General features: G+C 45.4%; 1 protein-coding gene across 1 annotated transcript; it reads left to right on the top strand.

Moving 5' to 3' along the window:
* The first annotated feature begins 12,467 nt into the window (after positions 1–12,467).
* Positions 12,468–49,973, top strand: LOC147702372 (uncharacterized). The gene is made up of 2 exons (XM_086929414.1): positions 12,468–13,251; positions 49,786–49,973. Exons 1-2 carry the CDS (start codon positions 12,468–12,470, stop codon positions 49,971–49,973), a joined length of 972 nt encoding a protein of 323 aa, XP_086785540.1.
* Positions 49,974–72,089: the final 22,116 nt, after the last annotated feature.

Genomic DNA, 72,089 nt, shown 5'->3' with positions numbered 1-72,089 from the left:
TTGCTATGCTATGTTTTGTTATGCTATGTTTTGTTATGCTATGCTATGCTTTGTTATGCTATGCTTTGTTATGCTATGCTTTGTTATGCTATGCTTTGTTATGCTATGCTATGTTTTGCTATGCTATGCTTTGTTATGCTATGCTATGTTTTGGTATGCTATGCTATATGTTGTGTTTTATTATGCTATGCCTTGTTTTGCTATGCTATGTTTTGTTATGCTATGCTATGCTTTGTTGTGTTTGATATGCTATGTTCTGCTATGCTATTATATATTTTGTTTTGCTGTGCTATGTTTTGTTGTGTTTTGTTAAGCTATGCTATGTTTTGTTGTGTTTTGATGTTTTGTTATGCTATGTGTTGTGTTTTGTTATGCTATGTTTTGTCATGTTATGCAATGTTTTGTTATGCTATGCTATGTTTGTTTTGCTATCCTATGCTTTGTTTTGTTATGCTATGCTCCGCTTAGTTTTGCTATCCTATGCTTTGTTTTGTTATGCTATGCTATGGTTTGTTGTGTTTTGTTATGCTATGCTATGCTATGCTTTGTTGTGTTTGATATGCTATGCTTTGTTATGCTATTTTGTGTTATGCTATGCTATGTTTTGTTTTATTATGCTATGCTTTGCTTTGCTATGTTTTGTTATGCTATGCTTTGTTATGCTATGCTTTGTTATGCTATGCTTTTTTATGCTATACTTTGTTATGCTATGTTTTGTTATGCTATGCCAAGCGTTGTTTTGTTAGGCTATGCTATTTTGTGTTTTGTTATGCTATGCTATGTTGTATTTTGTTATTCTATGCTTTGTTGTGTTTTGTTATGCTATGCTAGGTTTTGCTATGCTTTGCAATGCTATGTTTTGTTATGTATGCTATGTTTTGTTGTGTGTTGGTATGCTATGCAATGTTTTGTTTTGTTATGCTATGCTTTGTTTTGTTATGCTATGCTTTGTTATGTTATGCTATGTTTTGTTCTGCTATGTGTTGTTGTGTTTTGTTATGCTATGTTTTGTTATGTTATGCTATGTTTTGTTATGCTATGCTATGTTTTGTTTTGCTATCCTATGCTTTGTTTAGTTATGTTATGCTCTGCTATGTTTAGTTTTGCTATCCTATGCTTTGTTATGCTATGCTATTTTTTGTTGTGTTTTGCTATGATTTGTTATGCTATGCTATGTTTTGTTGTGTTTTATTATGCTATGCTTTGTTTTGCTATGCTATGCTTTGTTATACTATGTTCTGTTATGCTAAGCTTTGTTTTGTTATGCTATGCTATGTTGTGTTTGGTTATGCTATGCTATGTTTTGTTGTGTTTTCTTATGCTATGCTATGTTTTGCTATGCTTTGCAATGCTGTGTTTTGTTATGTATGCTATGTTTTGTTGTGTTTAGTTATGCTATGCTATATTTTGTTGTGTTTTGTTATGCTTTGTTATGCTATGTTTTATTATGCTATGCTTTGTTTTATGTTATGTTATGCTATGTTTTGTTATGTTATGCTGTTTTGTTCTGCTGTTTTTTTGTGTTATGTTATGCTATGCTATGTTTTGTTTTACTATGCTAAGTTTTGTTTTGCTATTCTTTGTTATGTTATGCTATGGTTTGTTTTGTTATGCTATGCTATGTTTTGCTATGTTTTGTTATGCTATGTTGTGTTATGCTATGCTTTGTTTTATGTTATGTTATGCTATGTGTTGTTCTGCTATGTTTTGTTGTGTTATGTTATGCTATGCTATGTTTTGTTTTACTATGATATGTTTTGTTTTGCTATGCTTTGTTATGTTATGCTTTGTTTTGTTATGCTAAGTTGTGTTAGGCTATGCTATGTTTTGTTGTGTTTTGTTATGCTATGCTATGCTTTGTTGTGTTTTGCTATGCTATGTTTTGTTTTGTTATGCTATGTTTTGTTTTGCTATCCTATGCTTTGTTTTGTTATGCTGTGCTTTTGCTATCCTATGCTTTTGTTTGTTATGCTATGCTATGCTGTGTTTCGTTATGCTATGCTATGTTTTGTTATGCTATGCGGGTGAGGGTATGTGAGGGTGTGTGAGGGTGTGTGAGTGTGTGTGAGGGTGAGTGAGGGTGAGTGAGGGTGAGGGGGTGTGAGGGTGAGGGTTTTTGAGGGTGATGATGTGTGAGAGTGAGAGGGTGAGGGGGTGTGAGGGTGAGGGGGTGTGAGGGTGAGGGGGTGTGAGGGTGAGGGTGTGAGAGTGAGTGAGGGGGTGTGAGGGTGAGGGGGTGTGAGGGTGAGGGGGGTGAGGGTGTGTGAGAGTGAGGGGGTGTGAGGGTGAGGGGGTGTGAGGGTGAGTGAGGGTGAGAGGGTGAGGGGGTGTGAGGGTGAGTGAGGGCGTGTGAGGGTGAGTGAGGGTGTGTGAGGGTATGTGAGGGGTGTGAGGGTGAGAGTGTGTGAGGGTGTGGGGGTGTGAGGGTGAGAGTGTGTGAGGGTGTGGGGGTGTGAGGGTGAGGAGGTGTGAGGGTGAGGCGGTGTGAGGGTGAGAGGGTGTGTGAGGGTGAGAGGGTGTGTGCAGGTGAGGGTTTGTGAGGGTGAGAGGGTGTGTGAGGGTGAGAGGGTGTGTGAGGGTGAGAGGGTGAGGATGTGTGAGGGTGTGTGAGAGTGAGGGGGTGTGAGGGTGAGGAGGGGTGTGAGGGTGTGAGGGTGAGTGTCTCCAATGAATGTCGCTGCTTTGCCTTTCTTTGAAAATGTTTAGTGCTGCAAATAGAGCATGCCGTCCTAATTATCACAGCATGAGGCCCCAAAGTGATAATTATCACAGCATGCAGAGAGGCGCCCCACACTGCTGGAGCACTCAACTGCACATTAATTATAGTTGAGTGCTCCAGCAGCCTGGGGCGCCTGTTGACATGCTGTGATAAGTGGGGTCTCATGCTGTGATAATTGTTACTTGCACAATACTGATTTCCTGCCCCTCCAGGTCTCCCTGCCCTGCCTCATGGTTGCCAAGGCAATATTTCTGAAAATATTGTGGTGCTACCATAAGGCAGGTCATGGAGTCCTCGAGAGGTGGGATCCAGAGCAGACAAATCTGCTAAACAGGAGCTTTTTCCAATGGCAGGCCTCCGTTTCCAGAGGCCTGCCAATGGAAAAAGGGGGCGTGGTTTCACACAGTACTGAAATCCCCCTGTTCACAATAGGTCTTTGCCTGCAGCAGGGCCATGCCCTGCAATGCAGGCTTCGACCTAAAAACTAGTGGAATAATACTTTATGCATCATTTGAACAGGGGCGGCTCCTCTACAATGGCAGAGGAGGACTGCCCCACTGGCTCAGATTCAGCAGCTAAAAAATAAAACGATATTCTATCATCCCTCTATTTTCCATCACTTGGGAGGGACAGGGTCGGGCCATGGAAGGGGAAGAGGACTGGTTTGTGCACTTTTAAGTGTGCATGCGTGTTTGGCAGGCCGTATCAGACCGGCCAAACACACACGCGCACTTAGGTTTCTCCAACTCAGCTGTATTGAACAGAAGAGTTGAAAAACAGCACAGATTCCCTGTGCCTAAGCAGAGCATCAAAAAGCCTGCAAAGGCCAATCCCTGTGCTGCACTGGTAGCATAAGAGCAGCTAGGGGATTATGTTATGTTATGGTATGTATGGGTATTTATTGAGCGCATATATCACTCGAAGGTCTCAAAGTGCTAGCCTTCATCAGGAAACCAGAGGGAAGAAGAAAGGGGGCCTAGTTATGAATGAGAAAGTCTCAGAACAGCCAGGTTTTGAGAAACTTGAGAACCTTTCTGTGGTCTGTCTCGATTCGAAGATGAAGAGGGAGAGCGTTCCACAATGTTGTGGCAAGACACAAGAAGGATCTCCCTCCATTCCCGCCGGTGCGAATTTTGGGAAGGTTAAGAAGATGTTTATTAGCAGATCGGAGAGTTCTGTAGAGGAGATACCTTTTCAGTTTATTAGCAAGGTAGTGAGGACCATGACTATTGAGTGTTTTATGAACTAAACAGTTGATTTTGAATAATATACGTTTTCTGACAGAGAGCCAGTGCAGAGCTCTCAAACTGGGAATCGAGTAAGATCGAAGTGGCAAATTTAATACTAGTCTGGCCGCCATGTTTTGAAGGACCTGGAGTTTTGTTAGGTACTCTTCATTAATGGAGGCCAGAAAGGCATTGCCATAATCCAGCCGGCTTATGATTAGTCCTTGCACCAGTGGCATGCGAGATGACAGTTGGACCCACTTAAAGATCTTACGAAGGCTGCACATTGGTCCGTATCAGATGCGGGCAACATGGCTGACGTGGTTAGACATGGAGAGCTAATTATCAATCTGCACTCCAAGGTTACAGACTGCTGACTTGGGAGAGGGACAAATGCCTAGATTGGGAGGCCACCAGTTACTTGACCAAAGAGTTTGTGTTTTACCGAAAATAATATTTTCGTTTTTGCTGGCGTTAAGTTGCAAGTAGTTGTTTAGCATCCAGTGGTGTATGTCCAACATACAAAGACAGAACCGGAGTTTAGTGTTGGTGGGGTCAGGACCGAGCATGATTAGTGACTGCGTATCATCGGCATACGATATTGTATCAAAGCCGTGGAGTTTTGTCACGCTGGCTAATGGAGCCACATACAAATTGAAGAGTGTGGCTCAAAATGGAGCCCTGGGGGGCACCCTTGTCCATGAGTTGGCTGCTAGAGGCAAATGAACCCATCAGAACTTAAGAAGTATGATCTGTCAGGTAACTCCTGAGCCACTTAAACAGGGAGTCTGTGATACAGTCCCAGTGTCTGCTGGGACCAGGAAGAAGAACACAGAGGGGAAACACAGGAGGCGGCCGGGACCTTCAGGTAAGTCTTCCTTTTGTTTTTTATTATTAATCAACTCCCCCCTGCGCTGGCCCTCCTGTGCTCCTCCCGCGTCCCCTCCACCTGCCTCACTACTCTCTGTATGTGATGGCCGCCACTGTATTTGAAGTCCACTCATCACTAGGCCTATGGAAAATTTTAAATTTACATCGAAATTTGTGAAACCCCTTACTCTGTGTTATGTAAATGTTCATGGAATTTAACATCATGGAGTTTTATTTAATTTTGTTGTTAAGTGAGCACACTCCTGGCGCAAACAACTCTCTTGAGATATCAGTGGGAACTTGGTTTGCACAGCAAATTTCTTCCATAGAAACTTTTCTCGAATCATTCTCTTATCGGCATGCTGAAAAAATCATGGAAAATGCCAGCAAACCACATTGTACTCTGAAAGTGCAATTACATTTACATAGAATTACACACAAAAAATATGCACTGGCAGCTGGTGACATTTGAAAGTGGCGAGGCGTAAAAGTTGGGTATGACTTTCATGTACTGAGTGATGTGAGGAAGCTTATTGGACAAACATGGACCTCTTCCTGAAAAGAAAATTGATAAAACATTTGAAAATTGTGCATTTTAAAGCAAATTAGTTTAGTGATATAGCACGGCTTATAAAGCAGTGAGAAAATGTAATCTGGAAATATCAAACACATTAAAAACTGCCCCATATCTTACTGCATTAATATGTTTAACAGTTGCTGTAATGTGCAAACTGTACAGCATGCTAACTTCAGCTCATTAAAATGTGTGCTTGCCTAGTATCTTGCACTGCATGTGGCATCAACTTTGGAAGAAAATGCTCTAACCCAGCTTCGTGATGAACCCGCAGCTACTGTTTGCAATCAGTCATATAGAAATATGTGCAGGCAGGTCTTTAAGTGGGATGAAAAAAGTGGGGGCTGTCTAAAAGGGAGCATGTAAAATACATTTCTGTTATTCCCATAGCGTGCCACCCAATGAGTATTATGTTTTCTCTCTGAAATGCTATTGCATTCAGATATATAATGCAATCGATGGACACCTAAATTCTGTAAGTATGCTAATGGTTGTTAGCTGTTTAAGATAAATGGATAGGAACAATGATTTGTTATAAATAATTGTGAGTCTGTGAATGAAATAGTATTGAGGCCTCCGAAAGGAGATTTGGCCTTCAGTTATGTGCACTTTATATTAGTTATATATGCCCTTTTTCACTGCATATCTCAACCATCTGCACATCCTAAAACGCTTCTCTTTCCTCTTCTGCACCCTCTTTTAACTCTTCCCCAGTGCACTTCTTTACATCTCCCCCACTTCATCACTCACCACTTCCAAACTTACACTGCACTCTGTACTCACTCACATTTAAGCAATGTATTTCCATTTCCTTCAGTCTTGTACATATTTTGACATCTGTGTATCCCCTTCATACACATTTCCACAGAATTGCAATTGCAACTGGAATACATGACCATTGAACTGTGTGCTCTGCAGAGAGGACAACCCTCTGACAGGCTCTTTGCTTTTGCTTCAGCATCAGCATCAGAGGTCTTAGTTAATGCTCCTCATAAACACCTGGCATTGCTCAAAGTATGCACTATGCAAGAGTAATATAATGCACAAAAAAAGAAACACAAAGGGGTAAAATAGCACTCTTGGGGAATTCAATATTAAGTAAAACATGTGAAATATGAGGGGAACTAAATTGCTGACATGCATTGGCTTAACATTTTTACATGCATTATTCATAAATCAATCCATGTTTTTTGCATTAATGTTGAGGGCTATGAAGATAGGCCAGTTGTATTGCCATACAGCAGATACCTGTCTTTGCTATAAGCACATATTTCTCCCTTTGCAATTGACTAAGATAATCGGATCAATTTTGAATGAAACAAATACAGCAGTGCAACTGGGGTTAGCGACGTGCAACCAGGGCCTAGATTGTGACAGTGGGGTAGGTTAGCATGACCTGGGGCCTCAGCACAATATATTTAACACAAGATTAGCATTATAACACTTCAATTTACAGAGGACGATGCACCAAAACACACATGCTTGCGTCCACACCTATGTGTTATGAATGTGAAAGGGTGGGATCTATGCCGTGGATGACAGATGGCTGCCCCCGCGGAGACTCTGACACCCGGAACCGTGATGCTGAATGTGTCACTGGCCTATAGGGGATACTACCACAGACTACAATGACAATGAAGGACTTAAGAAAGGTAAGCCCTGAATCCTAAGTCACAGTTCAGAAAGTTGATTTACTGCCTGGCTTCCATCTCCTGGTTCTGAGCGAGATGGGGCAGGTAGCCTGGGACAGACATCCAAGCCTTAAATACATTTTAGATATACGATTACATCTCCAAATAAATCGGTCCATTTAATATTTTTGCAGGAATGTGTAGGAGTTTCAGTGGGGTGCAGCCTTCAAGCCCTAATGGAGAAACCGCCCCTGCCTCTAAGAGTCATCTCAAAGCTCCAAAGTACTTACCAAACCTATCTGTTCAGGCTACACTTAAAGAAACCTTTGCTCCTCCAGGGATAAAAGACTGGGCACTGAATCTCCAGCAATTACAGGTTTAGATCTCTCGCCCCCAACTCCAATCTTACAGCAATGCCACCAACCAAAAGAGTTTCAAGACTACACTGAAACAGTAGTTACTAATTAACTCCTTATCCTTCCAGCTGCAACAGTCCTTCTTTGTTCCACCTACTCCCTTGTGTTGAAGTAATGCCACAAATATAAGAGCATCAATACTGCATTGAGAAAGTATTTTTCAAATTACCAATCTTCCCAGATGGAGTCTTCATTCTTCCTTTCCACTCTTTGATGTCTTTTCTTCCCATCCTTTCTTTTCACTTTTCCCTCTTCCCTCAAATGCCTCATATTGTCTATTTTCAATGCCATGGTGCCATGAAACTTGATTGCCTCCTGAAAACTACAGCACATTGCAGGAAAATGTCTCTTTTTAAATGAACACTACAATTTTTCTTAGATTGAGGCTGCTGGTTTTTCGACTCTAAGAAATAGTGCATGTACTCTGATCCTTAAAACATGCCAACATTGGCTATACTGCTAAAAGGCATATTTAACGTACTTGTAAGTACCTAATATATAATGCAAAGTGTACCCAGGGCAGGCAAGTTTAATGTCACTAGTGGACTGCAGTACTCTATGTGCCAGCCACTTAAGGGACAGTGCAGAGCTAACTCTGGACCTTCCTCTGTAGCCTGTCTGTGCATTTATAATTGACCTATCAAAATAACCACATTTGACGGGTCTAAGTCCTCCTTTTAAATAGTAGCATATCACCACTAAGTAAGCCTTATAGCCTATAATGCAGGGTGCAAGGTATTTAAAGTAGGACATGTAAAGGTTTTACATTAAAGATGTCCTTGCAGAGAAACAACATCAAAACTCGTCTCTTTTCATTGTTGAGTGGTTAGGGTTCCATATGAAAGCCTTGGCATACCATAATAATGTTATCTGCACCATGAAAACAGTACAGCTACAAACCTAATTTTTGGATGTTTCAAAATGTTTATTACAAACCCAATCTGCAGGTTAATTCGGATTTTTAACAAATATTTTGCACAGGGAATTTGAGAAAGTCATCTCAGAAAGCCTCTAGAAACCCATTTGCATAAGCTTCACACTGTCATCCTTATTGGATTTTTATCATTTCAGTATAATTTTGTCCACTTAATTATTCTCGATTTTTTTATAAAGTTGGATTTTTGTTGTTTTGTGTTTTTGACTTTAAAAAAAACAGTTTTGATACTTCTAAATGCCTTAAACTTTGATACTATGTCAGACAAATGAGTAAGTGTTCATCCATCCAGAAAATGTACACACTATTACAGTAATAACTATAGGAGCAGTTTAGGGGAATTTGGTTGAAATAGTGTTTTTGCCTTTTTTTTCAACTGTATTGATACTTCAAAATGCCTTACACATTTTCTGGAGTTAATCCTGTCTGCTCTATGTCATAGCTACCAAGGGATGAGCGCAGGTTTAAGTTACTCAACCCTTTACTGTGCCTAACAATAATAGTGATGTTATTATCTGTGGCAAACTACCATCCGTCCCAACTAATAATCCACTTTCTGACACACACTATGAACAAATTATTACAAAATGCAAAGAAATACAATGCGTGTCATACCCCTTATAAATAATGGAAACCATGCTGCAATGCATTTTTGTTCTGCCTTCTCTCCTTTACCCAAAACAGAGAGATATGGAATACACAGAGCACTGTCAGTATTCATTCTCCTACCCTGCATTAGATGCATTGAATAACTGGTTGAACTGGTCATGTACCATTCAGAATTATTTTTTTAATATATTTTGAATGACTTTTTCAAATGTAGCATCTTCACTACCAATGCCAGGAGATTCATAATTGGGAGAGCCTGACTTATCAGCATTTTATGTGGGACTAGTTACATAAGAGCACTACATAAAATGTTCTTTTTCATCTGCTCTTTTGTGAGATCCTCTGACACAAGTACATCTTAGTTTGCTGTTTGTCTTAGGCTGAGTTACCTCCAGGGTTAATTCCAAACAAAGCTGGCATCTAACGGGGAGCAGTCATTTGGTCTTCATTTCCACTGGTCCCTAGAGCTAAGCAGCATGCCTGAAGTTTAGTAGTTTGTTTTGTAGGAGAGAAACCCATGTCCTGCCTCTGGAATGGGATGGTCCTAAGATTTTCATGTTGTAATTGGCTGAAGGTTCTGTAAGGAACACTTTCAGTTCAGTTGGTCCTGGAGAGTTCGGTGATTATAAAGATATGCACAAAATAAAAATGTTAACTGAACATTTTAAAACATTTAAATAAACCAATATGGTAAGTGAACTGCATTGTTTGCTGTGTTGGAGCAACAGAGTGGGAACCTAGCTAAAAAAACAACAGAGTGTGGAAGCTTAGTTTAGATAGCAATGGTGGCATCCATTGTTTTCAACTTGACATTGTGATGATTCAATGATGATGGAAATTTTAGACAAATGTATAATCATGTCCTGAGCTCATGTCCTGATAGACAGTTTGCACTTTACAGGCGTGTAAGCAGCAGGTGACACATTACATTGCAAGAATTTTGCAAGAGTACATTTCTATGATACTGCATTCTGCCTTCTTGCCTTAGCAAAAGGCCTTGTAGGCCTCAAAAGTATATCCAGACACACATTGAGAAAATGTGGACCATTCGGATTAGTAAGCATCTATTGCTTGGACTTGGGAATAATGTAACTGTTAAAATGGAAGACTTTAGACACAAGGGGTTTGTCACATACACACAAGGTGGATTTCAGATCTAATCTTATAACGCTGTACTTTAAATTTCAGAGTATAATGTGTTTCTTCACCACCTGCAGGAATATGATGACTTGGCCCATGTCCTGATATGCATGGGATATTGTAATGAAATCTTGTGGTTTGTAACTATACATTCTTGTGTTATACTTTTGCTCATTCGAGCATTAAGCACCCAACTGATACTCCTGTGCATGTACTAAATCTCTGTATTTCACTCAGGTAGTGTGACGGAGTTTGTGTTGGGTTCTACAGTTTCTGCATTTGGTCAATAAATGAAGGTTCTTGAGCCTTGGCCATTTGCTGCTTACCATTGCTTTCAAGCCCCCTCCTTGAGAGGGCACAATATTGCCTCCAGCTCCTGTTTTCAGCATGCAGTGACACTCTGAGGGAGGCTCAGAGTGGGTAAACTACGACTCCTTCTGCCTGCAGTGACTCTCATGGAAAGGGGGGCTAGACGCTCCACTCAACACTGGCTGGTCAACTCTTTGGTAACATTTGCAGCTCTTTTAATTTTCTTCTCAGTTCACTTCGCCTGCTGGCAATCTTTCCACGGTGGCTCTTTGAATTCTTTTTACCACCCTGCATATGGGCATTTTAGCCAAGCTTTGAATTGTTTCTGGACTAAAGGAGACCTGGATTTGTACTGATCCAAAGTGCATTGTAAATGGACGGTCAAAAGGACTGTTCCAGAAGGGTGTGGTTATAGTTACTGCACACCCTCACATGATAGCCGGAGTACAGAGGAAACTCAGACAAGAGTGGGCAACGCGTACCTTTAGGACTCTGGTTGGAGGCACTTTTGACAGAATGGTGGTTAGCATCCCCTCCAGATTTAGATGTTAGTGTGTGGTATGTTTGCCGGTGGTGCTTCATTCAGGGTCTAGATTAGGGCTAGGTTTGTGGTTCTAGGCAGCCGGTGGTGCTCCAACCAGACGAGGAGGTCCAGTGAACCTGTTCGGAGAGAACCGGGGCAAAAGGAATCTGAGGGAATTCTCAGAGTGGGCCCACAGAAAAAGGTTGCTGTCACAGTTGTTGCACACCCAGGCTTGATAGGGTTTGTAACTGCAGGTAATCCCTTGTATTCAATTGTTGTCTGTAACACTGTGTTCACCTCGTTCCAGACAGGGAGGGAATTCATAATTCATTGATTTCTTTGGCTTTGAATTTTATGGCAAGACTGGAGGCTCCTATTATGCTTTCTAATCTTGCATTTAATTGCACAGCAGCCAAGATAAGCAAAAAACTACAGTTCCCAGAGGGCCAGAGAACAAACTGGGCCATGGGAATGAGAAAAAACGAGAGTGAAGTATCCAATCACGGAGGACCTAACAGACAAAGACCCTAACTGACTGCGCAGCTTCCTCTTTTCTTGCTGCTCGCAGTCAGATAAGTGTCTTTATCTTTGCTCTCAGACCTGTTATTGTAGAATTTATGTGCATTATGCCCGTTTTCATGGTGTTTAATTTCTATTTGTAAAGCGCGACCTCGCGCTGCTGCCTTAACGCTGTAAGCGTGTTTTCATTCGGCTCCGGTGCACTTTGGTTGCTCCCTGGCTCGCGCTGCTTCGCGCGTCTTCCCTGACCACCTCTCACCTCCCTGAGGCTTCTCCGCTCCCCGGCTCCTCAGCGTGTCGACGCTTTCAGTCCTTTGGCTCTGCTTCCTTGTGTGAAGCCCGGCTGACGCTCTCTGCTCGGCCCGCCTCCTAACCACGCCCCTGCTCGAGATATTAACCCTCGCCTGCCTCTCCTGCCTTTCTGTTGTTCTTTCTGACATAGCCTGGATATGGAACTCGATAGTTCCTCAGAAGAAGTCCCTGCTAAGGACTCCCAAAATTTTAAAAAGGACTTGAGTAAATTTATTAATAACTCTGTTGAAACAGCTGTGGAAGTCTCCATGAAACGAATGTCAAAAAATATGGAGAACTCCATGTTAAGCATCATGTCCAAAGTATTGGCCCAATCTGCGGGGGAAAGCAGAAAAAGAAAGGTGGACCACTCTGCTCAGGCTCGTGTCTCGAAAAAAGCGTCATTGATTGGCGAGTCTTCCTCGCTCTTGACTGAGGACTTAGTGCCTCCCAGGCCTCCTACTAAGGAGGGGTTTGTTGGTTCCGAGGGCAAATGAAAACAAAAAGACAAACATGCAGAGTCTCCTAGGAGAAAATTGGTAATTTCCACCATAATGGACACTGATGATGATGCTGATGATAATTTGGATGACGCTGATAAGTTATTTGACATGTTTGACATTGCTGACCCTTCCACCCCCCTTCCAAATCTGCTAAACTAGATTCTTTTTCTTTTGAGCCAGTCTTTGACTCTGAGGGCTTTCCCATGTTTGATCCCTCTTCTATTCGTCACCCAAATTCCACGAAATGGCTTCCTTCCCATCATGTCGGAGAATATATTTCAGCCAGATTGCGTCTCCCTCTGGAGTCCGCAGTGAGATCCAGGCTCAAATCTGAGTGCCCTAAACCAGCTCTTCCCGACAAAATCACTTTAGTTCCTTCCATTGATCAACCTCTTCTCACCTTCTTTTCCAAGTTTGGCAAGGACCCCCGCAGAGGGGTGGACAAGGCTTGGTCCACTTGTCAGGACAAGTTGCTAGACATTGTGGGTCCTCTAGCCCGTATCTTTGATTTGGCGGAAGCCGCCCGTTTAGAGGGTACGGAACTCTCTGCAGAAGAGGTCTCCATTTGGGCACAACGCGCCTTTTGCCTCCTAGGGAATGCGAATTCTGCAATTACTCATGAGCGCCGCAAAGGTCTCCTCATTAAATTGGATCCAAAACTCTCAAATCTCGCCCCTATGGATCCTGGCCCCAAGGCTAATGGTCTCCTGTTCGGAGAAAATTTGGTTTGTGACCTCAGCAGATTTGTTTCTACTTTTGCTTCATTGGATAAAGCCCAACAAACGGTAAAAAAGGTTTTCGCCCCTCGGGTTTTTGGACGGGCCGGCAGAGGCAGGGGCCGCTCTTCCGGCCGTCCCTACAATCAAGGCTCCAGAGGGTCGTCCAATAACAACCAGGACTTCAAGCCCCAATTTTACCCCCAACGTGGCCGTGGCTTCAGAGGCAGAGGTCAAAGAAACTATCGTCACAACAACTCCAACCAGCAAGGTAAGCCTTTCTTTTTCCCCTCCTGTGGGGGGTAGTTTAAAGCTGTTCCTTCAAAAATGGTGTGCTCTCAGTTCAGACCCCTGGGTCTTAAACACCGTCCAAGGCTACCTAATCGAATTTCTCTCTCCTCCCGTTCAAACATCCTTTCCTCCTCCCCTTGTCTTCTCATCTCTCATGGCCTCTCAGATTTCAAACGAAATCGAAGCTCTTCTCCTAAAACGAGCAATTCAAATTTTTCCCTTCGACTCCTCAGGCTTTCTAAGCTCTATTTTTCTAGTTCAAAAGAAAAACAAAAAGCTCCGCACTGTAATCAACCTGAAGTGGTTCAACCAGTTTGTTGTTTACCGCCATTTCAAAATGGAAACAATTTTACATCTAAGAGACACCCTTCGCCCCAACGACTGGATGGTCCTTTTGGACCTTCAGGATGCTTACCTCACAGTACCCATTCATCACTCCCAATGGAAGTTTCTTCAATTCCAATGGGCAGGTGTCAACTACTGTTTCACCTCTCTTCCCTTTGCCTTATCTTCCACGCCCTGGTGCTTCACAAAACTCTTAAAACCAGTGGTCGCTTATCTTCGATCCCTTGGCATAAGACTGATAATTTACTTGGACGACATCCTTCTCATGAACGCCGACAAGCAGAATCTTCTCTCCGACCTGCTCTTGACACAAACTCTTCTTTCAGACCTGGGTTTCCTCATTAACACAGACAAGTCATCTCTAATCCCGTCTCAGAACATGGAATTCTTGGGTTTCCTGGTGAACTCTGCAGCAGCGTCCCTTCGCCTACCTCTTTCCAAAGTTTCCAAGATCAAAACGGAGATTGTTTCCGTTCTTCAGTCCTCTTTCTTATCTCTCCGGGCCCTGGCGAGGATCGTCGGTCTCCTCTCCTCCTCCATTCAAGCCATCTTCCCTGGCCCTCTTCATTATCGCGCTCTTCAACGCCTAAAAATAAAGCACCTAAGACAAGGTCTCGCTTATTCGAATCTCGTTGCCCTAGACCCTGAGTCCCGCACCGAGCTTCAATGGTGGATATACCATTTAGATGCGTGGAACGGCCGGACTATCTTCGCCACTGCCCCAGATCTTGTCTTAGAATCCGATGCAAGCCTGTCGGGTTAGGGCGCCCGATGTGGACCAATCTCGACTGGAGGTTCATGGTCCGCCGAGGAGTCCAAGTTGCACATCAACTGTTTAGAGATGCTTGCAGGTTCCTTTGCGATCAAAAGCCTTTGAAAGAACAGAATTCACTGTTCAATCCTCCTCGGTATGGACAATGTTTCTGCGGTCCGCTATATCAACCATCTTGGCGGAACCAGGTCCAAGCCTCTGGCGGACTTAGCGAAAAGTCTGTGGGAATACTGCCTCGCCCATCACCTTTCCTTGTCAGCGGAGTATCTCCCAGGAGATCTCAACACTGTGGCGGATTGGCACTCGAGGTTTCTTCGAGATTCCAGCAATTGGAAGCTCTGTCCATCCGTCTTCCTTTCTCTGTCCCAACTTTGGGGCCCTTTCTCTATCGATCTTTTTGCATCCCGGCTCAACTCCCAATTGCCCCAGTTCTACAGTTGGCGACCGGACCCTATGGCTTTGGCGACAGACGCTTTCCTGCAGGATTGGTCTCGTCATCTGCATTATGCCTTCCCCCCCTTTCTGATGATCAACAGGGTTCTCTCTCGAATTCGCCGCCAGTCTTCGTCTCTAGTTCTTGTAGCCCCTTTCTGGCAGGCACAGGTATGGTTTCCGTCTCTTCTCGAGATGGCAGTGGACTTCCCAGTCCTTCTTCCCTCCTTTAGGGATCTTCTACTCAATCCTCTAGGCGAACAACACAGTCTCATTCTCGACAACTCCCTAACGCTGTCGGCCTGGAAAGTTTCCGGCCTTCCACTTCTGACGTCCTCATTTCACAAGAGGCTTCGATCTTTATCAGCCAGGCCTGGGCCCCTGGAACCTCCAAGGCATACAAATCCGCCTGGTCTCTTTGGACAAGCTGGTGTTTGGAAAGGGACCTCAATCCCATTTCAGCCTCTCTGAATTTTATCATTAATTTCCTCGGTTCACAGGCCAGCGCAGGTATGGCCTATCGCACTGTCAATCTCTATCGTTCAGCCATTTCTCTCTACCATTCCCAGATTGATGGTAAACCGGTTGGTGCTCACCCTCTAATTTGTCGTCTATTGAAAGGAGTTCGATGTGCGAAACCGCCGTTGGCTAAGTATACTTCTGTATGGGATGTTACAGTAGTTCTTAAATTATTTACAAATTGGCCAGACAATTCTGTTCTTTCACTCAAGATGCTATCTGCCAAACTTACCATGTTACTGTGTCTAATTTCCATTAAGAGAGTTTGGATTTGGATTTGGATTTGGATTTGTAGAGCGCATAGCTACCCTTGGGCATCCCAGCGCTAACAAGACCTAGTTTTCCTGGGGGGTGGGGGGGGGGTAAGGAAGACAGGGTTTTAAGGGAAGAGCCAGGTTTTTAATTGTTTCCGGAAGGAGAGGAGGTTATGTTCTCTCCTCATGGCTACTGGGAGGGTGTTCCAAAGTTTTGGTGCGTTGTAGGCGAATAAGCGGCCGCCGGATCTTGACTTTTTTATTCTTGGGATGCTGGCAAGGGCAAGAGAGTTGGATCTAAGGTTTTTGGTAGACTGGTGGGGTTTCATCAGGGATCTGAGGATTGGGGGGCCTTTGTCATGCATAATCTTGTGAGAGATGCAGAGCGTCTTGAAGGTAATTCGCTCCTTCACTGGAAGCCAATGCAGGCTTTTGAGTGCTGGTTTTGCCGAGCATCTTGCTTTGGTACCTGTAAGGATTCTAGCTGCCACGTTTTGAGCCACCTGTAGTTTCTGAACGACTGATGCCGGGGCTCCCAGGTATATGACGTTACCATAGTCTAATCTGGAGTTAACCAACTCCTGCATCAGTAGCTTCCTGGACTGGAATGGGATCAGGTGGAGGATCTTTCGGGACATGCGGATAAGGCCAAAGCAGGTCCCTGAGGTTTTTCTGGCCTGGGTCTTAAAATGTAGGTCCTGGTAGAGCCAAATGCCTAGACTTTTGACCTCGGTTTTTGGGGTAGGGTAGGTTCCCATGCAGAGAGGCCAGGAGAGGTTTGTTGGAAGTTTGTTTGGGTTACCAAGGAGAAGGATTTCCGATTTGTCTCCATTAAGTTTAAGTCGAGAGTCACACATCCATTGGGAGACTCCTTCTAGACACCTGGAAAGATTTTCTAGGCTGGTGTTTGATTGATTGATGGAGACCACCAGCTGTGTGTCTTCGGCGTACATTACTGTTTTGACGCCGAAGGGGGTGATAACGTCCTCAAGGGAGGACATGCAAACATTAAAAAGTGTGGGGCTCAGGGAGGAGCCCTGAGGAACCCCACACTGCATGGGTAGAGCTTTGGACGTGGAAGTACCATCTGACACCTGGAAGGATCTGTCCTCCAGGAAGAATTTAATCCAGGCAAGGGCGGAGTCAGTGACTCCCACTAGACTTAATCGGTGGACCAGGATGGCGTGGTCCACCGTGTCGAAGGCGGCGCTTAGGTCGAGGAGGATCACTGCCACTGATCCTCCTGCGTCTATGATGCTTCTCGCCTCTTCGACCACAGCCAGTAGGGCGGTGTCGGTGCCTTGCCCCGGTCTGAAACCGGTCTGAGAGTCACGTAGCAGATGATTCATCTCCAAAAAATTGGAGAGTTGCTGGTTTGCTATCCGTTCGGCTACTTTGCTGATCCCAGGGAGGAGCGAGATGGGTCTGAAGTTGGAGGGGTCCGTGGGGTCTAGATGGGGTTTTTTTTAGGAGGGCTTTGGCGGTAGCATTCTTCCAATTGGCTGGAACGATGCCCTCTTTAAAGGAGGCATTGATGAGGTTAGTGATGGGTGGGGCTACAGTGGTAGCTACCAGTTTTAGCTTACTGATGAGAGCTGGGTCAGATGGGGAGACACTTTTCACAGTTTGCAGGGTAGCTAGGAAAGTCTCCGTGGTGATATGAGTAAAGGCCCGTAGGTGTGGGGCCTCAGGTTGGAGGGGTAGTGGGGTAGCGGAGTGAGGGGAGGTAGGGATCGGGAGTGAGGTTGATATTTTCTCGATTTTCGCTGAGAAGGATTTGGCCATTTGATTGCATCTAACGCCCTCTGGATCTGGAGGGGGTAGGGGGTCTTGGATTTTTGTGAGGAGACGTACAATGCGGTAAGTTTCCTTCGCAGAATTTGCAGCTGCTGCAATCTTTCCTTCAAAGACGGTGGCCTGTGTTCTTTTTATGGAATTCTTGTAGAGCCTGATGGCAGCTCTGTACTCATTTTTGGATTCCGTTGACCAAGTTACTCTCCATAGGCGCTCAAGTTTTTTGCATATCTTTTTTTGGTTTCGAAGTTCCTGGGTGAACCAAGGTGATTTAGGCGTTTTCTTACTGCTGGGCAGGTGTTTGAGTGGGAGGGAGGATTCTAGGGATTGATGAATCCACTCCTGTAGTTGGGCGTCTGCTTTGGAGGGATCTTGGTCGGGATCAGGTATAGAGGAGGAGAGGGCCTGGGCCCAGGAGTTTATGTCCAGTTTATTCCATGGGCGAGCGGGGGGTTGGGGGGGATGTCTATCAGGGGCCTTGGTGGATAGATGTAGTTTGAAAGGGACCAAGAAGTGGTCTGACCATGGGAGGGGGATAGGAGGTTGAGTTGTTAGTCTCGTGAGGTTGGAAAATACGGGATCCAACAGATGTCCTTTGTTGTGAGTAGGTAGGGTATTTAATAATTCGAGACTGAGAGAGCCCAGGTCTGCTTTGAGGTCCGCAGCTGGTTTGCTGGAAGAATCATCGAAGTGGAGATTTAAATCTCCCAGAAGCGTGAAATTTGGTGATAGGCAAGCGAGGGAGGAGATAGAGTCAATAAGCGACTCATTAAAGCGTAGTATCGGTCCTGGTGGGCGGTACACTAGCAGCCCCGAGAGGGTGGTCGAAGGCGGCCGGTGGACGGAAAAGAAGACGTTTTCGCAGTCTAAAATGGGGCTGTCTTTGAATTGGCATGAGAGGTTCTCTCGATATAAGACCGCTATTCCTCCACCGATACCTACGGGTCTGTTGTGGAACTTGATGAGGTATTCCGGTGGGAGAGATTGGATGATGTCTGGTTCTGAGCCGGCTGTAAGCAGGTTTCCGTCAGGAAGAGTACTTCTATATCCGATTCCTTTAGAAGTAGATTCATTTCAGTTTGATGCTTCGGGAGGGATCTGCAGTTTAGCAGGGCCATGTTGAGGCAAATTGGTTTTGACGGGGGCTGAGGACAAAACCTGTAAGGGTAGTTTAGGCAGCGGGAGTGTCCTTCCTCTGGGGAGATCGAGCCGTAGCATGTGGGAGCTGGAAGGCTTCTTAAACTTAGCAGGGTGTCGCTAGAGTATTTGATGATGGTTTGAGTGGTTTGAGTGGGGGGAGCAAGGGTTCTGGGCTCTGGGCGCGGACTGACGTGGACGGGCGCGGACGGGCCCAGACGGGCTTGCCTTAGGCGCGCCTTCGGCGCGTAAACGGCGCTCCCGCTGCGCTCATCCGCTGCGCTTCCGTCCCATGCACATTTTATATGGGTTGCTAAAGGCCAACTGTGAGGGGCGTGGCCTAAAAAGGGGCGTGGCCTGTGTCCTCGCGGTGCTCGTCGAGGGGGAGTGAACAATGTCAGGCAGCGCGGTAGCGTTAGGCTCCGCTCCCCGTGCCTGGTGTTCTGCTCGTGGGTGCCCTCAAAGTGGTGAGTTAAAAAGGAAGTTTTCCTGCTACAAGTGCGCAAAGTATACAATTTTAACAGTTTTTAAAAACAAACAAAGTGCTCTCCCGGCTTCCGCCTCAGGAGGGTGGTCGAGTTTCTGGTAAGGTGCTTGTATTCAGCGTTTTTATCCTGGAGGAAGGGGGCGTGGCCTAAAAAGGGGCGTGGCCTGCGTCCTCGCGGTGCTCGTCGAGGGGGAGTGAACAATGTCAGGCAGCGCGGTAGCGTTAGGCTCCGCTCCCCGTGCCTGGTGTTCTGCTCGTGGGTGCCCTCAAAGTGGTGAGTTAAAAAGGAAGTTTTCCTGCTACAAGTGCGCAAAGTATACAATTTTAACAGTTTTTAAAAACAAACAAAGTGCTCTCCCGGCTTCCGCCTCAGGAGGGTGGTCGAGTTTCTGGTAAGGTGCTTGTATTCAGCGTTTTTATCCTGGAGGAAGGGGGCGTGGCCTAAAAAGGGGCGTGGCCTGCGTCCTCGCGGTGCTCGTCGAGGGGGAGTGAACAATGTCAGGCAGCGCTGTAGCGTTAGGCTCCGCTCCCCGTGCCTGGTGTTCTGTTCGTGGGTGCCCTCAAAGTGGTGAGTTAAAAGGAAGTTTTCCTGCTACAAGTGCGCAAAGTATACAATTTTAACAGTTTTTAAAAACAAACAAAGTGCTCTACCGGCTTCCGCCTCAGGAGTGTGGTCGAGTTTCTGGTAAGGCGCTTGTATTCAGCGTTTTTATCCTGGAGGAAGGGGGCGTAGCCTAAAAAGGGGCGTGGCCTGCGTCCTCGCGTTGCTCGTCGAGGGGGAGTGAACAATGTCAGGCAGCGCGGTAGCGTTAGGCTCCGCTCCCCGTGTCTGGTGTTCTGCTCGTGGGTGCCCACAAAGTGGTGAGTTAAGAAGGAAGTTTTCCTGCTACAAGTGCTCAAAGTATACAATTTTAACAGTTTTTAAAAACAAACAAAGTGCTCTCCCGGCTTCTGCCTCAGGAGTGTGGTCGAGTTTCTGGTAAGGCGCTTGTATTCAGCGTTTTTATCCTGGAGGAAGGGGGCGTGGCCTAAAAAGGGGCGTGGCCTGCGTCCTCGCGGTGCTCGTCGAGGGGGAGTGAACAATGTCAGGCAGCGCGGTAGCGTTAGGCTCCGCTCCCCGTGCCTGGTGTTCTGCTCGTGGGTGCCCTCAAAGTGGTGAGTTAAAGAGGAAGTTTTCCTGCTACAAGTGCGCAAAGTATACAATTTTAACAGTTTTTAAAAACAAACAAAGTGCTCTCCCGGCTTCCCCCTCAGGAGTGTGGTCGAGTTTCTGGTAAGGCGCTTGTATTCAGCGTTTTTATCCTGGAGGAAGGGGGCGTGGCCTAAAAGGGGCGTGGCCTGCGTCCTCGCGGTGCTCGTCGAGGGGGAGTGAACAATGTCAGGCAGCGCGGTAGCGTTAGGCACTGCTCCCCGTGCCTGGTGTTCTGCTCGTGGGTGCCCTCAAAGTGGTGAGTTAAAGAGGAAGTTTTCCTGCTACAAGTGCGCAAAGTATACAATTTTAACAGTTTTTAAAAACAAACAAAGTGCTCTCCCGACTTCCGCCTCAGGAGTGTGGTCGAGTTTCTGGTAAGGCGCTTGTATTCAGCGTTTTTATCCTGGAGGAAGGGGGCGTGGCCTAAAAAGGGGCGTGGCCTGCGCCCTCGCGGTGCTCGTCGAGGGAGAGTGAACAATGTCAGGCAGCGCGGTAGCGTTAAGCTCCGCTCCCCGTGCCTGGTGTTCTGCTCGTGGGTGCCCTCAAAGTGGTGAGTTAAAAGGAAGTTTTCCTGCTACAAGTGCGCAAAGTATACAATTTTAACAGTTTTTAAACAAACTAAGTGCTCTCCCGGCTTCTGCCTCAGGAGTGTGGTTGAGTTTCTGGTAAGGCGCTTGTATTCAGCGTTTTTATCCTGGAGGAAGGGGGCGTGGCCTAAAAAGGGGCGTGGCCTGCGTCCTCGCGGTGCTCGTCGAGGGAGAGTGAACAATGTCAGGCAGCGCGGTAGCGTTAGGCTCCGCTCCCCGTGCCTGGTGTTCTGCTCGTGGGTGCCCTCAAAGTGGTGAGTTAAAAAGGAAGTTTTCCTGCTACAACTGCGCAAAGTATACAATTTTAACAGTTTTTAAAAACAAACAAAGTGCTCTCCCGGCTTCCGCCTCAGGAGTGTGGTCGAGTTTCTGATGTTAAGGCTCTAGATGTTTCTGCTCGCCAATTCTCTCCTACAGGTGTATTATTTCAGATACGCAGACGAACTAAGACTAACTTGGATTCAGTGTTTTATCCTTATTTTCCAGCTCATCCCAAATTGTGTGTTGGATAGTGTTTAAAAGTGTACGAACAAAGGACCGCTGATCTCAGAACTCCCTCTCATTCTCAACTCCTTATATCCTTTCGTAAACCCCATCTCCCTGTCTCCTCTCCTTCCCTTGCCCGTTGGGTCCGTTGGGTCATGTCTCTTGCCGTAATTGATGTCTCCGTTTTCGGGGCTCATTCGGCCAGGGGAGCCATGGCTTCTACAGCCTTTTGGTCTGGCTCTCGGTTGGAAGACACTCTGAGATCAGCAGATTGGTCCAATGACAGTATTTTTCGCATGTTCTATTATAAACCTGTTCATACTGTAGCTTCTGATGTTGTTAATATGCTTTAAACAAGCATAATAGGAGCCTCCGGTCTTGCCATAAAATGTAGATTTTCCTAGTGTTCATGACGGAAAGTCTTAATTTTATTAAAGACACGGAGGTGAGTATTATCCCGCTGCAACATTACTAACATTTGTTCTCCCTCCCTATAGCGAATCCAGCCCTGCCACCGGCTTCGTCTTAGGAGATCTACCCTTCGGCTTTTAAGGTCCGCACCTCCACGTTCTCCAGCTCAGTGCTCCTGGATCCTTCTTCTGGTGTCCTGTTTGGTCTTCTTCCTTGGATTCCTCTGATGCAAGACTTATGTTCCTGGACTTTCGCTCTGTCCTTAATTTTGTTCATTTTTCCTTTGTTTTATGACTTTAAATGACCTGCTCGTCAGCGAAAAGAGGAAGCTGCGCAGTCAGTTAGGGTCTTTATCTGTTAGGTCCTCCGTGATTGGATACTTCACTCTCGTTTTTTCTCATTCCCATGGCCCAGTTTGTTCTCTGGCCCTCTGGGAACTGTAGTTTTTTGCCTATCTTGGCTGCTGTGCAATTAAATGCAAGATTAGAAAGCATAATACTCGCCTCCGTGTCTTTAATAAAATTAAGACTTTCCGTCATGAACACTAGGAAAATCTACATTAACAGGTTTCTTTGGTTTTGTGATTTCTGTTGGTATTCTTGTTGTTCATCAGTTACCAATATAATTGAGAGTCTGCCTTTTGACTTTGACATGGCCACGCCAACCTATATTGCCATTTTCAAACAATAATACTACCAGACTGCTTAATAGACATTTTTCACACTGTTGTGTACTGCACATTACCCTATGTCTCAGTGCTCCTACTTATAAAACAAGAAATTCCAACACTCCTTATGATCATACTCATACTCCTTTGGGACTAAAATACACAGAGAAAAGGTGCTCAGGTAGCTCTGCACCACCTAGGGACTGGCCCCGGCTATTTGTATTATATGTTTAAGTGCAGAATTCACCAGTTTTTGCCTCATCTTTTCGTGTGAGTCTACAATAACGTCCAGCCGCACCTCTGTGGGTCTAGGTGGCACCCGGAGAAAGCAAGGGGACAGAATTGCTCTTCTCCCTCTGTTTCTCTCCTCTACTACTGAATATTGTTGGTGTACTTGTAGCAAATGCAATGTCACTTTACCTGGAGAACGTCTCTCTCTCTACTTCATTTAACAACGTGCAGGTAACTGTTTGACCACTGCATGAATAATTGCACAAATTGGTTACCCTTGCCCATGTCCTTTGGGAATGAGCAGCAAAAGTTAGTCTGCTGACCAACCTTCTGTGTCACTTTACTAAAGTGTGTATGCACGTTTGTTAACTGCAATAGGGACAGCTGACACCTTCCCACATGCACTTACAAAGAGCAATAAGTGGGGTACGAGTGACTTACAAGTAACATCAATATATTGCTGTTTTCTCTCTTATGACGATAGGAGATGAAAAAGAGGACAAAGGACTGAATATTAGATTTTGCATCGACTAATATATCATTATTGTGACCGTGATTCTTCTCCTATAAGAAGAAGAATAGAGGATTATGATGTGGAACTAGTTTTTTTGTAAAGTTGTCAGTTTTGAAGATTGTGCACACTGTAAATACTGCAAACGTGATTGACTAAGATTGAATAAAAGAGTTTAGGACTGAGGATGTTGTTCAAAAGAAAGGCGACACACGGAAAATGGGAAGTAGCATCCCATGTCGGGTAGAATGGACAGAGCACCAATAGATGCCTCCTCAGCCGAGGATGGTCAGTGCTTCACATTAACCACCAAACTCATGGAGCGAACAGCTGCAGAAACTGAAAAAAAAACACTGTCCCTGTAGCGGATAAGTTAGGGACTGATACGCCAAGAACAGAGCACATCTGTGGTCTGATAATGGACTAAAAATGTGCGAGGGAGGATCAGTAGATACGCTATGGTCTATTCACCCACCAATCCTTAGCCCAGTGGGCCCACACAGTCAAGGAGGCAAGGGTGAAAGTGGAGATGCTACATCACAAATGCATCCCATAAATGCTAGATCACAAGGTTTTAGAGAGGAAAGTATATCTGATGCTGGCTACAGTACAATACCATCTCTCGTACTGGACAGCATTTACGTGTGGGCTCTGTGCTCGGGCAACAACATTATTGGCCCATTGGCAAGAGTACCTGCTAGCAAATAATAGACAAGGTCATGAACGTTACAGCCAAAACTGTGGGAGGAGAATGATCAGGGACACTTAGCATTGCATAGAACAATGGACAGGGCAAATACAGAAATAGGGACTGGCCTACAGTGGAAAGAATGAGGCATAGGGCCAAGAATGGTGCAACTTGTTTCAATTGCCACTAATGAGGGCCTTAAAATGTTATGTTATGTTATGTTATGTTATGTTATGTTATGTTACTAACATTTTTAAAGCGCTCTGTTACCCTGAGGTGTCTTGGCGCTGTACGCTACCATCTGATGAACACTGTAACTGTGCCAGTTGGCGGAAAAGCAAATTGCATGAAAAGCCAAGTTTTTAATCAGCTTCTTGAACGGAAGGAGCTCTGTTGAGTTTCTTAGAAGGAAGGGGAGGCTATTCCATTCCTTGGCGGCACAGTAACGGAAGCTCCCACCACCCCAGCTGATTTTATTGAAGCAGGGGAGAGTAACTTGTTTTGCTTTCATGGAGCGTAAGGCTCTTTCCGGAACATACCACTGTATTGATTGTTTCAGGAAGTCAGGGTCAATGCCATAGAGGGCTTTAAAAACTAAACAAATATCTTTGAACTGAATCCGTAGTTCCACAGGGAGCCAGTGAAGGGCTCTGAGTCCTGCCCTCACCGAGACGAACTTGGGGGTCCCTGTAAACAGCCCAGCTGCCGCATTCTGCACAATCTTGAGTCTGGCCAATTGTCTCTTCTGAATGTTAATAAAGAGTCCATTGCAGTAACCCAGCCATGAAAGAATGACTACCATTTTCAAGCTCTCTTTCGGGAGGAGAAATTTATTTTTACGCAGGATTCAGAGAATGAGAAAACAGGAGGAAAATACCCTACTGATCTGATCTCCATATGCCAGTTTCGAATCCAGAATCACTCCAAGATTTTTCGCCCTTTCCACCGGGATTGGAGGCACGCCCATTGTGTCTGGCCACCAATCAAGTGTCCACAGATGAGCCATGTTCCCAAAAATGATGACCTCAGTTTTCCCTGCATTAAGTTTAAGGCAATTTGATGCCATTCATGCAGCGATTGTCTGCATACAGTTATGCATTTTGAGCCAGTATCCACCTCAGAGCCGTTTTGAATTGATAACACAATTTATGTGTCTTAGGCATAAGAGATTAACTGAAAACCAAAGGATCTGATGAAAACTGCCAATGAAGCAACGTAAACATTAAACAATGTCGGACTGACCGAAGAGCCCTGTGGAACTCCACAAGGGAGAGAAAAGGGTTTTGAGCTATCTCTGCCAAGGTCCACCGTTTGTGTTCTGCTGACCAGGAATGATTTCAGGAGGCCCCAAGCATTTCCTTGGACTCCGACCCCAGATAGATGGTCCACCAGAACTTTATGATGGACCGTGTCAAACGCGGCCGCGTATGGCAGCACCAAATTGATAACAAATTGATACCTGTCCCCATCCACGTCAGCAGAGACACCACTTTAGTGGATCACCTCCGCCTTATGTCCAGCCGGTGGTCAAGGTGAATGCATGGGGCCCGATTCACAGAACTAACTTAAGACAAAATCCTAAACTTACTACCATTTACTCATTTTGGTATGGTATTCACAGAAGGCACTTACTCATTTTGGTATTCATAGAAGGCACTTACTCATTGATGAGTAGGTGCCTTTTGTGAATACCAAAATGAGTAAGTGCCTTCTGTGAATACCAAAATGAGTAAATAGTAGTAAGTTTAGGATTTTGTCTTAAGTTAGTTCTGTGAATCGGGCCCATGGACAGGAAGAGTGAGACGTTCCTTGAACAAAGGTTAAGTAGGACATTTCTACATCTATGTGAAGGGGAAGGTAACAGAGGGGAAAGCTACCATGACCAAAAGTTAACTGAAGTCCTCGTAGACATGAAGGTAGCACTGGAGGTGGAGAAACAAGCAGTGGAGGACCAGACAGGTACACAAAACACAGCTTCAGAACAGACCAGCGTGCTCATGGAATATGACACATCACAATGTAATGATCTTCAGAAAAGAAGCAATACTGTAAATGGTCTCGCTGCATCATTGTTGAAAGAATTCAATAGCCTAACTCAAATAGCCTGTAGATTATGAACGGAGAAAGGGGATTATTAGATGTAATGGATCCAACTGCAGAAAAATAGCAATTTAGAAACTGCTAACACTGGCTTTTCTCCTTGTCCACCAGTGTTCAGAATGCAATTAAAATGTACTAGAAGGGGCAAGACTGACCACCTCCAAAAGTGCTCAAGCTGCAGAACTTGTCGCATTAACAAGGGCATGTAAGCTGGCTGACGGAAGAACAGTGAACAAGTACACAGACAGCCAATATGCTTTTGGGGTGGAACATGATTTTGTCATGTTGCGGGCTATGAGGGGATTCATAAATATCAATCAATCAATCAAAGTACTTGTAAAGCGCACTACTTACCTGTGAGGGTCTCAAGGCGCTGAGGAGAGGGGGGAGCTGCTACTGCTCGAAGTGCCAGGCCTTGAGGAGCCTTCTGAAGGTGAGTAGGTCCGGGGTCTGCCCTTGGTGGGTTGGGAGGGTGTTCCAGGTCTTGGCGGTGAGGTAGGAGAAAGATCTGCCGCCAAAGGTCTTTCGTTGGACGCGGGGGACAGCGACGGTGGCAAGGCTGGCGGAGCAGAGCTGGCGGGTGGGGGTGTAGAAGTTGACTCTGCTGTTCAGGTAGGCTGGTCCGCCGTTGTGGAGTGTTTTGTGTGCGTGGGTGAGGAGCTTGAAGGTGATCCTCTTGTCGACTGGTAGCCAGCAAAGGTCTCTTAGGTGAAGGGTGATATGGTTGCGGCGGGGGACGTTGAGGATCAGTCAGGCGGAGGCATTTTGGATGCGTTGTAGTTGACGCAGATGTTTGGCTGGCATTCCTGCGTAGAGAGCATTGCCGTAGTCCAGCCTGCTGTTGATGAGGGCCTGTGTCACTGTTATTCTTGTTCGGTCGGGATCCATTTGTAGATCCTGCGAAGCATGCAGAGGGTGTTGTAGCAGGAGGAGGAGACGGCGCTGAACTGCTTAGCCATGGAGAGGGAGGAGTCGAAGGCGAACCCTAGGTTGCGTGCGTGGTCGGTGGGTGTTGGTGCTGTTCCCAGCGTGGTCGGCCACCAGGTGTCGTTCCAGGCTGAGGGGGTGGGTCCGAGGAGAGACCTCTGTCTTGTCCAAGATCAGCTTCAGACGGCTGTTCTTCATCCAGTCGGCAACGGTCTTCATTCCCTCGTGGAGGTTGGTTTTGGCGGTGTGTGGGTCCTTGGTGAGGGAGAGGATGAGCCGGGTGTCGTCAGCATAGGAGATGATGTTGAGGTCATGTTAATGGGCCATTTGTGCGAGGGGGGCCATGTAGATGTTGAACAGCGTCGGGCTGAGGGAAGAGCCCTGGGGGACGCCGCAGAAGATGTTGGTGGCTTTGGATTGGATGGGTGGGAGGCGGACGCTCTGGGTTCTGCCAGAGAGGAAGGACGTGGGCCAGTCGAGGGCCTTCTCTTGGATTCCGGCTTCTTGGAGGCGTGACTTTAGAGTGTGGTGACAGACCGTGTCGAAGGCGGCTGACAGGTCCAGGAGGATGAGGGCTGATGTTTCACTGTTGTCTAGTTGGCGCCTGATGTCGTCTGTGGTGGCAATGAGGGCTGTCTCAGTGCTGTGGTTTTGGAGATGTTGATGACCTTTCGTAGTTCGAGTGCGATGGCTGCGTCTGCTTTGTTGAATACGTGGTGAGGGCACGGGTCTGATGGGGATCCTGAGTGGATGGAGTTCATGACCTTGCGTGTTTCATCGTCGTTGATGTTGGACCAGGAGGTCAGATGGCTGGTGTGGGTGGTCTGGCATAGTCGGGTGGTCATGGTGTTGAAGCTGTCATGGATGTCAGCGATCTTGCGGTGGAAGAAGGTGGCCAGTGAGTCGCACCGTTTTTGTGTGGGCGGTATGTCATTGGTGTTGGCGAGTTCCTTCACGATGCTGATGAGCTCTTGGCTGTTGTGTGTGTTGTTCTCCAGGCGGTCTTTGAAGAAGGCCGTTTTGGCTAGTCTGATGAGGTGGTGATGTCTGCGGGTGGCGTCCTTGTGGGCTACGCGGCTGTCTAGTATGCGTTCGTGGAGCCTTTTCTTCTCCAGTGTTCGGCATGCGAGTTTGGAGGTCTGGAGCTCGTCGGTGAACCAGGTGGCTTTCTTGCTGGTTCGACTGTTGGAAGGTTTTTTGAGTGGTGCGAGGTTTTTGGCGCAGTCGTTGATCTACTAACTGAGGTTGCGAGCGGCGGTGTCTGGGTCGGTGGGTTTCGGTGGGTGGGTTCTGGGCGAGGGTGGAGGTCAGCTGGTCTTTGGTGACTTTGCTCCAGCGGCGGTGGGGCAGCAGTTGGGTGCGGTGGTTTGTTTCTTGAAGGTGAAGTGGATGCAGTGGTGGTCGGTCCAATGGAGCTCGGTGGTAGGGTGGTACGTGAAGTGGGTGCTAGTGGAGAAGATGGGGTCCAATATGTGTCCGGTGGTGTGGGTGGGTGCAGTGATGAGTTGTTTGAGGCCGAGGTTGGGGAGGTTGTCGATCAAAGTGGTGGAGTTAGTGTCATTGTTGTTCTTGAGGTGGAAGTTCAGGTCACCGAGGAGGATGTTTTCCGTGGAGGCGAGTGCGTGGGTGCTGGTGAGGTCCGCGATGGAGTCTGTAGATGAGTGTTCCTCTAAGGGTGGTGTTGGGGACGGTGTGGATCCGGAAGTGCAGGTGTTCGGCGGTGTTGAGGGTGTCGTCCGCATGGGTGGAGGCCTTGAGGATGGACTTGTGGACGATGGCTATTCCTCCTCTGGTTCCGTTGGCGCGATCCCTGCGGGTGATCTTGTAGCCTTCCGGGATGGCTATGGAGATGTCGGGCGCCGAGGAGTTGTTAGGTCTCTGTCAGGAAGGTGACGTCTGGGGTGCTGGTGTCAAGCAGCGAGTTTGCGTGCGGAGCGAGTGTTGAGGAGTATGCAGCGAGGGTGGTTGGGTCTGGTCCTAGGAGTAAGGGTGGCACTGTGGCAGGTGAAACTGCAGGTGCAGCAGGAGAACAGTTCGTGGGTGCGATTTGGGTCAGCCTGGAAGCAGCGGTGGTTTCGCCCGGCGTTGAGGGTGTGGAGGGTGCTGGCATTGTAGCGGAGTCTTGTGGCTTGGCGGTTGCAGAGTCTAGGGGTTCTGGCGCCTGGCGCGGTCCAGGCACGGTCCAGGCATGGACGGGCGCAGACGGATTTGATTCTGGCACGTCTCCGGCTGCGTGCATCTGCTATTTGAGGCGAGGTGGGAAGAGGAGCAGCTGGGAGGCAGGAGTGGGGCGGGATACAGAAAGGAAAAGGGTCGTGGCTGCAGGGGAGCGGCAGCGGGAGCGAAGGCGAGGGGTCTAGAAGCGAAGGGAGGGGTGCGGTTGGAAACAGGGGGCACAGAGGGACATACAAAGGGCAATGAACCCGAAAAACAGTACAAACAAAACAGTATCACAAAATTACAAGAGTGGCATAGCCAGCAGGACTGCTAAGCGCAGCAGAGCAACGGCAAACTCACGAGGCAGGAGGCAGCAGGGGGGGAGGCACGGGCACAACTGGTGGAGCTGTGCAGCGTGTGGAGCGACCTGGCCTGGAAGCAAGGTCAGGGGTCGCTATTGCACCATTAATAGCACAGCTATTGCAAGCCCTGTTTCTACCAAAATGAGTTACAATTGTCAAATGTGCTGCACACGCTTCATCCAAAAACTATGTATTACGGGGCAATGCATAAATTGAGGCAGAAGCAAAGAATAGTACTAACAGGTTATGAGAAGAATGTCCCTAAATCTACAGAACAGTGAAAGGAAATGGCCTTGGGTGTTACTGGCAATATGCTTGTCCATTGCTGTCATTATATTAAATACGCACCTAATAGTGTATTATGATCACTTTGCTATACTTAGCCCTGGCCTTGAGATAAAGATAATGTACAGAGGTACTGTACCAAGATGAAGAATTAGATATCGAAGAGGGTGGGGCAGTGGAACAATATACAAAAGCAAATTGAGAAAATTATGCAGAGAACAAATCTGTTCAAATGGTACATTTCTAGGCAGAAGAAATTAATATATCCATTTGTTATGTCTACCAACATCTGCTGGTGAGAAAAATGAAAAAAAAGAGAAATTATGAATGCTTTATCATTCCATCATCATTGTTTACCAAAAGGGCTGGAATGTGGAAACTAAGTTTAGACAACAATGGTGGAATCCATTATATTGACATTGTAATAATTCAATGATTATGGAAATTGTGGACAAATGTATAATCATTACTTGAGCTCATGTGACTGTACTCGTAGACAGTTTGCGCTTTGCCTGCCAATATGCTGCTGGTAGCACAACACATTGCAAGACTTGTGCAAAAGAGTACATTTCCACATTTCTGCATTCTGCCTGCTTGCCTTAGCAATAGGCACTTTAGGCCTCAGAAGTATATCCAGACATACATAAAGATAATGTGGACCATTCTTATTAGCCTGCATCCAATGCTTGGACTTCAGCATAATGTAACTTTTACACTGTCCGACATTAGACACAAGGGACTTGTCACATACACGTTAGGTGGATTCCAGAAGTTTCTAATGCTGTACTGTACATTTCAAAGCAAAATGTGCTTCTTCACCACCTGCCAGAATATGTTGGCCTGGCCCATTTCCTGTTACGCATGAGAAATTGTAATGAAATCTTGTGGTTTGTAACTATATATTCCTGTGTTCTACTTCTGCTTATTCGAGCCTTCAGAACCCAACTGATGCTCCAATGCACGAAATAAATCTCTTTATTTCACACTCAGGTGGTGTGACAGAGTTTGGTTTGAGTTCTACAGGTTTTGCCAGTTTCTACAAGAGCAATGTACAAAAAAGATCAATAGTGTGTTATAAGTAGGCAGAGGTGGCACATGGGAGATGGCGATCCTAGCGAGTATGGGCATGGAGAGTAGTGGTCAGATGAGAGGCAGATACCATGTGAAGAGAAGACGCTTCATTTGCTTTCAGAAGAAGATGAACTGGTAGTGCTTGTTCGATATGTACTGGAATCCTGATTGTTGAAACTTCACTGCCCTGTAAATTTTTTTTTAAAGTTGCTGAACCTGTAGGTATAGATGCTGTTAGATATCTTGATTTTGGAAAGTAGAGGGGTTTGCTATTGACACAGTTTGCCTTGAGGGTAATACGGGCTGAGATTGAAGCCAGTACAATTGTTTGAGAGTGGATGGGATCCTGGTTCTGCGCATCCATAAAAAGGTAGGCTGATGCAGGAATGTCATCTGTCATCATGTAGAGATGGAATTATCATGCTTCATCAAGGTGCAAGTTCACCATATAGAAGTCGAAGTTCATCAGAGAGAAGACTGAGTTTCGGATTATGCAACACATCATTGGGATGTGTACTGACCGACTGGTGTAACCCTGGAAAAGCCAGCCTTTGTTGCTTAGGTATAACATGAACCACTGCAGTATGCATCTTATTGAGGTGGAGATGGTACTGAGTAGGGCATGGCATCCATTGCTTGGTGGTTAAGGGTATTGAGGTCGCTGTGAGAGTGAAGAAAACAAGGAGTCGAACATTGCCAGTGTCATGATGTGGAATAAATCATCAAATTCCTGCATGGAGGCTGTTTCTGTGAAGCACTATGGCACGAATCCAGATTGGCATTCATATTAGAGGTTGCTGGCCTTAATTTTCTTGTTTAGTGAGTGACAAAAGTCTTTTCAAAGAATTTCACTGGGAAGAGGATGTGGGTGATTAGGACATCAGGGTCCAGGGTAGGCTTCTTCAACACAGTAAGAAAATTACCTACATCTAGGTAATCTTGTTATGTTTCATATAGATACCCTAATTTAGGCTCAGGTAGCAGCCTAACCTCTCACTTATTTTCCCCCTGCCATTTCATTATATACCGGTTCTTGGGACTGACCTTTTACCAAGTTAAGGTACTGCTAACAGGGTGTGGGATTGTACCTGAAAACTAACCTCCTCCATTATGCATGAGGATTCTTGGAAATTCAGGAGGACTACCATCTCCTGCATAATAACTATGCATAAGTGTCATTCCTTCCGTCATCCTAAGTCCGACATGACACAGCAAGGTATATCCCTTGAGTGTACCACTTTGGGTATATACATACTATATATCTTTGCTAAGGCAAGAGAGGAGAAAAAGGACTTCCATGCTGAGACACTGACGCTAGATGCTGAGGTTCCTGCACCATGCAGGCACTCCAGCTCACAGTGGTCTGATATCCCTTGCAGGGGGTCCATCTTGAGACCAAGATGGGGTCCCACAGTCTCTCACTTCAGGTAATGGGGTTGACTTTATCCTAGAGGGATTCTTGGCTCTACACCTACATACATCTAGTTAGAGTTGCATTGTAGGAGTATGCATTATTATTGTAATTTTCATACCTGCCTGTATTTATTTTTTTAGCACTATGGTACAAATCCACCATCCTTTTACTCTGTTGGTGCTTATAATCATTTATATCTGTTTCTGTCTTATGGTTATTTCAGCACACCTATTTTACACTAGAATGACACTGGTTCAATAAATGCTTATTGAAAACGTCCCCACCATTTATTCTGTGTATCTCTCTTAGACAAAGTGAGCACAAGTGACTGAGCAAAAAGTAGTGCACTGCACTGTTTCCACGATCCGTGATGGGACAGAGTTGTCATGTTCGATAGTAGCCAAGAACTTTTCTCTCCTTGGAAAGAGGGGTTTCTAGTGGCACTGTGAGCTAGCTGGTATTCAGGTAAATATACTCTGTGGGAGTGTCTAGAATCAGTATGTACACTAGTCCCATAGTCTATGTTGTCTATCATATATAGATTTATAGGAACTCCACAACAATCTGAGCAGGTGTGCTGCATTAGAGAGGCATTGATGATGTTGAGAAGAGGTGTTAGAAATCTTAGGACATAGCAACTGATCTCTTATTATGGTTGGTTGGGCGATGGAGCCTCCAGGGGATGTGGCTTGTTGAAATCACAGATTACTTGGTAGGGCATCTCAGGAGATGTTGTTAAAGTGTGGATGATATTCACACAGTGTTTGCTTGTTTTGAGGAGACCCATTCTTCTCTCAGCCACGTTTTTATTTAGGCTGAGATTTTTTAAAAAAGACATATGTCTTCTTGTTTAGATCAACACCATTTCTTCTGTTGTATGATCGATTAGTAATATAATTCGCTTAAATACGTAGTTTGCACCACAATGAACAATCGATTAAAAATATTATATCACCAAATGCACTGAGCTTTCTATAGCCTGAGGGCTATAAAAAGTTCTTTAAGTTCCGCGCCATTGTAATTATAAAGAGAGTTTCTGTGCATGTCCCAATTTTAAGAGTGCCTGCTATATATACCTTTTTTTGTTGAAAATATTTTTATTGCCATTTTGTTAACATATATTACATTACAAAATGAGTAAGTTTCATTTATTATTACATCTTTTGGGCATGTACAGTACAGCTTATGAGGACATTATCTGGCAATATTAGTGCATGCAATTATTTGCTAGTGGATGGATACAAGGGGTTTGCTTAGTGGCTAGTGAATCCTACCCACTTTACTCAATAGGACCGATAGTTACATCCGTTTGTGTATCTTCAATAATGTTCAGTCATGTTCAGTGGTGTGTCTTCCCCTCTCAAGGGTTGTTGTGGTCAGGTGGGAAGTGTTGAACTGCCATTTAATAATCATGTATGGAAAGGCGTAACATATATAAAACGAATAGTACATAAACCAAAGAACTCAACTAGTACAGGTTAGGGGTATCAAAAGGTGTTTGAGAGGCATTTTATGGGTGGTGAACATTGTGGAATAATTTAGATCACGGCAAGCCCAGTCTGTATCCATGCCGAGTGTAGTCATGTCGTTCCATGTCATGTCACATGGGGAGAGGGTAAAGTGTAGAGGGGGTCACAATAGCTCTCTAGTTGTACCATGGTCAGCCCTGGTCTGTCCCCATTTATCTCAATACCTCAGTCCGTGGGAGTCCAACTGCCTTCATCCGAACTATTGGAATGGCTCGGGCGTTCCCAAACAAATAGGGCATCTTTCCAGTGGTCTGTGATTGGATGCTGGCATAAGCCCATTACGTTTTCGGTCCAGCCCATTTAGTCACCTCTTGGGTCCAAATGTTAATCTGCAGTCCTGGGGCCAACTTCCACATCACCGGAATTCGTCTCCTGGCCAGCGCCAAGTTCAAGTCTATAAACTTGGGTGGAAGAGGGAATAGTCCAAGCTGCTATATATACCTCTTTGCTTTATAGCAACCACTTATTTTATCCTGCCATAAAATGGACCTTTATTTGTAGAATTTTTAGTTGTGCTGGCCATCGTTCTGAAAGCACATAACAGATTAGGTTTCACAATGCTTTAGTGGATGCAGAGCATGGTTTCAAAACCACAGTTTGGGCTGGTGGCATACTTCTCTGTACAACAGAGCCATCAAGAAGAGCACAACATTCACCCATTTCAGTACTTTGAATGGCGTGCCCCTGGAAATCGAGGTAGGAATCTCTGTGGAACCAAATATCATGAACACTATATCAAAGGATAAAATATCAAAAGGTAAGTAAGTAGATATTTTCGATATCTAACTCCACATATATGTAGCTAAACGATGTATATACTCAAGGTGCATAGACGTAAAGCTAAGAAAAGTACATCTATACTTTCTCTATATGCACCCACTTTTCGATATTTGTCCCTTGATATTCTGTCCATGAAACTAGTGTGTCTCGATATTCCCAGCCTCAATATTCAGTAGTATATGCCTTTAAACAGAAACATTTTGGTTCTTATCTCCCATACCAAATGAAATGCATGCACTGAATTAAAACTAATATCCACACACCGTGCTGTCTTTACATATGGGCATGCTGGGCACAGGGTCAAGACTGAATTGCATATGACTGGGTTCAAACTGCAATGGCATGGGGAGCAAAAAAATTATGGATTTTGGCCCAGATCTCTGTACTGGGGTGAATGCATGACATTGTTCTGCATTATGTCCATCAATTGTTACTTTTGCATTGGGCAATTGTCCAGGAGCACAACGAGCACAGGGGACCCCTGCAGACCAAAATTTAACACAATTTTTCTGTTCAGCATTTTTATTACTGTGAGTATTTGTGTAGGTAGGGCCCAGTGCACGGCTTTGGCCGTGGCCTAAAATACTGTTAGGATGTCCCTGTCCACATGTTTTTCAAGTCATGTAACGTGACCTATTAAGTAACTTCAGGTGAAGACATATTCTCAAGCATTCATCTTCATAAACCACACAGCAGAAGCCATTGTATTATAGTTCATGCTTAGCTGACTCACAGAACAGTCGCTTGCCATTTAATCTGATACCCAGCAGAGACAATCTGGTCGACATATTAAATGCAGCACAAAGTCTTTCTTCACTACCTATCTTGTGCTAACGTATATTGCCCAATCAAATTCTACCAAATGCAAAGTACAGGAATTATCCTATATTTGATACTACAACACATAACAACACATACAACCAACACAGTGAACATGAGACCTACAATTACCAAAACAAGGCCTGAGATAGCTACTGAATCTAGATATATAATAACTAGCTCTCTGTGTTTTTACTCTGCTTTTGTTAGTTCTCTGGTAGGCTGCAGGCAAATTATATGGCAGTCACTCCCATTACCAGTGCTATTTATGAGTTAACAAGGAGCTTCAGAAGTAAATGTGTACAGATCCTGTCACATATAACAAGGTGCACTACTCGAGCCCTTATGGTGCAATTAGTCGCAAAACAATGATCTTTTTTTTTTTTTTTTTACAAAACTTCAAATATACACCTGATTGTGACGATTTCAGCATAGCCTATATGTGCATAGTACTGCAATGTATTCTTTATGGCTGATCAACCAAATGATAAATAACAAACCTAAATGATGAGATTAATCATACTCCGTTTTCCAATCAACCTTTCATTGATATGACATTTATTGAACAGTTCATATTTCTACATCATATTGAACAAATCATATTTTATGCTGTGTTCCCAATGCATTTCGAGAATCCCTTCCTCAGGGGAACTCCGGTCCACGGTAAACCTGGACGCCAATGCGGGAAATGTTATGGTATAATATCGAGAAAACCTGAAATCACTCGTCGTATGAAAGTAGTTCCGCCTTTCCAAATTTGAAGATGCTGCCTGCTGACTACTCTGCACTTCTTCGTACACCAACCAACAAGGAGCTTAACATGAACAGTGTGCCTGGTATTTTTTTTTTTTAATGACAAAATACACTTTCAGTGCCTCCCAACTTGGTAAGCAGCAGCCCCTTTTGGCATTTTCTGTTCTTTGGGTGGTGGCGTATCTGCCTTGTAATGTCATTTTGTTGAGCTTGCTTTAGCTGCCAGCCTTTGTGTAGTGATGCCCCTCACAGCACAGTAGTCTCTAGCCTGGAGTACCCACACAAAGGCACAAAGAAGTGTGAGGTTTTTCACTTCTGTCAACAGTAGAACTGAAAGTGTAATAAAGGAAGAAAAAAGGTTGGGCCTTGCCTCAAGTGGCTCTTCTGTATTGCACAACAGAATCTGCATTGTCAATATTCATCTCTTCCAAAGGGCAGAGATTCACTAAGTCTAATCAGATGCTTGATGTTAAAAAAGGCATCCATGAATTTTAGAGTCGGAATATCCACCTTCCAGCCACTAAAATCCAGTCAATAAATGCCTGCTGTGTGGGGAAGCTTTCAACACCCCCATTTCGTGCCATGCTAAGCCAGAGACATAGAAAGGAATATCACTTTGCTCTCCTAATTAATACTGTGAGTCATACTTTAAGGGTGAGCAGCAGACGACATTTGCTCTATCATTTGCTAAATCTCCTTTTATGTATTTGCTTAATTTTTTTTAATATTCTACTCTGTTGTTATGATCATGAGGTTACTACTTTCTTCAAGCACAGCCTAAAGCTCCATGATTCATATTACAGATGTGTTCCAGAGAGCCAACATGTGTTAGCACCTGCTTTATGAGCCCCCAAGGGCACTTTGGTATTACAGAAGGGGCCACAGATGCTTGTGCAAACTCTACTTGCGCTGGGGCACATGTTGCGCCAGCTCCATCTCAAGAAGGCATTTCCTCCTTTAAATCGCCTCCAAGCCCCATGCAAGAGAGTGACTCTCTTTACCTCTGCCACATATTATGGCCTGGGCTGCAGGAGTAAAGAAGTTGTCAGGAGACGCACTGACAGTGCACCCCAAAAAGGTGGTGCACTGTCAGGTCACTGCTTGATTGCTGACCTCTGGAGTTGGTCAAAGGGGGTCCTATGGTACCCCCGACTTCACTAACTGCACCCGACCTCAAGGGTATTTATTTCCCCTATTTTAAGAGCAGGTGGATGTTGGCTTCAAACAGAAACATGGAGCAGCTTTTTAGCAGTCGCTCTGTACTTAACTTGAATGTGCTGGCCCCAGGGCAGCAAGAGTTTGCGGCTGCCCTGAGGTCAGCATATTCAGCATAATAGGGTACACTTTCCCTGTTTGCACCGGGCACACCTGTTTGATATATAACATGTAATAGGGGTGGGTAACCCAATAAACCCTTGCGGGCTTGGGCAATCAAAGTGTTTAAGGAAAAAGTTGCCAGCAAGGGATTTATTTAATCTATGAGTTTAACAGTGTCGTGAAGTCTGTAATATTTAGACTTATCAACTGAATAAAACAGCAACTGTACAACGTATTATCAATCTGTTTCAGAAATCTATAGAAGCTACCACACTAGCCCTATAACAGTATAATGACTTGAACAGATTCACAATCACTCTTATGGTTATGCACAATAAATGAACATAAGAGCAAAAAGTAAAAGCAACACGAGAAGGTTTGTTCTTCAAAAAGATTATTGTTTATATTTTTACAAAAATAAATAGTCAGAAAATCAAGGGTATACAGTTAATAGCGATTGCATGTGTATCTTAAGTAAATGGAGCTGACAAAACAATCCATTAATACAAAAGAAAACAATCCAGTCTATAGCAAAGTAGATAAAATTGACTTCTTTTAAAAGATAAATAGAAAGTCAAAAGCAAACAAAAGACTTGGATTGATGTGTCGACGTTTCGGTCTCAGTGGTGAAATCCAGAGACCATCATCAGGACAAGAAGATGATGCAATAAAGATGACCCTTATAATGTATTAAAGACCCAACTACTGATGAACTCAGGCAGAAAATCAAGGTTCATTGCCTTAAGGGAACTTCAAGTTTGCCCTTTGGTTGTATCCAAATATCCAGACCAAATCAGTGTTAAATCCTTATGGTGGAGTATACCTGTAGCATCAATCTCAGGATCCACGATAGTTCGGGGAATGGTGAGAAGCGTCTCCTCTGCGTCGGGTCAAAGGTTCACCCAATTCTTATTGTCATTGCGAGTTGTCATGAAGCAGTCATAATATACAGCTAATCACCTGCAGTGGTGGACTAAATTAAATTCCTCTGTTGGACAGAGACATGTGGCCTGTTTCTTGTTATTCCATGCCTGTTCAGCTGGTGAAGAGTGGTTTGCTGCTGTGAAATGGGCTATGGACATGAGCCATGGCAGTTTTATCTTTTGTGAGTGTAAATGTATTAAGCATGATGAGAGAATTATTATGCAGCCTGCATGAAATACAATTCACTGCTTGACAGCTAAGTGTTATGGTATTAATATGAGCCAGGAGGATTATATATTGTATTGCAGTATAATTGTTTTTGAATATTACTTGGTACCTCAAATGGGGCGTTCAGTCTCTGTATGTCAGACAGCAGACTGCTGCGGAATCCAAGTTCAGTGGTAAATTCAGTGGGTATTAAGATTAGTCTTATATTTAAAAAAAAATAACAGCTCATGCATTCACTTCAATTTCGTTGTGGTGGTCTAAATTAACATGAGTTAAGTGTAATATGTACTGGGGGGAGGGTTTGTGAGTTAATTCAGATGAGTGGTAGGATTAGCAGACAAAACAGGAGATTTGGTATTGTTATGTTGCAAGAATGGCATTCCAAGAAGGTGATGTGATTTTTGAACTTTTCAAAAGAAATGAGGGCAATTGCTTAAATTCAATAGGAAAGAGTGAGATAAACATTCAGGTGACTTAATGTAAGTTGAGTTCAGAAAGAGGGGGCATGCAGAGGATGGAAAGTAAGGAGATAGTCACTTATAAGAAAGTGAAAGCAGAGTTTTCCTTTAAGGGTTTTGGGAATCCATAGAAGGTTGTTTTGAGATAGGATGCAATTTGAAGATGCAAAACTGTAGAAAGAAACAACGTTATTTGCATATGCTATTGTGCTGTAGTAGTTATTTTGACCAACTACCCATGCTAGGCTACCACTAGATCACTGCTTCAGCAAGGACATCTTTTAATGGGTTTTGTGTTATATTGTATTGCAGTTTATATATAGCGCTTACTACTCCTATCACCTATTAAAAATGAGGTTGGTAGCTTAGGGGTTGGGAGTGCATATGGCTGCATATATAGGAAATTATCAGGTGCCATGTTATATATCAAGGAAAAAGTTGCCAGCAAGGGATTTATTTAATGCTATGAGTTTTACAGTGTCGTGAAGTCTGTATTATTTAGACTTATCAACTGAATGAAACAGCAACTGTACAACGTATTATCAATCTGTTTCAGAAATCTATAGAAGCTACCACACTAGCCCTATAACAGTATAATGACTTGAACAGATTCACAATCACTCTTATGGTTATGCACAATAAATGAACATAAGAGCAAAAAGTAAAAGCAACACGAGAAGGTTTGTTCTTCAAAAAGATTATTGTTTATATTTTTACAAAAATAAATAGTCAGAAAATCAAGGGTATACAGTTAATAGCGATTGCATGTGTATCTTAAATAAATGGAGCTGACAAAACAATCCATTAATACAAAAGAAAACAATCCAGTCTATAGCAAAGTAGATGAAATTGACTTCTTTTAAAAGATAAATAGAAAGTCAAAAGCAAACAAAAGACTTGGATTGATGTGTGACGTTTCGGTCTCAGTGGTGAAATCCAGAGACCATCATCAGGACAAGAAGATGATGCAATAAAGATGACCCTTATAATGTATTAAAGACCCAACTACTGATGAACTCAGGCAGAAAATCAAGGTTCATTGCCTTAAGGGAACTTCAAGTTTGCCCTTTGGTTGTATCCAAATATCCAGACCAAATCAGTGTTAAATCCTTATGGTGGAGTATACCTGTAGCATCAATCTCAGGATCCACGATAGTTCGGGGAATGGTGAGAAGCGTCTCCTCTGCGTCGGGTCAAAGGTGAACCTGGGATGAATTGGGATGATCTTAACAAAGTCTATCCTAGCAGATGTCTCCAGCTTTTTTTCCTTCAACTTATGTCTACTCATGGTCATAAACTTTAAACAAAATATCGCAGAATGGACAACCAGTGAATTAATGTGCTAAGTGGAGTGTGATCATAACAATGCCATAAAGGGACTTGCAGAAAGTATCATAGCTACCAGCTTACTGAAAAACCATAAACTGTGCTCCTCTTTCTCATACTTCTTTATCACATTGCTACACAGTGTGTCTCATAATACGATGACTGCACCTCGGTGGTCATCAAGCACAACATGGAAAAACTTACCACACAAGATAAAAATAAAGTAAACACACTTCCAACACACAACCTATATGGTGCTGCATGCTACCTGTAGGAAACTGGATAACTGGTTGAGGGTGGTGGAAATCTACTCAAGCGGAAACCACAATTCCTGTCAGAGTGAAGTCATTAGCAAACCCCAAATTAACCTGTACCCTCTGGTAGCTTGTCATAAAATCAGTCAGGCTTAACTTAGATGCAATGTGTAAAGTATTTCTCAGCACTTCCAGTAGTAATAAAGGGAAAACACAACACAAGAAAAATCCCACACCAATTTAGAAAAACAGAATAACATGTAATACATTATTTGGGACCAAAATGACAAAAATCCAATCATTAACACTAGGGATATGCAATTTTAAAGATTTAAGTGGAAATAGGGCCGAAAAGCACAAGGGCCAACTGTGGTTATTTTGTTGCTCTGGACTGAGAGAAATGCAAACACAACAGGTGATGGACAGAATGTGGATCAATGTCACACACTCACCCCAGTCCAAAGATCTGGGCCCAAATCCATCATTTTTTTGCACTCCACACCACCCTGGGTTAGACAATGGCGATATGCAAATCAGCTCTGACCCTGTGCCCCATGGGAACAGTCCAGTCCGAACTACAAAAGCCATGTCCTTCCCAGAACGGAATCAAGCATCCGAGGACCGGACCGGTTTCGAGGTAACACCTCTCATCAGCCCGGCTAGCTTGACTCCAGTGGTGTGGAGTGCCTGGGACCCACGTCTGGGCATCCCCAGCGCACTTAGGGCGGAATATGCAAACACAACAGGTGATGGACAGAATGTGGATCAATGTCACACACTCACCCCAGTCCAAAGATCTGGGCCCAAATCCATCATTTTTTTGCACTCCACACCACCCTGGGTTAGACAATGGCGATATGCAAATAAGCTCTGACCCTGTGCCCCATGGGAACAGTCCAGTCCGAACTACAAAAGCCATGTCCTTCCCAGAACGGAATCAAGCATCCGAGGACCGGACCGGTTTCGAGGTAACACCTCTCATCAGCCCGGCTAGCTTGACTCCAGTGGTGTGGAGTGCCTGGGACCCACGTCTGGGCATCCCCAGTGCACTTAGGGCGGAATATGCAAACACAACAGGTGATGGACAGAATGTGGATCAATGTCACACACTCACCCCAGTCCAAAGATCTGGGCCCAAATCCATCATTTTTTTGCACTCCACACCACCCTGGGTTAGACAATGGCGATATGCAAATCAGCTCTGACTCTGAGCCATGTCCTTCCCAGATCGGAATCAAGCATCCGAGGACCGGACCGGTGGAGTGCAAAAAAACGATGGATTTGGGCCCAGATCCTTGGACTGGGGTGAATGTGTGACATTGATCCACATTCTGTCCATCACCTGTTTTGTTTGCAATACCGCCATAAGTGCGCTGGGGATGCCCAGACGTGGGTCCCAGGCACTCCACACCACTGGAGTCAAGCTAGCCGGGCTGATGAGAGGTGTTACCTCGAAACCGGTCCGGTCCTCGGATGCTTGATTCCGTTCTGGGAAGGACATGGCTTTTGTAGTTCGGACTGGACTGTTCCCATGGGGCACAGGGTCAGAGCTGATTTGCATATCGCCATTGTCTAACCCAGGGTTGTGTGGAGTGCAAAAAAACGATGGATTTGGGCCCAGATCCTTGGACTGAGGTGAATGTGTGACATTGATACACATTCTGTCCATCACCTGTTTCGTTTGCAATACCGCCATAAGTGCGCTGGGGATGCCCAGACGTGGGTCCCAGGCACTCCACACCACTGGAGTCAAGCTAGCCGGGCTGATGAGAGGTGTTACCTCGAAACCGGTCCGGTCCTCGGATGCTTGATTCCGTTCTGGGAAGGACATGGCTTTTGTAGTTCGGACTGGACTGTTCCCATGGGGCACAGGGTCAGAGCTGATTTGCATATCGCCATTGTCTAACCCAGGGTGGTGTGGAGTGCAAAAAAACGATGGATTTGGGCCCAGATCCTTGGACTGGGGTGAATGTGTGACATTGATCCACATTCTGTCCATCACCTGTTTTGTTTGCAATACCGCCATAAGTGCGCTGGGGATGCCCAGACGTGGGTCCCAGGCACTCCACACCACTGGAGTCAAGCTAGCCGGGCTGATGAGAGGTGTTACCTCGAAACCGGTCCGGTCCTCGGATGCTTGATTCCGTTCTGGGAAGGACATGGCTTTTGTAGTTCGGACTGGACTGTTCCCATGGGGCACAGGGTCAGAGCTGATTTGCATATCGCCATTGTCTAACCCAGGGTGGTGTGGAGTGCAAAAAAACCATGGATTTGGGCCCAGATCCTTGGACTGGGGTGAATGTGTGACATTGATCCACATTCTGTCCATCACCTGTTTTGTTTGCTGGACTGAGAGAAAGCCATAAGTTCAGGCTAACCATGATGGAGCACACGTCAGATACAGGGACCAGATTAGGCCCTCTGAACAAACAAAATAAAATCCTGGTTGCGTAGTGTTACGAGATCCTGCTTTGAGGATGCGTTGAGCAGCAGAGGTTTAGATGAGCTGTGGGCAGAGATGCTTGGTCCTGTGTCAAGGATGCGTTCAGCAGTGGCGGTTTGATTGAGCCATCGACGAGGCTTGCAATGCGAGGTCTTAGGTTGTCGAGAATGCCTTTGACGGAGGCTTGCAAGGGGAAGTCCTGCATCTGTGATGCGTCAGGCAGTGGTTGCTGCAAAGAGCTGCAGCTTTGATGCAAGGTCCTGTGTCAGGGATGCATCGCACAGCAGTGGCTTCGATGTGGAGCCGTGAGGAGAGGTGTCATGCTGCATTGGTTCTGCTCAGGAGACCACAGATAGTCTGGCAGAGCGCCTTCAGGCCTACTTCTACGGGTTCAGGACTGGGGTGACATCACTTAGCTGGGCAAGACTCTCAGCAGGCAGGACCCAGGACTAGGTTCAAGGTTGTTGAAGACTTTTCTGTCCCTGAGGCTCTGATCAGGAGGCAAACCAACTAGCTCTTTGAGACACTCCGGTAGTCCTGGGTTAAAGATGCCAGTCCATTCCTTCTCACTCTGGCAGTGGGGTAGCAAGGCAGCAGAATAGTACTCCTTCTCGGAGCAGAGCAGTGAAGCAGTCCTTCTGAGCCTTCCACAAGTCTAAAGGTGTATTGTATTGTATTGTAATTGTATTGCAATTGAATTTATATAGCGCTCACTACCCCTGACGAGGAGTCGAAGTGCTTTTTCGGTGGGTAGCACGCTACTCTGGGACCCACAGAAGATTAGTTTTGAATTAGTATAGTGAAACATGCAAGTACATTTTAAGTGGTGGATAGGTTAGTCAGGTATTTGGATTTGGAACGATAGCAGAAGGATAGAGTAGGACAAAGGTTTGTATTTAGTTATCGCTCGCTTAATGATGCATGCTATTCAGGGAGCCTATAAAGGATTAGTGGTGAATTAATATGGTGAAATATGAGGTAATTTCAGTGGTGGATATTAGTCTGTTACTTGGAGTGAGAAGGATAGCGGATGGATAAAAGGGGAAGAAAGATTTGCATTCATATTGCACTTGTTACCCCTGATGGGTGTTGAAGCGCTTTTCTGGCGAGTAGCACGCCACTCCGGAACCCATAAAGGATTAGTGTTGAAAATTAGTATAGTATAAAGATGAAGTAATTTGAGTAGTAGATATGTTATTCAGTTATTTGGGCAGTATATTAGTGTAGTTGAATCTGGAATTTGAGAAGTGAAACATGTTAGTCTGTTAATTTTGATTGAAAAAGGATAGTGGAGGGAAAAAAGAGTGAAGGATTTTTTTTAAGTCTTAGCAGTAGGAAGAGGTTTTTGGATGAGTAAAAAGGAGTTTTGGAGGGAAGGGGTCAGCAGGGAGAGTTTAGAAATGTTTGTTTTAGGGGATCGGTGTAGTAAAAAGAGGTGTCAGATGATGCAAGGAGGGGTAGAGCAGGAGAGAGTCTAGAAAAGGTTATTTTGGCGATCATAGTAGTGGTATGGGGTTTGGGATAAATGAGAGAGTGGATGTAGAGGATATATTGATAGATTTATAGGATGAGAGATAGGGTAGCGTATTAGAAGGAGTAGTAGAAAGAAGTTTGAGATGAGTCAGAAAATGTGGGCTAGAAGATATATTGAGCGAAGTATATGCTGAGAAATAGGCTAGTGCATTCGAAATGCTAAATTAGAAGAAAGTGATAAAGATATAGATCCATAAGTACATTGAAAGTATATAGATACATAAAAGAAGTAAGTATATTTAGATTAAATATATTGATAGAGGCACAGGATGAGAAATAGGGTAGTGCATTGGATATGCTTTTTCAGGAGAAAATTAACAGACACACAGATCAAAGTACATGGAAGGTACATAGATGTACAATGAAAGTATGTACATGTAGACCAAAAATGATTTTTATTTATTGATGAATATTATTATTATTATTTTTTTTTTTTAATTATTTCTTTTCTTCTCTTAACAACATCATTGTTTTACATGGTTTATAAAGTAATACACAAATATAGGTACATATCGATAGTGAAAACAAATGCTTATATACAGAGGGATATGCTGTAAATTTCTATTTCCGTATTGTGCTTATGTGGGGAAGAGCCAGATCTTGAGTAGTTTTCTGAAGATAAGGTGCTTGTCGGTGAATCTTATGTTGGGGGGTAAAGAGTTATGTAGTTTGGCTGCTTGAACAGAGAAGGATGTGCCACCCATTGTTTTTTTCTTGTATGGTGGGATTTTGAGGTGAGATGCTCCTTTAGAGCGTAGGTTCCTTTGTAGAATGTGTTTGGTGATTTTATTCCTGATGAAGAGTGGTCCTATTCCATGTATTGCTTTGTGGGTAATACAAAGCAGCTTGAACGTGGATCTTCTGGCAACCGGTAACCAATGCAGGGCTTTAAAGGCAGGGGAGGTGTGGTCTCGTGGTTTGATATGCAAGAGTAGTCTGGCAGCAGAGTTCTGAATCTGTTGTAGTCTTTTCATGGTCGTTAAAGGTGATCCGTGGTAGAGGCTATTGGCGTAATCGAGTTTGGATAGAACAAGGGAGATAGTAGCTTGGACCTTGTGTGGAAATCCCAAATGAGGGAAATTCATCGCAGCGGTTTTATAGTAGCAAAGCTTGATCTTGCTAGTTTATTCACTTGGACATTCTTTGAAAGCTTGGAGTCCATGGTCATTCCGAGGTTTCTTACTTCCTTCAATACTTTAGGCAGTGATCCCAGTTCATCAGGCCATGCGGCAAGCGGGTTGTAATTTTTCCAATCACCACACGTGAGTATTTCAGTTTTTAAAGCATTCAATTTGAGATGGCTCCAAGTCATCCACTGATCCATGGCTCTGAGGCAGCTGAAAATTGGTGATTTTCCAATGTCTTTGGGGCATTCCAGTTGAAGGAGTATTTGCATGTCATCTGCATAGTTGTAGAACGTGAGGTGAAATTTATTGATCAGTACTGGTAAAGACTTCATGTAGATGTTGAAAAGCATGGGCGAGATGATAGAACCTTGGGGGACCCCTGCTTTTGTGGAGTACGGTTTGGACGAAAAAGGTTGGGTGTGGATGACATTAGTTCTGTTTCGAAGGTAGGAGGTGATCCAGTATAGAGCAGTTCCCTCTATGCCGGCTTCATAAAGTCTTTGTTTCAGAGTGTCATGGTCAACCGTGTCAAAGGCAGCTGAGAGGTCCAAGAGGAGTAGCGCAGCAACCCCGTTGCGGTCAACTGTATTCTTTAGGTCATCCCAGATGGCAAGGAGGGCAGATTCAGTGCCTCTTCCCAGACGGAATCCTGTTTGGAAATCTGAAAGTATGTCCTTTACTTCAATGAATTGTGACATCTGGGCGAACGCTGCTCTTTCTATCAGTTTGCCCACGAAAGGTCCATTTGTAATGGGTCTGTAGTTGTCGGGGTTCAGCGGGTATAAGTTTGTTTTATTCAGTAAAGGGCGTATGTATGACTTTTTGAGTTCTTCTGGAAATATTCCAGTAGTTAAGGAATCGTTGATGATTCTTCTTACTGGAATGGCAACAGAGGTTGATAAAAGAATTGTCTTGAAAGTTTGTGGCGGACAGGGGTCAGAAGGGCTGCCGGCAGGGCCTGCTTGCTTTTACCAGGTCCATAAATTTATCATGTGAGATGTGTTGGAAGTAACAGAGAGGCTTGATTAGAGCATTCTTGGATAGTTGTTTTGTACAAGGGTTAGTGCTGGTGCTTTGTTTCTGTTGTAAGTCCGAGTCCAACGTGTCTGCTTTGTCCGTGTAATGATTTGCCAGTTTGGCTGTGAAATCTTGAGTAACAGGATGAGTTCCTTCTAGGCAATTTGGATTTCGAAATTCATTGAGTATTTTATAGAATTCTTTATTTTCACATTTAAGCGTTTTGAATTCTGTCTGAATAGTACCTTTTCTTAGCTTTTTTGATAGCCGACTTATATAATCTGTTAATTTTTTGTAGGTGAAGTTTGTCTTCTTTGGCGTTTGTTTTGAGCCAGGTTATTTGCAGCTTTCTAATTTGTTGTTTTATGTCTTTTATTTCTATGTTTCTCCAAGGCGCTTTTTTCCTTTTGTTCTGTTGTGTGGTTTTGAGTGGTATCAGGATGTCAAAAGCTTCCTGTAGCTACTCATATAGATTCTGAACAGAATTTATGATTTCCAGATTTATACTGGATGTTAGTTGTGTTTCCAAGTGTTCCAAATTGAGTATGTTCCATGGCCGAAAGGTGGATGGATGTAAGGTAGTTTTAGGTGAATGGCTTAGTGTTGTTTTATGTTGGAAAGCAAGCAAGTGGTGGTCTGACCATGTGACTGGAGTTATAGTTTTAAAGTTAATTAGTTCAGTACTAGCAAAAATGACATCTAGGATATGTCCAGCGATGTGTGTTGTATTGGGGACAATCTGATGCAGGTTCAATGCGTCTAGGCCAGTGATTATTGTTTTTGGCTGGGTCATATTGGTTTTATCAAACCAAATGTTAAGGTCCCCCAGAATGCACAGGTTGGAGTGTATTGTTATCAGGTTTGAAACTGTGTCTAGACGTGCGTCTGGGAATGTTGCCTTGCTAGGTGGAGGTCAGTAAACGAGCAGTAAGTTACAGGTGGAAGACGGTGTAGGATTGCATCTTGTTAGAAGAGCCTCACAATTCTTTATGGAGATGTTGTCAACTTTAGCGATATGTATTGTTTGCCTGAATACAACAACTAGACCACCTCCTTTTTTGGCTATACGATTTTGAGTGATTATTTGAAAGCCTAGAGGAATGGCTTCATGCAGGACTGGAGCCATATCCTCTCCCAACCATGATTCGGTTATGAATAGTATGTCTGGTTTTGCATCAGTGAGAAGGTCGTAGATGTGATGCTTGTTTTTAGAGAAGGATCGAGCATTTATCAGTAGACAGTGTAGATAGTGGCCTTTGGTGATAGTGGAACTTTGTTTTATAGAAGAGTGATCAGCATTGTGTGGGTGTGTAGCAGGTGTGTTTTTAGTGCTGGTATTAGCTGTAGTAGGATAGCAATCGTGTAGCTGTTCTTTATCGTGTTCCTCATCCCGCATGCTAAGAAGACATTTTGATGGGTCTGCATGTGTATGTGTTGGAGATGGTGTTTGAGAATGAGTTGGAGTGCTGTGTTGCTTTTGTGGTATAACATTGTTGTGCGGTAGATTTGGGGAAGCAAAGTTGTGAGGTGTGGCATGTTGCTTATATTTTTTGCGTGTGTTAAAGGCTGAAGGTGTATGAGTCAGGGGAGGTGGTGCAGCATGTGGGTCATGTCGTAATGTTCTAAATTGTCCAATGGATGAGAGGCGGTTAGAAGAGAGGTGCTGTATTGCAGTATCTGTGTTAGGTTTGGTGGAAGAGTGATAGCTTGGCATTGGAGTTTGTTCCTTTGTGTGCTTTGAAAGGTGGGTATATGTATGTATTTTGTGATGGTAAGTATCATGAGGTGTCTTGGTATCTGCTTTGATGTAAGAGAAGATTCTGGAGGTTTCAGTCCCCAGAGGGTTTTGGAATTTCCTTCCTCCCACCCCTGGCTCCAGCTTGTTTGGTGGCACAAAAGAATAGTGCCAAATCCTTTTTGAGTGGGCTGAGGCACAGCCTTTGTGATATGCAAGTGTGGTAGGTGACAGCTGCTCCGCCCTATCAAGTCAGAGATGAACCATCCTGCCAACACCTACTTCCCCCTTGTCTCACTGGATGGGAACAATTCACAAAGACCAACTGACAGTAATACGTTCAAATATTCCGTTTGCTCCTTCTCTTATCCACTTAAGTAACTATTTTAAAAGAAGCATCCTAAATGACTGCATACGGTCTGCATACATGCTTTAACAAAAGAGAGAGGTTGATCTTTATTCTTGGGGCAAACCACCCCTTTAATTACATATTATTCAAATACCACTCGCCAACAGTACTACACATCCAAATCTTTCATAGAAAACCACCACAGCAATATCTCCTCTCACTACTCCACAAAACCAAACCGACAATTCTCAATATATTATATTCCTTAAACATATATACCCTTACTATGCAATCATGTATTTATATATTTATTATTTTAGCCCTATTGTACACAAAAAAAATTACTCTCTTGAAAGCTTTACTCTGTCCTACCATCACCCTACACCTCTACAAATGTATCCTCTTTCTTCACTCTCTCTCATCCCAAACCCTTTCCACTGCTATGATCTTCACAATAACCCTTCCTAGACGCCTCCCTCCTCTACACCATCTGACTCACCCCAAATATCAGTTTAAAACTATGGTCTCCTAAACACCTCTGTTAAATTCTCTCTCATGTTGTCTCTTTTTTGACTCATCCCAAACCTCATTTTCCTACTCTGATTCTTTCTACCTAATCCCTTTCTACAGGCTCTTCCCTCCACCATCTCTCCTTTACTCATCCCAGACTCAACTTATGACTATTATCTACAAATGATCACTTCTGGTTTTCTTCCCTTTCCTATCCCTCCATTACTCCATCCCTATTCTAATCCAACCAAATCCTTTCGGGTTACTGAGTAGTGTGCTATTCTCCTGAAAAGCGCTTTGACGCCTTGTCAGAGTTAGAAAGAGCAATATAAATACAATTACAATGCAAATCCTTAGTCAACATTGCATGGTTACGGCTGCTCTGATCCTGCAATATGCCAAAGGTCTCTCAGCTTGCAGCATCCTAGCAGATGGTAAACCTCCCCACAAATACAGGTACCGATGGTCGGAATGTGGGACGATTGGTCGTGACATCTACATAGGCGAGGACTTTATTTTGGGCTCCTATTTTGATGCCTGGAATTCTCACTATCTTGATGTGATTACTCTCTTTACTTTTAAGGTTCTGGTATCTTACCTCTTGCAGAAATAGACATAATTGTGAAACTGTGGGATATTGAGACGTGTGGAAGTTTTGTGAAATCTAATAATCAAATCAATGAAATTATTGTTAAATATCAGTTATTGAGAAAACTACTGTCTGTTGAAAATTGCTTGCGGGATATCAGACATAGACGCTTTGTGCCCTGACGAAGTTCCTCCAGGAACGAAACGCGTTGGCTGATGTCCACAAAAGATTTTAATTTGAAGACGTAATCAAGATTAATTTTGGATTATCCTTGAGAACTTCTGACTAAGCATGGGCGAATTTTGGGAATTCGCGATCCGCGAATTTGCGGATTTGCGAATTCGCGATCTGCAAATTTCGCGAACTTGTGCAAATTTGCGGATTTTTTTATTTTTACGTGTTCGCCGGTGTTCGCAGGCCGCTTTGTGTGTTCACGGGTGTTTGCGTGTTCGTGTTTTTTTTTTTGCCCGGTTAATCACTGCCACCCTCTAGCTTATTATGCCCTTCTGCCCTCTGTACCACTCGTTTCTGTGCCCTTCTGCCCTCTGCCCCACTCATTTTTTGCCCCCTTCTGCCCTCTGTCTCACTTTTGTGCCCTTCTGCCCTCAGCCCCACTTAGAATGGCGCCGGCAAGCTGCCAGCGCCATTCTAAAATAGCTACAAAGAGCTTCAACAGGAAGCACTAATAGATAAAGTAAAGCAGGTGCTCGAGTTGAAGGTCAAATTAAGTTACACAATCATTAATCACCCCAAGTTTGGGGTGATTAATGATTGTGTAACTGAATTTGAGCTTCAACTGGAGCACCTGCTTTACTTTATCTATTAGAGCTTCCTGTTGAAGCTGACTTTTGTAACTATATTTGAATGGCTCCGGCAGCTTGCCGGCGCCATTCTAAAAGAGTTACATAAGTCAGCTTGAACTTTTGACCCAATCCGTTTTGCTCGCGGATTTTGCGTGAAATTCGCGAATCTCGCGGATTGCAAATTTACCGAAAATCCGCAAGCGGAACAGATTTTCCGCCCATGCTTACTTCTGACTCCATTCTGGTGCACCGTCCTTCCATTCTTGAACTCCCCACAAATACAAACAACATTACAATTATGTCAGCATCTTACAACCTGAACCTGGTGAAGGTCCTCTTGCTTTGCACCCATCAACATGCTGGACTATTGTAATTGTATTGATATTGCATTTATATAGCGCTTAATAACCCTAATGAGGCGTCAAAACGCTTTTTAGCAGGCAGTATCCTGCTCCGGGAGCTCAGTGTTATTAGTTACTGTTAGTTTTTGGGATTAGTCTTATGAGGTCAAAGCTAAACATTTCATGCAGTTATTCCAGTTTCTTTGTGATGGAGTAAATTTATGGTGGTTATTTGTGATCATTAGAGGTGGTCTGTGAGCTTATGTGCATGGTTGGTGGGATTAATTGATGAGTTCGAGAAGACAGAGTAGGTATTGTTAGGTTGCATAGGTATGACTTTCAGAGGAATAAGGAGAGCTGGTGATCTTGTAAATGAGTGGTGGCTAAACATGCATGAGTCAGAGCAGGTCGTGCTGAGAAAGAGGAGGCATGCAGAGGGTGGATGGAATGGGATTGTGCTGATTTTGCAGTGTTTTTCGATTTTTGGGGGTGTTCATGGGGAGGGACATGCCATGTGGCTGGTGGCCATTTTGAGTGCAGCTACAGGCACTGGCCATGTGCTGGCAGGCAAGTGCCATTTTGAATGCAGGCTTTGTTGTTAGGCCTCCAACCATTTTGCCTACTTTTCAACCTTTATTTATGCCCAGGGGTAGTGAGTCTTGCATGGGCCTAGTCTTTCTGTGGGTTGTCTTGAATTTAAACATCATGGAGGCCATGGATGGAATGGGATTGTGCTGATTTTGCAGTGTTTTTCGATTTTTGGGGGTGTTCATGGGGAGGGACATGCCATGTGGCTGGTGGCCATTTTGAGTGCAGGTACAGGCACTGGCCATGTGCTGGCAGGCAAGTGGCCATTTTGAATGCAGGCTTTGTTGTTAGGCCTCCAACCATTTTGCCTACTTTTCAACCTTTATTTATGCCCAGGGGTACTAGTGAGTCTTGCGTGGGCCTAGTCTTTCTGTGGGTTGTCTTGAATTTAAACATTATGGAGGGCATGGATGGATTGGGATTGTGCTGATTTTGCAGTGTTTTTCGATTTTTTTTGTGCTCTATAACTGAACTGATGTTCCTCTGTCTTCCATTTTTTTTAGGTGCACAAGACTCAAGAGAACCACCAGTGCCAGGAAGAAGTCCTGCAGCGGTGTGTGTGTGCAGCATAACGTCACGCGACGTCACGTCTCGCCTCAGACAACTCTACAATTCGTGCAACTGCGGCCTGCTGTCTGACCTGCTCTGAAGAAGATGGCCCCGCCCCCAAAGAAAGTTCTCCGTAGCTCCTCTAGCAAGAAAGTTGCTAGTAAGGAGCAGAAGAAGCAAGGTACCAAGGAGGCTGGTGTGCCACCCGCCACGTTTTTTGGGAGCAAAAAAAAAAGTACGCCTGTTGCAGCAGGTTCTGCTGGGGACCAAGCTGGGAGCAGCACCCCTGCTCCATTGGGTTCAGTGCCTCCACCACCACGCCAACTTAAGTCAAAGCCCTTGAGTGCTTCAGAGGCAGTCAGTGTACTTCTCCAATCACCATCGACCAGTGATGTTGGCTCATCGCAAGAAAGTAGCAGCAATGTCCCTGAATCAACACAGCCGCAACAACAACACCATGTGCAAGTACACGCCCAAGTACATGTGGAAGGAGAGGCAGCAAAAGGAGATGCGCAAGCAAAGGTGCATGGAGGTTCACAAGTGCCCACAATAGTTGTTCCTCCCGAAGTAGGGGCACATCAGGAAATCGACAATGAAGCCGAGGTATCATTGGAAGCCACTCTTCCTGATGATCATTCATTGTCTTCCACATCCCTAGCAAGGAAAAGATCAAGGGGGGTGTCTACATCTTCTTCAAGCCCACCGCCTTCTGATGATCTGGATGACGAATGGGTACCACCACGGCAGCCTGAGAGTGAGGCACACCATGATCTGACACTGGTACCTAAGCGTAAAAGGAAGGTCGTCCAAAAACTCAAACCTATGGAGTGTGATGAGGCTCAACAAGAAGTGACAGATACTGCTGGTGATGAAGCCTCTCACGATGACGACGAGCCAGTCATCACAAAGGTCACTGCAGCCCCACCGGGCATGCAGCAAAGAGACATTTTGACCCTATCCCGAGAAGCTGCTGAGCGTGATGATGATGTCGGCGAGGAGGCAATGGAAATGGAATCATTAGATTTGGAGTTAAGTAGTACACCAAAACCTACCGCTTCCATATTTCTTCGCAAGAAGGTACCCACCTCGTCCTCGACCTCAATTCGTGGTGGTGAAAGTGCAAAACGTACTGAAGTTCGGCAATCCACATCCTCCACTTCATCTGGCATTAGCAGCAGGACCACCACCACCAGTATCGCCGCCTCCTCCGGCCCCCAAAGACATTTCAAGTCTCCAGTTTGGGACTTCTTTAGTGTTTGCCCAAAAAAGGAAAACGTAGCCATTTATAGCCTTTGTAAGCTTCGAGTTGGTCGTGGTAAGCTTGGTTCTAACTATGGTACCGGAGGCCAGAGAGGTCATCTTGAGAGAAGGCACGCTGTCCAATGGTTTCCGCGCCTAGAGGCGGTCAAGAAAGCCGGAATTGCACGTAATGAAAACGTTGATTTTTCATCTGCTGATGACGAGGAGGTAGAAGAAGACGATTCAAACACTTCACTTACACCCAGTTCCCATGTCAGCACACCCCATGGGAGCCACACTAAGAGTGTGGGAGAGAGTGAGACATCAATGCGGAAAAGTTCATCAGCGAGCGTAACTGGGTCGAAGAGATCATCATCATCCCGTAAATCATTGGTCCAGGGCAACATTAAAAAGATGTTGTTTACAGAAGCGCAATATGAACGCAACCACCCAATGACCCGTCTGTATAACACTAAGCTGGCTAAAATGCTAGCTCTGGACCTTCTCCCTTTTTCTTTTGTAGAAGGGGTTGGTTTTCTAGAATTAGTGACAGCGCTCTGCCCTAAATGGAAGGTTCCTAGCCGGTTCTATTTTGCCCGAGTTGCGGTTCCAGCACTACATGAAGATGTTCTGAAGGTGATTGGGGCAGCTTTGCAGAAGAGTGCTGTTCACACTATACATCTGACAACAGACATGTGGACCAGTGGCGCAGGCGCTGATTACATGTGCATCACTGCACACTGGGTCTCTTTTTCAGGGGCTAAAGCAAAGCTAAACTCAGGTGTTGACACTAACATTGTTTTTAAAGGTGCTCGGAAACATGCAACACTAGCCATGTTTGGTTTGGAGAAACGTCACACAGCAGAAAACATTTTGGATGTCTTTAACACAAAGGTCCTTAACTGTCTGTCCCCACTAAAATGCAAGGTTGGTTATGTTTCCACGGACAATGGCTCCAATATAGTTAAGGCCATGAGGGACGGTTACTATTTCAGAGTGCCGTGTTTGGCGCACTGTATAAACCTGGTTGTCCAAAAATTCTTGGGTAATAAAGGCAGTGCAGCGTACGGTGTATTGGACACCTGCCGAAAAATGTGCAAGCATTTCAGCCATTCTTTTAAGGCCCGGAAGCAGCTGAGGAGCCTGCTATATCAACATCAAATGCCAGTGAAAGCACTCATCCAGGAGGTGGTAACACGTTGGAACTCAACCTTCTACATGCTTGAGCGTCTGTATGAGCAGTATACGGAACTCGATCAATATTTCCTTAAAGAGGGTGCAGAGGAGCTGAGGATGGGTGGGCCGCAATGGAACATAGTTGAAAGCCTGACACGCATGCTTCGTCCTTTTGAGTTCTTCACGCGTGCAGTCAGCAAGGAGGACTCTAATTTGGGAAAAGCTATCCCATTGTTGTACATGCTGGAGGACCAACTGAAGGAGGTGTGTTCTGTGTTTAGAAAAGATAAAAACCAAGACTCTTTGCTTCTGGCCGAGCAATTATTAGAGCTCCTACAAGGTGATGAACGTCTTAAAAAGATCCACTCAGAACAGCATTACATTTGTGCTACTATTCTGGATCCACGCTACAAAAAGGCGCTGGCAGGCAAAGCATTCTTTCCTTTTGATGATGAACATGTTCTAAAGTACAAACGTTGGCTAGCCTTGTCAGCCAAGAAGTTTGAAACAGAACGGCTGGAAATTGAAGGAAATGGCAGTACATCAGCAGGCCATCCCCAGTCAAAACAATCCACTTCTGCACCTGTGGCTGTGGCACAAGTGACCTCTCAGCCGTTAAAGACACCGGCAACCGGATCATCTGCACGAAAGACAACAGAAACATTGGAGGCTGAAGAGGATTGGCTAGCTCTGCGTGGGTTTGGTTCTCAAAAGGTCAGAGGCACAGCAAGAGCTAAGCAAAGTGGAGGAACCTTGGATGAGGACCTTGAGTCGATGGTGAAGGACTATCTGAATGACTCAACAGAGGTCTATGTTAATTCTGACCCATTGGCGTATTGGCATGGGAAAAAAGAATTGTGGCCACAGCTCACCAACCTGGCTTTAAACTACTTGTCTTGCCCACTCGCAAGCGTGTCTTCTGAACGGGTTTTCAGTGCGGCTGGTGGGATTGTAACTCCCAAACGGAGCCGCCTCTCGCCCAAAAATGTGGAGAGGTTAACAATGATCAAGATGAATCAGCACCTCATACCACCAGATTTCAGAGTACGAGAGAGCGTGCCGGATGAAGAGGAGGTGGACAGCAACATAGATGAGGGAATTTCTACTCTGTCAGGTGACACTGAGCTCACCCTGCCTGAATTTGCAGAGTATGATGACGAAGCCTTATTCTTATTCCTGGACCGTGATACCGACTTCGAGCCCTGAAAATGAGACAACGAATCAATAACTTTCTTTTTCATCCTTATTCACTTTTATTCCTGTGTGTCTGTCTTTCTTTGTTGTGCACAGTTAATATAATTCAAACTTTAATCAGATAATCACAAAAACAAGCCCATCAGCAGAACTGTCTTCACTTGTTTGCTAATTTATTTGAAGGTGCCGCAGTCTGCATTCCTCAGGTTCACAAGTTCAGAAGAACATGCTCCTCTATCCTCCTCCTCCAGACTCCTATTTCCATCAAAGCAGAGGGCTGGTTTACGCCCAATGAAGAAAGACTCAGCACTTGTGGGGGTGTTGTTCTACCTCTTTGCAGGTGAGTTGACGGGTCTGGGGCCATTGCTGGGAAGCACTAAAAGTGGTTTGGACCAAATCCGAGGCGGAAAATTTTTTGTGTTTTTGATGACTTGCTTGCCTTTGAGGTGCTCTTAGGGGGGGTTCCGTCTGTTTGTGGGTGAGTTTCGTGGTCTGGGAGCATTGCTGGGACACTCTAATCTTGATTGCATTTGCTTTTCAGGAAATCCGTCGTGCCAACCCCGACTTATGGCCTAGCTACGCAGCGCGTTTGGACCGAAGGCCCAGAAATATTGCAAGTATGAGATTTTGCTTTTGGCCTGTTTGGGGGTGTTATGCTTCTTGGCGGGTGGGTTGACGGGTCTTGGGGCATTCCTGGGAAGGTCTAATACCGGGTAGAAGTGGTTGGGACAAAATCCAGGCCGATTTTTTTTTGGCTATTTCTGACATTTTGCTCTATGTAGCGTTTTCGGGGGCCTGTTTGGGGGGCTTCCTGGTGTTTGTGGGTGAGTTTCGTGGTCTGGGAGCACTGCTGGGACACTCTAATCTTGATTGCATTTGCTTTTCAGGAAATCCGTCGTGCCAACCCCGACTTATGGCCTAGCTACGCAGCGCGTTTGGACCGAAGGCCCAGAAATATTGCAAGTATGAGATTTTGCTTTTGGCCTGTTTGGGGGTGTTATGCTTCTTGGCGGGTGGGTTGACGGGTCTTGGGGCATTCCTGGGAAGGTCTAATACCGGGTAGAAGTGGTTGGGACAAAATCCAGGCCGATTTTTTTTGGCTATTTCTGACATTTTGCTCTATGTAGCGTTTTCGGGGGCCTGTTTGGGGGGCTTCCTGGTGTTTGTGGGTGAGTTTCGTGGTCTGGGAGCACTGCTGGGACACTCTAATCTTGATTGCATTTGCTTTTCAGGAAATCCGTCGTGCCAACCCCGACTTATGGCCTAGCTACGCAGCGCGTTTGGACCGAAGGCCCAGAAATATTGCAAGTATGAGATTTTGCTTTTGGCCTGTTTGGGGGTGTTATGCTTCTTGGCGGGTGGGTTGACGGGTCTTGGGGCATTCCTGGGAAGGTCTAATACCGGGTAGAAGTGGTTGGGACAAAATCCAGGCCGATTTTTTTTTGGCTATTTCTGACATTTTGCTCTATGTAGCGTTTTCGGGGGCCTGTTTGGGGGGCTTCCTGGTGTTTGTGGGTGAGTTTCGTGGTCTGGGAGCACTGCTGGCTATATATACTTTACTTTGCAAGAGGTTTGAAGCAAATCCATGGTGGCAGAGGGGACTTAGGGCCTAGCTGCAGAGCGTGCGCGGAGTGATTTGGGAAATTTGTGAAAAATTGACTAAGTCCCCATTTTTGTACTTTTGCTCTTTGGCTGTTTGGGGGTCTTCTACTCGTTTTCTCCTGGGTTGACGGCTCTGGGGCCATTGCTGGGAAGCTCTAATACCGGATAAAAGTGTTTTGGACCAAATCCCAGGCGGAATTTTTTTTGTGTTTTTGATGACTTGCTTGCCTTTGAGGTGCTCTTAGGGGGGGTTCCGTCTGTTTGCGGGTGAGTTTCGTGGTCTGGGAGCACTGCTGGGACACTCTAATCTTGATTGCATTTGCTTTTCAGGAAATCCGTCGTGCCAACCCCGACTTATGGCCTAGCTACGCAGCGCGTTTGGACCGAAGGCCCAGAAATATTGCAAGTATGAGATTTTGCTTTTGGCCTGTTTGGGGGTGTTATGCTTCTTGGCGGGTGGGTTGACGGGTCTTGGGGCATTCCTGGGAAGGTCTAATACCGGGTAGAAGTGGTTGGGACAAAATCCAGGCCGATTTTTTTTTGGCTATTTCTGACATTTTGCTCTATGTAGCGTTTTCGGGGGCCTGTTTGGGGGGCTTCCTGGTGTTTGTGGGTGAGTTTCGTGGTCTGGGAGCACTGCTGGCTATATATACTTTACTTTGCAAGAGGTTTGAAGCAAATCCATGGTGGCAGAGGGGACTTAGGGCCTAGCTGCAGAGCGCGCGCGGAGTGATTTGGGAAATTTGTGAAAAATTGACTAAGTCCCCATTTTTGTACTTTTGCTCTTTGGCTGTTTGGGGGTCTTCTACTCGTTTTCTCCTGGGTTGACGGCTCTGGGGCCATTGCTGGGAAGCTCTAATACCGGATAAAAGTGTTTTGGACCAAATCCCAGGCGGAATTTTTTTTGTGTTTTTGATGACTTGCTTGCCTTTGAGGTGCTCTTAGGGGGGGTTCCGTCTGTTTGCGGGTGAGTTTCGTGGTCTGGGAGCACTGCTGGGACACTCTAATCTTGATTGCATTTGCTTTTCAGGAAATCCGTCGTGCCAACCCCGACTTATGGCCTAGCTACGCAGCGCGTTTGGACCGAAGGCCCAGAAATATTGCAAGTATGAGATTTTGCTTTTGGCCTGTTTGGGGGTGTTACGCTTCTTGGCGGGTGGGTTGCCGGGTCTTGGGGCATTCCTGGGAAGGTCTAATACCGGGTAGAAGTGGTTGGGACAAAATCCGCGCAGAAAAGCCTTTAGTTTTGGCACTTTTTGTAACTTAGGGTTCGTTAGGGTTAGCCCTAGCAGCAGGATTGCATGTGTTTCGGGGTGTTCTAGATTTTTCAAACTGAGTTCTGGGGTCTTAGAGCACTCGTGAGAATGTGTAATTTTGGTTGCAAGTCATTTGAAGAAAATCCATGGTGGGAAAGGGGGGATTTGGCATAGTTAAAGAAAGCCTTTGCCACTATTCTTAACTTAGGGTTCGTTAGGGTTAGCAGTATTTCTATTGCATGTGTTTGAGTGGGGGGGATTTCGAGTCTTGGAGCGATGCTGGCTATGGCTACTTTTGCTTGGTTGCTTGCAAGTGGTTTGAATGCAATCCACGGTGGGTAATGGGTAATTAGGGTACTTCGGCCTACTTTTACTTTCAAAGTAAGTTTTGTCACCAGTTTTCTGCTAGGCCTCGTTTTTTGAGATTTGATTGGGGGTCTTCTACATTTTTGCGACTGGCTTTAGTAAGGGTCTGGGTGGGAGCACTGCTAGGAAGATCTAATTTTGTTCTAAAACACAGTTTACAGTACACCTAGCTTGAGGGGCAAGATCCGCTACATTAATTTGCCCATACTTATTTATCCTTCAAAAGGTGACTCAGAGTACGCACTTTCAAAAACATTGTACTGTCTACTAGGAAAAACAAATTGTGACTTTTTGCACTCCACAGCCTACATACCTTATATTTATTTATCAGTGGTGTTGTAATATTATATCACTTCCTGTTTTTCGTTGAATAATTACAGGCCGGGTTTCAGTCTCTGCAATGGGGAAAAAAGGATGGAGTCAGGCTTCACAGTAGCGAGCCACAATTCAGCATCAGGCAGGCAGTGGACAGGGTGTCTTCTGGTGACCAACATCGATGGACGAAGCGTCGGCTGCAATGGAGGAGTGCCGCTAATAGGAGGATTTTTTTTCTGCAGGCAACTTACTTACCACTTCCAACAGGACCACTACAACCACATAGATACAGTATCCCTTGCCTTTTTCTCTGACTGTGACTGCATTTCTTGGCTCTCTCTCGGCTTCTACATTGATCCATTAACACATCACTTAGTCCACTCCACTATCACATCTGCACCACACATAGTCATTTGTAAGTGCTCCTACGTAATTCGCAAGTCGCAGCACGCCCCAGGCCGTAGAGGACTGGGATGGCCCCAATGATGAAGCATGTCACCAAGGGGCAACCCTGGTGAGTGAGGGGACACCTAGAAAAAAAGCAATTTCTCCTTTTCTATCTACTATACCTTCCAGACCAACCCCACTGAGTGTTGTTGTGAATGGATTTATAGTGACCAGCAAGGCTCTCGGGTATCTGGCTACAGAGACCTTATGTTGAATATCGTTAACAATAATTTACACACAGGCCCTTTACTGTTGCATTCTTTCTTCCACAGTTGTCGAATGTACTACTTACTTTTCACTGACATGCATGCAGTAGTGCATGCACTTTCAAAGATTGATGGATAGGTTTGTACCCAAAGAATTGTTTATGTTCAATTGTTTGTCTATGCTGTGCTTTTTTTTACAGGGTGTCTTCTGGTGACCAACATCGATGGACGAAGCGTCGGCTGCAATGGAGGAGTGCCGCTAATAGGAGGATTTTTTTTCTGCAGGCAACTTACTTACCACTTCCAACAGGACCACTACAACCACATAGATACAGTATCCCTTGCCTTTTTCTCTGACTGTGACTGCATTTCTTGGCTCTCTCTAGGCTTCTAAATTGATCCCTTAACACATCACTTAGTCCACTCCACTATCACATCTGCACCACACATAGTCATTTGTAAGTGCTCCTACGTAATTCGCAAGTCGCAGCACGCCCCAGGCCGTAGAGGACTGGGATGGCCCCAATGATGAAGCATGTCACCAAGGGGCAACCCTGGTGAGTGAGGGGACACCTAGAAAAAAAGCAATTTCTCCTTTTCTATCTACTATACCTTCTGTCAGGTTACGCAGCCCCTAAGCGCCTACCGTACTATGAAACTACATTTCCCATGAGTAGGCGGGAGACTTGCAGGAAGTTTATCTGGGGAACAGACGCGCTTCCTGTTGCGCGTTATTCTGGTTTCTGTTCTGCACCGGCATGAGAGCGGACGCTCTGCATGCTTTTCTATCGTGTCTCCTGTGGACTATCACCTTCCCCCCCCCCCCCCCCCTGAGGCTCAGTGGGGAGCGCTTCCGTGTTCTGTCCTTGGCGGTAGACGGACTTCACGCGTCTTCAGGTAAAGCCGCTCTAAACTCTTCGGCCGCCCGTGCGGTCAGCTGATTACTGCCTGAACGGATTGTTAAGGGAGGTTCTGTGACTGTTTTCTAACAGAATTCTACCTTTGATGAATTCCTGTTTGGTTGAATTGTGTGTGGCGGAGCACAGTGGCGGTCTATACCACGTGTTAGCGTTCACATCGGGGATCGTTTTTGTACTATTAAAACGGAGCGCGGTAGTAAGGACAACTACGCGTCTCCGTTGTATAACTGTGTATTTCAAAGGACCTCCATAACTGGGCATGTAGTGAGGTAACTACAGGCTACCCCAGTTCTCTTTGTGTAGTGCACCGTGGGGTGTGTTGTTGGCAGAATTCAGTGGTGGTCGCAACTACGTTTTTCTGTTTGACCTTCACCAAAGATTCTCTACTGGGTCATTACTTAGAGAGCGCAGTGTTGTAGTTCTTGCTTCCTACACACTACCGTTTCCCTCTTCCTTTTTGTTGGACCATACATCTTTGCTTTGACTATTTGGAACCCCCTTTGTACATTGAGTCCTCTACCAAGTTTGTGGTATGTTGTGAGTAGTGGGTTTGATGTCTTAGTATAACGCGAGTGTGTTTGGTGCGACAGGAGTGTATTCGTTAACTATATGTTTATGTGTTTCTTAGGCCTTCCTCACAGATTGTGGCAGAAGGGCTATAGTATTTCCTATCCAAGGTCATGTTTTCTTGGTGCTCAGGTACTTGTCTACTTCCTTGGTTATTTAGTCAGACTATATGAGAGTACCCTTGTATGTTAGGACAGCACTTCACTGATGCCTGTCTTGTCTTCTGTTACAGGTATCCTTTCCCTGCTGACCCTACCTTTACCCATCCCACATTTTTTATTTTAGTTTGTTATTTTTCTCCCCCGCCTAATGCCTCGAACACCCTGTGTTTACACTTCTGGGTGTTGGTGACATTTGGAGGTGGAACCATATTTGCATCGACTGGATCACGGGGAGTAAACCTGACACCTTCCAGACCAACCCCATTGAGTGTTGTTGTGAATGGATTTATAGTGACCAGCAAGGCTCTCGGGTATCTGGCTACAGAGACCTTATGTTGAATATCGTTATCAATAATTCCACACAGGCCCTGTACTGTCGCATTCTTTCTTTCCACAGTTGTTGATGATATATTCTTACTCTGCTTGACAAAGAACCATTGCTAATGTGAAAGAACTTCAACCGAATTAGTAGTTATACTTTACCATTTGTTAGGCTACAATGTGGCACTGCTCTACTGTACTTCTGTCACCTGCTATATTCTCAGTTGTACCGTTGAATTGCTCAGGAGGACAAACCAGATTTCATTTTCTTTTTTTTCATAGGCATGCAACTGCCACTGTGTCACACCACTAGTACCACCGCTATGAGGAAATTTTATCCGACCAAGATTGCCAACGTTATTCGGTGTTTCCCGTGGAGCCAGCCCTGGGTCTAGCCCTACTTTCAAACACAAATTACAGGTAAGATAAGCGTTTGGTGGTTTGGGGGTATAATGGAGTATTAGTACGAGAGACGAGAGACTGAAGGTAGTACTACTAAAGTCCTAGGACTCTTGGATTCACTTCACTTAGTCTGTGAGAGGCACTTAGTGTTGAAAACATTTGGGCATTTACACTTAAAGGAAGAAAATGGAACTAAACTTTCAGGAAAACAGTCAACGTTAAACCCCCACCCACCAGGCAAGCAGTAAAAAACAGGTATGCTCAGATAAAGTTTGAAAAAGTATATTTATATCCCTAACAAAATAATCTCCCGCAAGACCCTCCCTAACCCCAACGATTGTCCTTCAAAAGTCCCCAAAAACCCAACTCCCAATTCCCACCCCCCAAAAGTCTCTAAAAAAGGGGCAAGGGACACTATGGGTGGATGCTGTTAACTTTTTGGGCCAGGGCATCATGCTCCTCGCGGAGCAAGGCGAGCTCCTGCTGAAGGCGGGACACCATCAGGGTAGTGCGGCGCAGGCGTGCCTTCACTGCCTTGCAGGTGCAATGCCTGTGAGAGGCAGCTGTTGGCCTTGCTGCTCGGCGGTGGCGTTTGCCTTTGGCAGCCCGGCTCAGTCTGGGTGGACCACTGTGCTGGGTGGCAGCCCGTGGGGCCACGGAGGCCGATGCAGACGACGTTGTTGTAGTTGTCGACTGCACACTTTCCACGTCCTCCAGGGCCACCAGCCGCCGATATTCCGCAACAGTGGCCTCGATCCTCCGTTGCCGGGCCGCTCTAGCCAGCTCCTTCCTCCTTGTTCGTTTGGAAGGAGAACCTATATGAAGAAAGAAAGACATAGTCTGTAACCAATGCTCTTTAAGATTAACTCAATCATTCAGCAGAAATTTGTGTTGCAGTACAACTAGCAACTTGCAAGCGCATTACATAACTATTGAGGCCAGTATCTATCTAACCTCACACTTCTTCATCCTTGCTCTAACATTAGTGGGAGTTTAAGGAACAAATTCTACGAGCACTGTGGACTTCCATTGGAGTCGACTATGAAAGTACACCAGTCTTATTCTTCTTCTTATCTCTTGTTTTGGAAAATTGGTACGTTATTTTCTGCAAGCCGGCATAATGCCAGCGCAGTAAACTTGCACCCGAGAAAAAGAGACGCACGCCATGAGGAGTGACCTAGACTTGCGTTGCCGTTGCGTTACTGTACCCGTCCAGTACATGCAGGTGGTGAAGCTCTTACTTTTCTATTACGGGTGGCACTGAGAATACTCTGTTACAACTCAAGGGCTACTGCTTAATTAATTTAACTTTCACCCTACAGTGGAAATGAGTACTAGAAATGGAAAATTGAAGAAGATAAATAATCTGATTATCTATCACTTCACATGGGATGTTTTTGCTTATATATGGGATGACTTTAGGTGCTTTGCTTTTTATTGAGTGACCAGTGATACATCCACACATGAATGACTGAGTACTACTAAACTTATTAAGAGAGGTAGGGAGTGGCCACCATAATAACCGGATCTATGCAGTGCTTGCAATACAAACTACTGCTACTATTTATGGTAGTATTTGGACAAAATTAAAAGTTCTTTTCCTTGCCTTTCCTACACTGGAACGGACGTGCGGGTGCAGTGTTACATGCTCTTCAAAGTTACACTTAGTTCATCCACTGACCGTCTACTCTCTCTAGATCATGGGTACTCACAAACTTTCTCTCAGGGGCTACATTTACAGTGTAGTTTGGGGCCGAGGGCCGTACTGGTGGGGGCGGAGTCAGAGGGGGCGGGGCTAAAGCAAAACGATAACTTGTGACCATGAGGTTGCACACAGGTCCCTGCAGCAGATGCCCTCATCCACTGAGCCACCAGACCCAGCATTTACATACATCTCTCTCCCTCCTGCTCTCCCTCCTGCCCTCCCTCCATCTCTCTCTCCCTCCTGCCCTCCCTCTCCCTCCCCCTCTGTCATCTCACTGTGTGTGTGTCTATCTGTGTCAGCCTTCAGCCCGGGTTGAGACCGCTTCCTCAACGCGCACACACAGACAACAACACCAAAGTACTTAACAGGTCTTTAAAAGACCATTAACATATTATTGAGGCTTTGTTTGTTTTAGCGCCCCTGCTTCTCCACCCTGACAATCACTGCTTGCCCGGCCCCACAGAGCAGAGGCTTTGTTCTATTTCACCTCTTTGTGGCCTTGCATCTCCACTCTGCTCTGTGGGGGCCGGGGGAGCAGTGATTGTCAGAGTGGAGATGCAGGGGCGCTAACAGGTGAAATACAAAAAAGCCTCTGCTCTGTGGGGGCCGGGGGAGCAGTGATTGTCTGCAAGGTCTGCGCACCGCCAAGGAAGGCTTGCCGGGCCACCACCGGCCCGCGGGCCGTACTAGGAGTACCCCTGCTCTAGATACACATATGCTATCTAAGAGTCAGATAGTAGCATGATCCAGGTATATGGACACATACAGTTTCTGTGTCACCCACCCAGGCTGTTGTCCTTCCACCCATCATTGCTTCATCATTCACCCAGCCATGCATCTCATATTCTTGCCTTCCCAGCTAGTCTTCAATCTCAATAAGTAAGGAATATATAAGAGCTTACCTCTGGCCGCCACCACCACCGTCTCAACTCTCACAGCCGCCGCCGCCGCCTCCTCCCCTGAACAATCGGCCTCCGCCTCCGTGTCGAGCACCACCACCTCCACACTGGCCCCGCCACCAGATGTTCCACCTACAAAGTACATGTAACAATGTTAGAATAAAGCACTCACTAGTCACTAGTATTTGGTCTAGGAATGAAGACATGTGAAAACAATGTAATTTGTGACTGTCTACGTTAAAGTTAAAAAAAATGTCCCTTTTTCCAGGGAAGGTTGTCTTGCTGCACTTTTTGGCACAACTGATGAAGGCTGTTTTTTTAACACGCACCATTTTTCTCCACATAGACAGAAGATGGACTTCTAACAACAAGATCAAGTTGAAACCAGGTGAGAGCTCGGCTCGACCACAAGAAATGTCTTCAATTAATCGTCAGCACTAACCACTTTTCCATTATCAGTTAAACGTTTAGTTTTATTATGACTTCATTTTAATAAATGTGTTTACTTTTAATAAAGCTTTTAAACTTAAATACAATCTGTGTTTTTTGGTCCAGACTAGAGTGACCGAGCGAAAGGTTTTGCAATTTTTGCAAGCATGAGTCCAGATAGAACACTTCAAAAGACATTATGGACAATCCCAGAGGACTGCACTAAGTTGATAGAGCTATTGCTGACTAGAATCATGGGAGTTTCACCAACCGTGCAATCTTAGTTAGCTACACAGACAGACTAATAAGAATAATCTAGTAATACCACAGGGAGTCATAGTAGAGGCAGGATAAGAATTTAGATACAGTCTACAAGAAGAGCAAAGACAATTTTGAAAAAAGTCAAATGAGGAACGCTAGGAAAAATAGGTACTAGTCTAAAATGAAAACTTACTGGGGCCAGCAGAGGAGCCCTCGCCTGCCCGATCCTGGCCCTGTAGAACAGCATCTGCCGCCTGCTGCTCCTGTGTCCTCCTCTCGCCCCTGGGGGGAGCTGACGTACAACATGAAAGAAAGAACAGAAAACATGGATGATTGTTGCTTGTCAATGTCAACCAAATCAAACATTTCAAAAGAACAATAACAAAATATTTCCGCGAAATTATATTGATTATGGTTACTTTTCATTTATTTGCGGACCTGTGACTTCGAAAGTCACGTAACTCACTAAACAAAGTACTGAAACGTTCACCTAGGACTGGCAGTCCGCAGTCCGCAGGCAAGACGCAAAGTGACAGACAAACTCCATTGTGATTTCAGTCAGATCAGTGACAACACTAACAGTTGCCTGCTACATTACCAGTCATTTAAATAGTCAAACTATCAATCCACCGCCACTATTTTTCTTATTGTCAGGGTTACAAAGGAAGGGGCAGATTTAAGCCCTTGCGGCTCTTTTGCGCCGTTCTTGCGTGACTTTTGTGACGCAGCAGCTAAACAAAAAAGGGCGCCATGGTGCGGCGTATAATATTATAACAACGTGACGCATTTGGGAGATGCATCCCGTTATAAAGCCCTGCGCCATCAGGGGGCGTTCCGGCGCAAGGGAGGGCATTCCTGCGCTGGAACACATCCTAATAGTGGCTGAGGGAAATCTACAAAATATCAATCAGTCACCTTTAGGACAATGATGCGTCACACAAACCCTGCACCTGCTTGAAGCAGACGTACGGCTTGACCCAGCATTGGGGAGATAGGGTACCCCAGAGCATTGATGGAGCTGCGCCATCGTTGCGACGCAACTCCAGCAGTAAAGCTTCGGAGACGTTTTGGGCCCATGGTGCGCCGCATTGCAAATACGGCGCACCATGTTTGGTGGTGGTAGCGGGCCGCACAATTAATGGCGCATCCCTGCTACTTTGCAGGGATGCGACGGTAATTGCAATTCTGCCCCTTAGGGGCATACTTACTTACGCGTTCTGGCGCATCTCCAGAGATGCGCCAGATCAAATGCGTCACGCAAAACTACCCTTGCGACACGGCAGATGTGCCTCATTTACAATGCGGCGCGCCCTGGCGCAAGGGTAGGCACTTGCGTGACGCATCTCGTCACGTAAGAGCGGCGCATCGCTGGAGTCACGTCGCCAACGCAATGCAACTCCAGTAATGCTCAGGGCCACCCAATACTTAACATGCTGTGTCAGTCCTTTCGCCTGCTTCGAGCAGACATAAGGAATTGAATTGACGTAGCAGCGTCGCAGAAGTGCCTGCGTTAAATCTTGTACATTTCACGCAGGCAATTTTGCGAGGCGCACAGCCGCTGGACCGCCCACCCTGCGTACTAGGAACGCACCCATTGTGGTGCAGGCCCATGGCTTTATAACGTGACGCATCTCCCTAGATGCGTCATGCTGTAAATGACTCGCAGGGATGCGGCACGTTTACGCCGCTGTTGCGTCACGCAAGGCAACGTAAACGTGGCGCAAGGGGCTTGTAAATGTAATCTGCCCCCTAGTGTCTAGCATTACGCAGTTCTGTAAAGTACACTCATACATAATAGTTACTCAGGCCAATGAGACCACGAAATAGAAAACAAATAAGCATAGTAGCAACGCCACTGAGAAGGAGAGCAGTGCACCTGAAATGCACAGAAGATTTTGAAATATAATTTAACTACAATGTAATCGTCATCAGCGGCATTATTGGCTTGCTCCATGTAAAAAACAAATATTTGCAATACAACAACACAGAGCAGGAGAAAACATCATAGTAGTGAGTGATTAAATGGCTACTACTACTCACCAAGCCCGGGGATCTCCAAGCCGAGCTGGTCCAGCAGGTCGCGCTCGCGGTCCAGGAGGTCCGTCCAGCGATGGGTGACCTGGCTGTAGGTGCGCTGGACCCCGTAGAGGTGGGATATGGCCCAGCACACCTTCTCCCACCGCTTCCGGCGCTCCCGCATGTTGTAGCCGCCGGCCGCGATCCTGCCGCCTCCCGCGATGGTCCTGGGCAGGCGGCGCTGGACGAAGTAGACCAGCGCGCCCACTTCCTCCGGGCTGAATATCTCCCGTCGCGTCACCTGCTCCCCCCTCAATCTCCCGCATGCTGTCCTGCCACTGGGTCCAGCACTACTCCCCGCCGCCGCTGCGGCCCTCAAGTGCCTGGGCAGCTTCACGGCGCCTGGCTTGACCATGGTCTGGGCAGGTAAGGTAGGAAGAAGTAGAAAATTAAGAAAGAATAGGATAGGGAAGAAGAAAAGAAAAGAGTTTTAAAAAGTAGTTTAAAAGTAAAGAAAAATAGCAGAAAAGACAAAAATATACAGCTAGGAAAAGAGAGGGATAGATAAGAAGCAAAATCGTAAAAAAAAAACTGAAAACAAGCAAAGGATGGCAAACATACCAAGAGGATTAAACACCATGCCCAGACACAGGAAATGAATGAAAAACAAGATGGCCGGCGCCCGTTCACGAGCGCGAAAGTAAGTTCGCGCGAGATTTTCCTCGCGATCTCGTGCGAACCTCTAGATTTCCCGCGCGATCTCGTGCGAACCTCTACTCGCAATGCGCTTACTGCGCGAGATTATACATAGCGGGCGGAAACGGAAATACGTCACGCAAACAAAATGGCCGCGCCCGTACTCGACCTTGGGGTAAATTCGCGTGTTGCGCTGCAAGCGGCTCGCGAATACTGCAAAAAAACTCGCGAAACAACAAGCCGCAAAAAAATAAAATGCTCATTCGCACGAATTGGCGGCTTCCGCGGTCGGTTTCGCACGACGCCGCGCCCCGCGAATAGCGCGAAAAAAACCGAAAAACGATTTCAGCAAAAGCAAAAGCAATGAGCAGGTGCAAAAGGTCAACCTCATGATTTGTAACGATTCTTTGTAGTGCTTCCTGAGGGGGCCCTCCAGAATTCGGTTGCCTGCTTGCAACTATTGTGTGACCCTGCTCTGACCTTAACTGTATGCCACAAAGGTCCTGATTTACAGCTAAAGGAGCAGACAAGCCGGTGCCAGGCTGGAACTTTAAATTCTTTCAGTGACACATTAATTAGCCCCTAATTCATTATTGTCAGTTGGGGCAGGGCAGGTGTTGTAACTAATTTTGCAACAATGAAAGCACTTAGCAAGTGCAAAAGATCACTAATCAGGGCGCACTAAGGAAGCAGGTGCCAGCTAAAAAAATATTCTGTGACACATTAATCAGCCCCAAATTAATTCAGGTCACTTGAGGCAGGGAAGGTGTGCTTTGCTTTGCCGAAAATAATGTACACTGGACAACCAGAGGGTGTGGTGATGAAACAGAGGGTGGCATGGGTGGGCCAGAGGGTGGCATGAGTAGTCAGAGAGTGGCAGTGGTGACAGAGAGTGGCAGTGATGAAGAAGAGTGTCCCAAACAGGCTGGACATGTAGAAACAACAAGTTCGCAAAACTTGCGACCCGACAGGTAAGTTCGCAAATTGCTAAATTGTAAAAACCCTCGCGAACTGGCAGAAACACGGGCGAACACAAAAAAAAAAAAAATCCGCAAATTCGCGGGAATTCGCGGATTTTGCGGATTGCGAATCCGCAAATCCGCAAAATTCGCGAACGCGAGATCCGCAAAATTCGCCCATGCTTACACACTATTTATTTGTCCAGAAAAGGTGAATCTGCTGCAGGAAGCAGGTATCTGCTTCAATGTATCGTAGTTCTCCCTAGAGATTGCTTGGTTTGTGGAGGACTCCAATGTTGTGAGTTACTAGTGTCAGCTTTAAAGAAATAATGTGACATCAAAAAGTGTAAAGGATTGCCTAATTGTGCAGGGTCACCGTAATCGCATGTAAACCAAGGTTTGTGGTAATCTGCTGGGACAGTCAAGACCCGACCCTCAGACATGAAACATTCAGAGCCTATAAAAAGCTAGGTGGGGTAACTAAACGTATCTACACTGAAACTTAGAACTTCAAATCAGTTTTAATGACTCCCCTTTCACATCTCCTAACTCAACCCCCCAAGTAGTGCAGGTTATCTACAGAAAGAGAGGGGGTTTGGGCTTTATTTGTCAAAATCACAGCTATTAAATCCCAACCTGTACCCCAACCCCATGTAAGGCCCCCAATCCCACACACAATGTTGAGGTAGTCTGCTGCGGATATGCTCATACTTACAGATAGGTACTATCCAAGATAGTTTCCTGAGGGACAACCATACTAGACTTATTCCCATCTTGTGCATCCCTGGTGGCTTTTCCCAGATGCTGCAGCATCTTCTATGTCCACCTCAATCTCCTCCAGGCAAGCATGACTTTTCTTTTTGTGATAACTGCCCAACCTCCTCTTCTCCCTTCTGGGAGTTGGCCCACCTCACCAATCTCAAGACCCAGATATGTACAGCCTTACTTTAGTGAGGCAAGTGAAAGTTTACCTTCCGACTGGTAAATCACCCTGAAGATGGTCCGTAATTGGTTCAAATGACCTTTGCTTGGCTAGTGAGAGCAAGGAAAGGTCCTGAAAGAAAAAGTTACATTTGCTCATACCCTGCATTAGACATTATAACGTAGTTATGTTCATAGAAGTGCGCCCTGGTTAACACATCAGGGACCATATCTCGATTTCAGGTGGTGGGCCCACACTCTGTGTTCTATCCTGTCGTTTTACTTGGTCACTCAGTGCTCTCCAGGTTGGGTTCAAAGGGATCAGTAACATATCATCTCAGATTTTTGTAGGGCACATCTCAAGGTATGCCCCAGAATGTGGATATCATTCATTCTTGGGCAATTCTCCAGAGCTTCACATATCACGTTACTCTTTGAGGGCTAGCATGCACCTCTGAAACTACTCACAGCAGTCAGTTTGGTTCGTCCAGTCCTATTTCCAATTTTTCATCCTGTCTCCTAGCTCATTGAGGTTTTTCAATTTGTGTTGCAAGCTCAGCATATTTATCTTTTTAATATATTTTAAAGGTTTTATATAGCGCTGGCTAGACCCAGAGGTGTCAGAGCACTTTACATGAGCATCAGATCGTAGTTACAGGTTACATTGTTACAAAGGTTACACAGTTATTAGAGCATGGCAACATAGTTACTTGTAAGGTCAAGATAAACAATAAGCACAAATACGTAAGGGGAAAAGCAGGCAAGATGAAAGATTTAGGGGAGGGGCGAAAGAGCTGGGGAAGTAGACAGGTAATGAAGGTGGGATAGAGAAGGGGAGGGTGAAGGACACCGCATGGAAAGAGTAGGGGAAGGGCGACGGGGACACAAACCGGTAGACGAGTCAAAGCAAAGTCCAAAGTCCAGTAATCTGTGATCCCAGGGGAAGTGGTATCACTTCCCTATCTCTGTTGCGGGAGGCTCCCTTTACGCAGTGGACTCTCTCAGAGGGGTCTCTGAGACTCCAAGGCCTACATACTGGACCCTTCCCCAAAAAGGGGAGAGGGAGTGCTTTGGCTAGGGGTGCCATACCATACCTCAGCTGTAAGTGGCTCTCTTGGCGCAGTGGACTCTCTCAGCGGGTACGCTGAGACTCCAGAGTATAAATTTTGGATCTTTCTCCAACAAGGGGAAAAGGAGTGCTTAGTCAAAGGGCAGAAAGGACAGGGGGCTAGGCAGACTAGCACGCAAGGTGAGAGATTCAGGGGAGCAAGTACTCCTAGGCATCAGGAGGCTTACCAGTGTCAGTCATGGTTGAATTTCTTGCCACTGTTCCTTTTATATGCTGCACCTCTGGTGGAGGAAGGTCCTTGGACTCTCGTTCCCCTTCCTTCTTAGATCTCAGTTGCATCAGTGTTTAGGCATTTTCTAGGACTTCATGCCGGTTCGGCTCCATTTATGGGGCTATGGCTTTGGGGCTTTAGATGTCCAAGAGCTCCCACAGAAGGCCGCTTCAAGCCATGCAGTTATCAGATAGTCACTTCTGCAGTTCAGGGGATGCTAATCTCAGGTCATACTCCTTCTGTATCCCTCACCGGCAAAGTGTATACAGTGTGGCATTCACACTGAAGGAAAGGGACAATGCTTAGCATCCATCTTGCAGTGCAGCAATACTCACTCCCCAGGACAGGGCAGACAAGCACTTACCCCCAAGAGGTAATCACGCACTGAACATAAATTGCAAGCAGGGATGGGGAACAACGCTAGGTACCACTCACCCATAAACTTGTTGTCACTGTAAGGATAGCTTGCTCTGTCCTCCACCTCCATTTGGTCTTGTGGGGGATCACTTGTGCCTCTGTGTACTGTGATGATGCCACTGTGATCTGGGCTGTCTGACTACTCAACTGGGGTTCGCCATCTAAGGCCTGATTATGGGTCGTAGCGTTCACCTTGGTCGTT

This window comes from Lissotriton vulgaris, chromosome 7 (assembly GCF_964263255.1).
Source record: "Lissotriton vulgaris chromosome 7, aLisVul1.2, whole genome shotgun sequence".
Lineage (NCBI taxonomy): Eukaryota > Metazoa > Chordata > Amphibia > Caudata > Salamandridae > Lissotriton > Lissotriton vulgaris.
This window is presented reverse-complemented; position numbering and strand designations above follow the sequence as displayed.

Bases quoted from the DNA above. Each gene is read 5' to 3' on its own strand.
- LOC147702372 (XM_086929414.1), top strand. From the start codon at position 12,468: ATGTTTGATCCCTCTTCTATTCGTCACCCAAATTCCACGAAATGGCTT. The intron at 13,252-49,785 runs GTAAGCCTTTCT...TTTACTTTTAAG, and splicing joins CAACAACTCCAACCAGCAAG to GTTCTGGTATCTTACCTCTT.